The sequence below is a fragment of the Pinus tabuliformis genome, chromosome 9, assembly GCF_031772625.1.
Source record: "Pinus tabuliformis cultivar Carrire ecotype Pingquan chromosome 9, CPIR1, whole genome shotgun sequence".
In the NCBI taxonomy this organism is placed as follows: Eukaryota; Viridiplantae; Streptophyta; class Pinopsida; order Pinales; family Pinaceae; genus Pinus; species Pinus tabuliformis.
In genome coordinates this window covers 298,521,731-298,593,819 of record NC_142307.1, presented here as the reverse complement: position 1 = coordinate 298,593,819, position 72,089 = coordinate 298,521,731, and the positions used below count along the sequence as shown (strand labels likewise).

Here is a 72,089-nt window from a genome sequence, read left to right as displayed (position 1 = left end):
ATCAACTCGGAGCACCAGTTGAGGAATATTTTGAGAGAGGCTTGCTAAATAAAATATTACATAGAGTGGAGGCTTGCCTAAACACTGAAGAACCTACTATATTAAGAAGAATCACTCAGGTGCATGTGAGGCTGGTGAACCACCAAGAGTTTCCATGGGGGTTGAAGCTTTGGTGCTTGTCTCACTAATGAATCACCTAGACAGGTGATTTATTCCACTTATCAGTAGTTATCCATTGATGGAACTTCCTTATTGTGGACTCCCTTCTCCTGAAAATGAGTTGAACTCTCTATACTGTGATATACTGACATGGATGTTTATAATGTATGGAAAAGTCTAAGAGGATTAAGGGAGAGATTTATGTAGTTGGTGGGATAAGGCAGAGTGGACTTGATACATCATGTGTCAGTTGTTGTTTTGGTAGATTTATGTAGTCAATGGATGAAGGTAGAGTGGTCTTAAGACATCCTGTTTCAGCTCAAGTTTTGGAATCTGCCTCAGGGGTGACAACTACAAGTGATAGTGGTTGTAGCTTGTGTATGGTTGGGTGGAGAGTTGAAGTCCTCAATTGCATGTTTGTTTAGATGTATAAGATAAATATTTGCTCATACTCCTTATATTTTGATGTTTAATATACACATATTATCGTACTAACTCTTGTATTGTCAATAAGGAATGTGATTCTTGTATGTTCTCGCACATTAGCCTTCCTATATGAATGGTTAAGGAATAATTGAGTTATGTAAATGTTGCACAAGTAGGGGCTATTATGTTTTTTTTCATTAATTTGACAAGCATGAGCTATTGAATACTTGTTTTTTAATTTCTCTATGTAAGTAAGTTGATCTATTAAAATAACTGCACCCCTATTTTGTGGGTGGGAGTTTTTTAAGTGCCCTGTAAATTTTCCAATAAGGTACATTCATGAAGTGTAACTCCCTGTACCTGTTAAATTCCAAGTCTTGTCATCAAATCTCTTATACATCCTTCATTAAGCTTGGTTGTCTATCACAATGAAAACTTAATGCTTTTCATGGACTCAATGCACTATAAATGTGGTAAAATCATGAGGTTCATGTCTTCCCTCAAGCAGAAGAGGAAGAATGCTTCGAACTTGTGTAAGCTAAGAAAGAAATTCAGAAAAAATTATAAGGGAAATCTTGTAGAATATGCTTGAATTCACTATATGGGACTAGCCAAGTTGAGAGTTGGGATAGGTCAGGGGTCAGGTCAGTCAGTTGGTCGAGGGAAAGGTGAAGTGGTCCCGAATGGGGGTCTAATCGACCTCGAGGTCAGAGGTTGGGGGTCAGAGTCTGTCACTTAGTTCAGTATGTCATGATGTCGGATAGGTCAACCTTTGAATCCCTCAAAGTGTGTGCCTTTCCATTTGGGTTTGTCCATAGTAGCAGGCTAGGTGTTTCATGTGCCACGTGGGGCTCTTTACAACTACCACATGGGAGCTAGTGAGGAATTGAATGTCCTATTTATATTCATAGTATATTTTGATTCATAAGTCGGATTGAGGTGAAATTTATGTCATTGGAGAGGTCTTGACAAGACAAACACATTGATGTTATTTATTTTAAGTTTTGACGGAGTTGCAAAGGGTAAAAAATTTAGACACCATTTCCATAAATGTACCATGGATATTGGGTCAACATAGTGACCACCTCCTTCTAACATGTCTTGAGGGCTAGGATTTGGAGGGGGTGTGTTAAAGATTGCATGTTAATTCCAAAAACATAATATATTTAACTCTTGATAGGAGTACAAGTGTTGGAGGCATAGTTTCAATGTAATTAGTTGTAATTTGGTCAATCCATTGTGACAAACCACGTCAGTGTCGTGCTCCCATAGGACTCAATGAGCCTTAACTCGAGTGGGCACTCTGGGGGTGTGATAATTGGTATCAGAGAAAAATTTCACCATCTTCGGAGGAAGTTTGTATCAGAGAACAAGTTTGTGAAGATGGAAGTTTATCTCTTCACCAACCAAGAGTTGGTTTCAAAGTTATAATCATAAAGAGTTCATTTTGGTACTGACTAGAGCATAATACATGAAACAACAAGGTCATAAATTGGAAGCCTTAGAAGAGTGCATGGAGAAATTGAAGGATTCCATGAGAAGATACATGGAAAGGGAAAGTAAGACAAGGGAAGAAGTAAATTTCATGGGTGGAATGTTTCTTCAAGGTGTTGATGAGCTTGATAGTGTTGCTACCGATGTTTATTGAAGACACGATGTCGATGAAAGATTGGGTCGGTTGGAGGAGAAGGTTGGAGACCTTACTTCAGCTATGGAACTGTAGTCAGAGATGGTTACAGTTTTGAGGAAAGTAGTTGGGTAGGGTTCATCCAGTGCTTTAGTGGAGGTGAAGGTGAAAGAACCAGAATCGTATGATGGTACATGAAGTTCAAAGGTGTTTGGAAATTTATGTTGGGATGTGAAGCAATACTTGGATCAATTGGAAGAGTGCTCATATGAGGTCAAGGTAATGGTTTCTACCTCACTATTAATAGGGAATGTGAAATTTTGGTGAGAAGAAGGGAAGAGAAGGTTTCCACGGGTCAAAAGAAAGACGACCTCATCACATGGCCATAGTTGATGGAAGAATTGTACACTTAGTTTGGTACGTAAGATCATAATTAGGATGCAAGAAAAACGTTGAATTTTTGAGGCAGAAAAGTAGTGTACAATCTTAAATTTGAGAGTATTCGAGCCTTATGTTGGATCTATCATATATGATTTAGAAGTTTCACCCGAATATATGGATATATCATATATGATGTAGGATGTGGCTAGGGGATTGGGCTTGTATATTTGTTCCAGTCCGTGTGTCTTTCAAAGTATTGAATTTCAAGGGCATGAGAGTTCTTGGAATGGTTTATGACGTTCCAGTACATATTGGTAATTGGAAGGGGAAGATTGCCTTCACGATTATCACGATGGATGACTATGAGATTGTATTGGGTATAGAGTTCATGGTTGGATAGAATGTTGTGCCAATATCACATTTGGGTAGATTGTTCATTCCTTCAGGAGAAAAACTGGTGATTGTTTCCACTGTTGAGGCCATGGTATATGGATGTAGGATGACAATTATCCGTGTGGTGTTGAATTTCCACAAAAGAACTGCAACTTCTATGATAAACAATATGAAACTAATTTATTTCGACCAAGACACAAAATTTGTCAACAATAGATAAGAAGTGAAATAAAACACAAAGATAAAGAACACAATCACACAAAAGACACACAAATTTTCTTAGGAAAACCCACTTCTTTGTTATAGAATTTATTGATAGATTTAGAGAAATTAGATCTCTTACAGGACAATATATTTCACTTGGAAACTTGCTCATTCTCACCGCTAAAATAGCTAGAAACACCTTGAAAATCCTTGACCTCTTCTCCTGCTTCCTTATGTTCTTTCTGGCCCAATTTCACTTTGTTGATCTCTTCCTATTTCCTAGCGCAGTCTAGAACCTATTATTTAGGGCAGGCCTCCTAAATCTTAGCATATAAATTCCCTATTTCTTAACACTAATATCCATAAGAAATTCACTCTATTCAATGTTGTGTATAGGCTCCTCATCGATACGCTCTAATGCACAACCTCGTGCATACAAGAATGAATAAATTTGTGCCTTTGTTCTTCCTTTATAAGCTCGATCCATGTTAAAATTGGCAGGTCACAAATTTAGAATTTGAGTGGTTGATGAAAAGTTAATTGAAAGTAAACTCATATTTTCCTTAATCAAATACTAAAGCTCCAATTCATTTTGTCTAAATTTAAAACAACCACATATTCCTATAGTCAAACTAAAGAAGGTCCACGTAACTAGTCCTCCAACACTACACATAAATTTGTGATCTTAATCCTGGAAACTAGAAGCTAAGCTCACCATCTCCATGATTCGCTCTATGGTCAAAGGAAAGACAAACTCGGTATTTCTGGCTAAGACACGAGCCAAAGAAGACCTTCTCTCGCTACACGTTTCAATAGATGTAGGAAAATCAGAAGATGAGATTTATGAGAGATTGGATTGTATGGAATCCATACTCATGCAACATTCAAGGATGATGGTTGACTTGGTAGATAGGATCCTAAGGATGTCAAGAAGACCTCATATGGTTGGTATCAAGACTCGACAATTGAGTGCGAGAAGATTGAAGTTAAGACTTCTACATTTGATGATTGTAGACGAAATTTTGAGTATTTTGATGATGTAGAGGATGTTGATTCTTGGATTTTGAGTTTGAGAGGAGACCTATACCAGGATGATGGAGATTGTAGGATTACATCTATAGTCTCCAAGTCTAGATGATCATTCCATTGATCATGCCATTGTCTTAAACAAAAAATTAATGTACCAAATTCTTTCTTAATGGCATGCACATTCCTTTATGTTTGAAAGATCCACTGTGAAAATTCATTGATTAGAATTACTAGATATTATTTGCCTAACTATTAGCAGTTTAATTGTTTATGTCAATTAACGAATAATTCACAATTGCAATCTTCACCATAAAATACACTACGAAAAATAAAATCATGAACTGAGAAATAGATCCACACACAATAAACAATCGACACATTAACTTTTGGACTAAAAAGTCAATGGAAAAACCTCAAATGGAAAATTGGTGCAACAAATGAGGGTTTATTATTATTATTGTACAACAAATCCTAGGAGTACAATAATCTAGATGCTAAATTGGCAATCCTCCAGTAAATACACTGGAAAAATATTTGGGAGATGTCTTCTCCCTCTGCTAATCAACTAGGCCTCCAACTAGCCTACTCGCACTCCTCACCATAAATGTGCACTACTGGCCTAGAACAATCCATATTGTCTACTAGCAGGCTCTAAATGAGTTGTCTTGCCTCCCTCTACCTCTGGAAAAATTTGCTCTGCCTCTCAAATGATCTTTCTAGTCTTCACAAACTTAAACATTAGAGAAATTTTTAGGTGTAAAAAGGACCTCCTAAAGAATATTATAAAATAATAGTGGCAATAGTAAAATAAGATTAGATTACATCATCAAATTTTAGAGGGAAAAAATAAAATATTACTTTTTCAACTCATATTTTCAACTTATCTCCCTACGGTTTTACTCAAATTTCAAGCAGGAGAACTCATTGGATGCATAATTTAATTCCTCATCAAAGGAGTACCCATGTTTCATACATTCGATGGCCCTTGCTACGCGAAAAAAGAGAAATACATGAAAAAATGTGATTGCAATCACGTTTTTTCATGTATGTCTCATTTTTCGTATAGGAGGGTCCATCAAAAGTATTCAACATGGGTATTTGTTGGATGAAGAATTAAATTCCACATCCAATGAGTGCTCTTGCTCAAAATTTGAGTAAAATCGTAGGGAGATAAGTTGAAAATATGAGTTAAAAAATAGTTTTATTTTTTTATATTTTTATATTTTTACTAAAAAAATGGTGAATCATCCTCCATGGTTGACATCGTCATGTTGAATATTATTGGTTCTTATAAATTTGATTTTGGTTGTCCATTTTTGTTTTGAGGTCCATTTTTTACCTCAAAGTTTCTCTAATCTGACCTCCCTCCCAACACTCACACTTGGGTTTTTGGTTGCTCGCACTAGCTGCACGACCTCTCCGCAGAATAATTTTGGCCTCCCTTTTCATGCCTCTCCGACACTAGAAAACTGTTGGGAAACTCTCTAGAATCCTCCTCTTGAATTATTTGTTGTTCCATCTCTCCGATTCTCTTTCTCTGGCTCAAAATTTCTCCCTTGTTGAATCATTGCAATTGCTTAGCTTGATCATCCAAGGTAACTCGCTCTCCCTCTTGTGTCTGTCTCCATCCCATTGAATTTCTCTGTTAATCTCTCGTTGGAGCTTCAACAACCATGATTAGATCATTATCAATGGATAAGATCATCTTAGGCTTGATCCAAGAAATTTTACGGAAGTCTCTATAGAATAAGTCGATCTCCTTAATTAATTCACTTTAATTAACCATTTTTCCTAAGTTAGACTTAGGAAATATTTAAATGATGACTGATTAACTTAATTAAAGCATTTGACAAGCTTATCTCGTGAAACCTTTTTTTGGTTTTGGAGATATCGTATTCCTTATCATCTTAGACACAAATCGAGACTATAACACTTGTTTGATGTTACCAAATCAATAGAAAACAAACAGTCTATCTTAGCAAGGAAGGTGTTTTCTCACCAACATCTCTCCTTTGTAGCCATACCACATTGTTGGTGTCTTACATCTGCAACATACTATCGCTAACCACCAAGATACTGCACATAATTTGATTCACCTACTAACCATGTAGTTGAACCACTCTGCATTTGCATGGCTGTCGGCACTACATTGTGTCTCCCAGCATTGTTGTCAACATTATATGTGTTGCATATAATCTCATGTTATTGTTGCTTCTACAACTACTGCAACTGAGAATTGAACCTTGCCTTGATCTCCCTCCGAAACAGAAATAGGAAATATGTATTGGATGGAAGCTCCCTTGAGGAGTCTCACTCTAGCTAGAACTACACATGCAACCTGCAACGCGACACTTTGCATTGCCTCCCGCATCATACAATTTTCATGCACCTACAATTGGAAACTCAATCTTGGAAGATATACTATGTCTTTACACTAGCTCTTAAATTTCCCCTTGAGTCACTGACTGCAACTAGTTTTTCTATGTCTACTGAGCATCTGACTGCACCCAATTGTCTCTACACTTCTCTAGTATCTGACTGCAACTAGCTTGTCACTATCCCTCAAGATCTTACTACGCCTGCTGAGACTGATCCTCCTGCTACTGAATATTGTGGGCCCTTGTAGCAAATATAATGATCCAAAGGAAACACCTATCTGATATTGTGTATCCTTGGTCCTTGCCTAATCCTACAACTCTAAATCATCACTCTTCTCCTCCATCTGGAGGTATAGTTGCTATCAATTCAAACGCCTCCAACTTGGAGGTCAACTCATCTATGTTTTTTGAAGTTGTTTTTGGCTCCCATCCTCTCTTTTCCTTCTTTCTCTTGGGACACTAGGTAACATAGTTACCAAACTCACCACATCTGAAGCATTTGACCTTCGACAAGTCCTTTTTCTTCTTCTCGCCTCCCTTTCAGTTTTGTCCCTAGTTGGGACCTTTTGTCGACTTTCCCTTACTGGTAAGGGATAAATTCTCCTCTTCCCTCTCAACCTTCAGTCCCTTGCTACTATTGTTGGCAGAACCCTCAAAAATACTGAGCCTTAGCTCCTCCTAAGTGAAGTCACTCCATAGGTATTCTTAATTTGGAAATTTATCTTGTTCAGTAATCCCCTGAACGAAAGTTTCCCACTCGTTGGTAAACACATTTTTAACAACACACACAATTTTCTTTTCATCGGGCTTCTCTCCTATAGTTGTTAACTCATCATGGACATTCCGAAGTTTGGTGAGATAGGAATTAATGCCTTCACCCTTCTACATATTCGTGGTCCTCAGCTTCTCCTTGAGAATAATTTTACGATTCTCTGATGGATCTTGGTAAAACTTCACAATGGCCCCCCACATTTGATGTATTCTTCTCTACAATATGTGGGACGATATAATCCCAAACACCATCTAGGACCATCCTCTTTTCTTTGGCCATATCCTTCTTGTAGTCAAGATACTTGATAGGATCTGTTGGTCCAACTACAATTTCTGCCTCAAACTCCTTGAGAGCATGCTCCTCCAATAGTAATAGCATTCTAGCCTTCCAAATGCCACAATTGGAAGCTTTTTCAAGTCTATCCTAAACTCTGAGACCTATTGTAGCCATCTCAATGAAACTCAAATAAATTGGAGACTGGATCTAGAAATATCCTTCTCCTTCCTGCTTGGCCTTCCTTCTACTACTCTTACTCCTTAAGGAATGAAAATATCTTCCTCCAGCTGTTCTCTGACTGATATACTGCCGTTATTTGGTCACTTAGAATACTCGATCTACCTTCCATATGTCCTCTAGAAACTAGCACACGAACTATAACCTATGCAACTCAAAGTGGTTGGTCTTGCAAACTTGCATGGCTTGCTGCAACTGGAAATCTCATATCTCCTCCTAAAAAATGGCACTATAAATCCTCAAAGAAATTATGGAAATCCCCTTAGTGTGATTTTCTCTTCCCTTCCCTTTGTACATCTGCATCTAAAACCCTTGCTGCAAAACTTTTTCACCCAAATATTCTCAACGAATCAACTAAACTACTCACTAGAACCCTCTATCTGGAAAATCCATTTCCTATTGGAATTTTGTTTTGGGCTAATCAAAATTTTCCTGCACTTTGTTTCTAGAAATCAATTTTCCTACCTAAAAATTCGTATTTCCTAGTTGGCCTATGCAGATCTGAATTTTGTGCTTCAGATCTCCCTCTGAAACAACACAATCTCCTACTTTTCACCTCTGAGCCTGTAATTTGATCTTCAACACTTTGAGACCATGTGAAAATTCCATGTTTGCAATTACTTGATATTATTCTCCTAACTGTGATAAATTTAATTGTTTACAACAATTAATAAATAATTCACAATTTCAATCTTCACCATAAAATACATTACGAAAAATAAAATCAGCAACTAAGAAATAGATGCACACAAAATAAATAATCTACACTATTTTTTGGAAGTCACTCGAAAAACCCTAAAGGGAAAATTGGTGCAGCAAATGAGTGTTTATTTTTATTATTATGCAGCAAATACTGGGAGTACAAAATCTGGATGCCAAACTGGAAATCCTCTAGTAAATACACTGGTAAAATATCTAGGAGATATTCTCTCTATGCAAATCAATTGGGCCTCCCATTGGCCTACCCGCACTCTTCACCAGAGATGCACATTGTTGGCCTAGAACATTTCACACTCCCTGCTAGCTAGCTCAAGATGAGTCGTCCAACTTCCCTTTGCCTCTGGAAAATTTTTCTCTATCTCCCAAATAATATTTCTAACCTCTGGAAATTGAAATGACCTCTCTCTCGGCACTTGCACTAGGGTTTCTATCTCCTCACACCGGCTACACAACCTCTCTATAGAATAATTTCGGCGTCCATTTTCTTGCCTCTCCCACACTAGAAATTTGTTGGGAAACTCTCTAGAATCCTCTTGAATTATCTACTACTCCCTCTCTCTAATGCTATCTCTTTGTCTTAAATTTTTTCCCTTACTGAATCACTGTAGCTAGGTAGCTCCATCTGCCAAGGTAACTCGCTCTCCCCCTTGTGTCTATCTCCATCCCATCAACTTACTCTTATAATCTCTCGTTGGAGCTTCAATGATCAGGTGCTCAGTATTTAGCTCAAAAATAAAAGTTCTCGGAATCACTCGAAATCTAAACGACCGCATCTATATCGACGATACGATCCCAATACAACTCGTTTCACTAAAACCAAGTTCGTATGAGGAAAATATCGTGTTCTGTCCACTTTGCCAAACAGTGGAAAATTTGAAAAAAAATGTACAGTCACTGCATAGTCAACAGTTCGTACTGTTGACGTGGCAGGTGACTGGGTAGGGTCAAAGGTTGGTCAATATCCAATAAAATTATGCCAAGTGTCAGGTTTTGGTTGGTCCATAGGTGTGGTGACGTGGCATGATTTTATTGGTTCATGAGTGGACGAATGAGCACGGGACAAGTGGCAAGCCCGGAGGCTGCCACATGTCCCTCCCAAAAGGACCACATATATCGGCGCGTAGTAAAATTTTATGGCAGGCAGGGGAATCGAACCCTGGACCTGCACCAAACAAACTAAATGACATACCCTTCTACCACCGTGTTGTGAATTAACAGTCATAGGTCACATATTATATTTAAAGTTTAATAGTGGCGGAGTTGGCGTAAGTCATTGGCATTAACTACCAACCTAAACCACAACATGTGACCAGTACTAAACGATCCAGCGACCAGCGCAAGTTATGACTATTAGTATTAACCACATCAGTTAAGTCTGCATGTGACAGCCTCCATGGAAACCGCTAGCCAAAAATTAGCATAATCAATGGTCAACTAAACCATAACCGTTAACGGTTATTGTGGCATGTGACCATTACAACGTTAAATGCTAACGTTTTTCCATTAAACACGTGGTATTAGCGATAACCCCTAGTTTATTTCTAATTAAACTCCACTTAACATTTAATTAATCCGCAGTTAATTTGGCAGAGTTTTTGGCATTCCCTCCAATTTCGGAGATTCCTCCAATTTTAGAAGGACATATTGGAGTTCCTCCAGTTTTAGAGGAGGTTTACCAAGGGAAATTGTTTTGACCATAACTTTGGAAAAATTCGACCAAATGGAGATTAGAAAAAGGTGTTACTAGCTAATTTGGTTGTTTTGAGCACACTGAAGCAGGGTTCAGGAGCAGTAGAGCATTGTAAATAGCACTTTTTCCATTTTTAAGCTAATACAGAGGCCTGTTATAGACATTTTTGGGCACTACAACCCCAAGCATGAAATGTCCATAAACCAAGGGCTCCTAAGTCCCTAAAAGTGTTGTTCTAACTCCTAAAGGAACAAGGTCAACTGATTACAGCTTCTCCCAAAAGTTCTCCATGAAAAACTACTCAGAACTGGTCAAAACTGGATCATTTCACTTGCTCCATGGCCAGGGTGCGATGCATCACACCTTGTACATATGGGAAGTGCATTGCATTTCAAAAAGCCCTTCTATGGGGTGCGATGGATGGGAAAAGACAAGTGGCGGAGACAGGTTTCGAGGTGGATGATCATGGAATCTTCTGGAAACTTCTCCTGGGACACTTGCCTCTCAGAATCGCCCAAGGATGAGTAAGAGATCAATGAGATCTCCAAGTGGCATCAAGAACTATCAGAGAGAAGACACTAATCAAAAACCCAGAGCTGACTCACACCTCTGCAAATATCTATATATAGATCTCTCATCCCAGAGATCCGGAGGTGGGAGGCTGGAATTTTGCATATTGTAAGGAATTGTTGTTGGTTTCTTGAGACAACATCAGATTGTTGGGTGATCTAAGCTTTGTATGAGGTGAGAGGCTGAAATTTTGCATATTGTAAGGAATTGCTGTTGGTTTCTTGAGACAACATCATATTGTTGGGTGATCTAAGCTTTGTATGAGGTGAAGATGGGCTTCCTTGCTGAGAGGATGATGCTGGGTCAGAGCAACTGGTTGTAACTCCCCTTGGCTCTTTCTTGTTTATCAATAAAAGCTATTCAAGTTTTCCTCCATACTTTTGTGTCATTCATGTTTGCTACATATGTATGGTCAATTTACATCTGATCCTAGATTGTTTATGATTATAGATCCATGTTCTTGTATAGTGCTATGCTACTATGATCTTACAGGTACTTTGTGAAGTTGGGCATGCAATGGAACAAGTAGCGAAAGACTATCAAGAGAGAGAGGAATCGAACTAGGAGATTAGCGCAAGACAGAGGTTGGTCTTCTTTGTTCTTCTCTCATCTATACTTCATAAAGGAAAAATGAAAGTAGCTTTACTTTGTTTGTTTCTAAGGTAGCTATCACACCTTAGTGGGATAAGCAGTTTTGTGTAGACACTTTTCCCTGTAACAAAATGGCGACTCCACTGGGGACGAATTAGTTTGTTTGTTTATCTTCCTTGTTATCTATTTTATAAACTTACAGACGGAGCCTGAAGTCGAGCCAGGTAGCTTTCGAACTGCATTTGCTATGCAAATGCAAAGTAGATAAATGCCGCTTCATTCAATCTCCGGGATTTGTTTATAAATTAAACAACTGATTTACAAACTCTCTGATTGCCCTTTGTGATAGCTCTTAGATCCTCCTTAGATCTACCCCTGATTGTTTCATTACTGATTACCATTTGCTCGGCCAAAACCCATGAACTGAACTACAAACTGTGACCCGGAACCCAAGCAAAGTCTCGTCTCTAGCCCAGCGCAGGTACTGTTCTATGAATCTGAAATTCAGCGCACTTCCCGAGTGCAGTAGGTGCGCTACATTTCAAATTCCCTGTGTTATAGTTGCACTGATCAGATTAGGCATTGTTCAGTTTTGGTTGCTGTGATTCATTCTTTCCAGTTCTATTTATGAATTTTGCTGCCTGTGATCAGTATATCTCTGTTTGAAACCCCTTTTCCTTGCTGTTATTCCGCCTCCTTTGTACAAAAGAACTGTAAATGTTTTTGTGTGTTTGTTGGGTCATTTTCAGTTCTCCTTTGCAAAAGTAACGTAATTGTACTGTCGTCCTTTGATTTGAAAGTGTCGCAAGTGTTTGGTCTAAATTTGTAATTTTTCTAGTGTTGAAAACAAGTATTCATTTCAAAATCGTAACGTGTTGTGATTGCCTCCATTTTTTATTTCGAAAAGAAACTTGTTGATAACTATCGCTTGAAAAGTAATTCAGATTTGTGCATCAACTTTCTTTTTACCATTTACATACTAAGAAAGTCGAAAACAAATACATGCATGTGCATTTGCATTTAGACTGTTTGATTGGTTTGATTTGGGAAAGTGCATTTAGAGTGTGCTCTTTGCTCTTTGTGAAAGAATATTGTCTCTCTTTCCTTAGTAGCTAGGATTTTCATTGCACAAAGAAGATAAAAGACTGTTTATCATCTTAGATTGCATTTTAGGAATTACACATCTACATCTCGCCGTGAACCTAAAAGGTAAACTTCATAAACAAGATCAACTATAAAATAAATTCAATGAATCTAACAACGCTTTGGAACCTAACGCACAACATTTAGAAGTCTAGGCTAGAGACGTATTCCGGTGTCGTAAAGCCTGGTAACTGTTGTTCTCACTGATGGTTGGATGATTCCTCCACTTTGAGACGATAAGTGCCAGTACGAACTTGTGCTCCCACGTACCATCGAGTATATTTTTGGATACCACAATAGGCTTAATCCTTTATCCATAGGAAGCCGTGTCTGCCGCCCTATCGATCGTAATGCACTAAACACAGCATTCAGGATGATTGACTGTCGTACCGTAAAAAGTATTCTGCAGTTTTGTGATTGGTTTGGTAATCCCTCTACGTAGATTTCCAAAGCAGTCCCTTTCATTCCTTTTCAGACTCCTTAATGGAAAAGGTCCATCTGAGCACTTGTCACTTCAGGCTCATTAAAAATCGAAGGCGACTAGAGTCATCTTTTGTTTTTTCTCGACTCTTAAAAATTGAAAAAACAAGTTGTGTCAAAGCGTCTAAAATTCATCTAATTCGGAAACATACTTCCCCTTTATTTTTAGTTTATCGAGTAATCCGCAATCGTGGAAGAAAGTCAATTGAAACCCCATCGTTCGTGGAGGCTTACGATTCAATCGTCTTTGTCTCCGGAATCGAAGCTAGTACGGACAAAGTGAACTCATTTAACCGGTTCCAAATCTCTCGTTAAAGTTAGAACAAGTGTTCCAACAACATCAGAGACTCTGGTTACTCCAAACATTTTTGGTATCCCTGCCTTTACAGAAGAAGTTCAGCAGCCACAGAAGGACAGTGGTATTGATCCTAGTCTGAGGGTAAACACTTGTGTCACTGAACCAATTCCATCTACAACCGGTTTGTAGAGTGTTGCTCCTCAAACATTCGTCGCTGTCGAGTCCATACCTTCTTCGGCACCAAAAATATTCTACGGACCTGACGGTCTACCCCTTCCACCTGGTCTGATTGCTATAGAAGAGATTGTGGAAGATCCTCCATCTAATACTCCATCGCAATTTGGAGTCGGGATCACTCTGTATCCTTCTTCATCAGAAGTTAGTCTACCGCTAGCGGAAGCTCCTGTAGAATCGCTAGGTAATCTTTTGGATAGACTAGAAATGTCTGAACAACCGTCAACATCTAGGACTGTGTCGTCTGACACAGCGACGACAGAACTCCCTGCTATCACTCCAACAATGTTTGCCGGTATACCATCTGTCCCAACTAGCTCTCAATCGCTAGAAGGAGCCCACTCAGGGGCCATTTCGACAGTATGGTCTGTTCCTGTTTGTTCATCCGGAATAATATCCAGAAACTCTTATGTTGAGTCTCAAAAAATTGATCCATTTGGAGGTCAATTTGGGCAGTCTGGCCCTCAAGGGCAAACCATTCCCTTAAGTACTGGATTACCACCGTAATGGGGACAGTATGCCCTTTCATTATCCCCTCCGGGAGGACAGCCATACGGGAGTTCACAACAAAATTCGGGTTATGATGGAATTACTTCAAGCGGTTGGGTACCGATACTACCTCAACAACCAAGAGTTGTATATTCGATGCAACAATGCTTACCTATGTCAAGTATACCAACTACGCCAGCTATTGTGACGGTGTCACAAGTTCAAGCGCCGCCTTTTGTATGCCAACCTCAGGTTTCTCAGGTTGTAATGCAACAGCCCCTTGACCCTGCAACTCAACCACAATCACCGACTGGTGGAATGACACAGGTTCAAACGGGTACAATTACCCCTCATCTTGGTCAAACAGTTAGTATCGGGCAACAACACATGGCTTCACAACCATGGCTAGTACAATACCAACAACCACAGTTCCAACAAGTATACCAAGGTTCTGAGCAACAAATCTTTGCAAATAGTGGGCAGCCGTATATTCAAAACGGTCAAAATCAACCATTTTAAAATGGTCATGCCCACCAACCTTACCAAAGTTACCAGCATCAAATGCATTATGCTGGTATGCAAATACCAACTGCTCAGGCAATCCCATCTTATCCTGGGTATGCTTCACCTAACCTGAATCAACAGTTACCCTTCATGGCAACTTTAGAGTTACCGGATTTAAATTGGTTAACAAACGATCCAATCGCTTACGCCCCTTGGTGGCCAGTGATCCCACATAAACTTCCATCAGATATTCCTAAATTTAATGGAAATCCGGGTGAAGATCCATCGAATCATGTGATGACCTTTCATCTGTGGTGTTCATCAAACACCCTAAACGATGATTCAATTAGGCTTCGCCTTTTTCAGAGGACGTTAATTTGTCCGGCAGCAAAATGGTATATCGAATTGCCTAGAGCTTCATTCGACAACTTCAGTACCCTAGCCATAACCTTTTTAACCCATTTTCAATTAACGGTAAGGTACGAAACTGGAACGGAACTTCTTACCAACTTCAAACAAACGACGGCCACACAGATATCTGATCATATACATGAGTGGCGACGTCGTCGTAGAATGGTGAAAACGTACGTTCCCGATTAGCTCTCAGCTGAATGGTTTATCAAGTCATTACTGCCTTCCATCACGGAAGATGTGGCAAAAGGGGGGATCGTCACCGAAGAGCAGGTTATCGCTTGTGCGCAATATTTGGACTTGATTTACACTCAGTCTGGCACGCTCTACGATAAAATACCTGACGCTCCTAGACTGGAATTATCAGTTCCTCCTCCTCCTAAATCAAACAATGACTCTCATGCCGGCGATGGCATGATTGGCGCAACAGACACGAAATCGACAAAGGCTACATCTAAAAAGGCCCGTAAGATTTCCAGTCAAAATGCAAATGAGGAACTTCTTGCCTCGGAAGTAAATGTCGTATCGACAAATAAAGGCAAAGAAACCAAGCAACCAGGGGGCAAGAAGAAAGGCAAAGGGAAGAAGAAGAAACAGGGAGAATCGTCACCTGAAAAATCTTCTGCAAACCCTCCTGGAAATAGGAAACCAAAAAATCCATGCTTTATATGCGATGAGGATCATTGGACCGCAGATTGTCCACACAGAGCTGAGCTTAAAAAATTCTTCAAGAATTCAAAAACCTCGGCAGTATTAACTGATCCGTTTCCAAATCTAGGGACAAATCTGGTTGACAGTGGAAATGCTTCCCCGTCTCAAGTGCTAATGTTGTCGGTTTCCAAACAGCAAAATGATGCTTTGATATCGACAAGAAACAAAGATTATGGGAATCCATAGCTGTCAAAAAACAAGGATAAAGATCAACCTAGTAGTTCGACAACAACTTCGACAGAAGTTGCACCACCCATCATTCCTGAGTTGACAATAAAACTGCCAAAGGGAGTAGTACACAAGTCGAAGTTTAATCCTCGTGCTAGAGCGGCACAGCATTATAACATAGTGGAAGATTTGGCCCAATCACCATCCGCTATGTCGACTCTTGAGGCACTACAAAATTTCCCATCCCAAAAGCAGGCTTTATTATCAGCCATTGGTGGGATAGACCCAAAGGATTCCAATCTTGTATCCTTCGATCATAAAGGATGCGATCCTCAGTTACCAGCTCAACTAGCTTTCCTCATTCAAGTGAAAGCCCTCAACAAAACTGTTCATCGAACAATTATTGATGAGGGGGAATCTACATGTATTATGTCGATGAGTTGCTGGAAAACTTTAGGATCTCCAACCTTGTTGCGATCTTCGACGACATTAAAAGCATTTGACGGACAAACATATACCCCATATGGTATTTTAAGTAACTTGCAAGTTGAACTAGGGGGAAAAACAGTAGAAATAGATGTTGAAGTAATCGACGGAAACCTCGATTACAACATCCTACTGGGAAGGCCCTGGATATATGCCATGGCCACAGTTGTGTCGACTTACTTCAGGAAGATTGCATTTCCCTTCCAAGGAGGAATTACAATCGTCGACCAACAAACATTTCTCCCCAATAGTTCACAAGTTACGGGAAGCATTCCAATGATCCATGGAAGCAATCATTCGCTTCAAAATATTGGAGTAGGCCTCCTAAAAGACCCTACCTTAATGGGTACTTTTTCCCTACCGCCTCCGAGTAATTTGGCGGAAGTGGCCACAGTGGAAACCTGCAATATGAAATCTTCTATATCTAATGGATTTGGAAGATTCCTAAACATTTTGTCAGCATGGATCATCGCCATTTTAGAAATATTGTAGCAATCAATTTTCTTGGCCTGGGGGGCAACCCCAAATCAACGCTCATCGAGTGTTTGGATAGATAGGTCTAAGGAATATGGCACCTCTTCAGATCCTTGGTCGCATGTACATTCTACAGACGAAGGAATCATTCAATCAATGATGATAGGAGAGGCACCATGGGAAGATTACCACCATCGCTCCCATCTTCCGAATTGTAAGGAAGATAGTTCCAGTGACCTTAATCATCCTTTAGTTTTTTATTTTCTATCAAATACTGTAAATACAATGGATTTCGAGGATGGTTCTTATCTCGTGTCGACCTCGTTAAAAAATGAAACAAGGAGTCATGAGGATAGTTCTTTTACTGTGTCAACCTCATTAAAAAATGAAATGACTCCCTTTCCAAATCGAGTCTTTGATTACGATCTCGTAAAATCAAAGTCGAGTCTTTCGAAGATCTCGAAGGTAAACCTTCATTCCAACCACCGAGTTGAATGCAATGAAGCTTGGGGGGAATGCACCTCGATTTACGTTATTATGCTGGGGGCATGCAAACTTACCACAAGCAGTGTTACTGCAGGGTTCAAGCTCGTTAAAAAATAAACCCGCCATGAGCAGTGTTACCGCAGGGTTCAAGCTTGTTAAAAAATAAACCCGCATCGAGCAGTTTTAGCACATAGTTCAAGCTCATTAAAAAGTAAACATAAGTCATGAGCAAATGTTTCTCCCCGCGTTTAAGCTAATTAAAAAATGAACTATTTCCCGGTAAATAACCATCGTGAATGTAGTACTTCAGCCTTTAAATCCTTGGTCGTGTTCTCATCATCACCTCCACTCTGTATTGGCCGATCATTCACCTCCATTTGATTGTTTACCCCTTTTGAGGAACAGCTGTGAAGAGTGATCTCACTAGCCATCCTTGTACCACTGTCGTGATTGGAACATTCCAAACCTTACCTGGAATCAGCTGCTACCCAATTTTATCACTCGTTCCCCAAAAGACGAGTCTCCTTTAAGCTCTTTTCAACTGACTCGTAAAATATGAAAAGATTGCCGAGCCATTGGCCTCTCCATCTTGTTAAAGGGACCGGAAGTGCTATCCCTCCTCTAAATTTTAATCTTTTTGGACCTGAGGGATTATTACACAAAAAGATCGAGCGCTTGTTTTGTTCGGCTCGTTGAAAGTATCGAAAATTCATCCCTTTTGTATTGTTTTATACTTTTTCGGACTTAAGGGATTAGATGACGAAAAAGGAATTTTGGAGTTTCCTTTACGTTCCTTTTCAGACTCTCTAAAATTGAAAAGGACCGAGTTATCTTTGTCGTTAAACTCGTTAAAACTTAATAGCGACAAACTTGTCCATAGCAGACAAGAACGAGTTTCACTATCGCTAGGCTCGTTAAAACATAGCGATGGGTTTGCCCGAAGGGCAAATTATAGAAAAAGCATATGTTATCCTCCTCAAGCTTGACAAAAATAAAGAGGTAGTGGTCAGCAATGACTGGGGAAAATTTGGAAGAAAACTTGAAGAAACTTTGTTGGTAGCAAGTCGCTCTTGAACATGACACTTTCACTCCACATCCAAGTCGGGTTGGGTTGTTTCATTCACCGATCACATCGCCATGGTCCCATCACACCATCCACATTTGGGGTAATGCTACCAATCCATCATGTCAATGTCGCCAATATGTTCAAGAGAAGTCATTCAGAGAATTCACCTGTGTCTCACCCGCTACAATACATTCATACTCCATTCTTTCATGACCGCCACCCTGAACCGTATGTCATCAGATCGTTTTCACCTCCATTAAAATCATTTGCTCCATTCCATGTCATTGATGTGGGATTCATTAAGGCCCTCCTGTGACGGATCACTTCTTGTCGACATCAGCTCATTATCCAAGAAGTCGATCTAGGAACACCTCGTTCAGTACTTTGAAGCTTGCATGCCTCAATGGCAAGTTTCTCACTTCCGGCGACAGGTTTACATCAATGGCCTTCAACCGAAAGATTTTGCGTGGTGTTCGACGCCAAGTCCTTTGTTCACACCACGTGAATTGTACTGCAGTACCTTGAGGGTCATTATCATTATCGGTGATTCCTCTCACACCTGTTAACAGCTTACATCATTGGCTGGTAATCAGGCGATGTCTTTCCATGTTCGACTCCAAAACATCTCTCACATGGATAGACTTGCACTTCGAGTGAAGATCGGACGAGATTGAAGACCCCAGATCTAGTTTCATCCATCCGGGCTGCGATATATATTCAGGGAAATAAAGACATCAAATGTACACAGATAATCATCCAATCAAAGGGATGATGGCTCTACCAGAACCATCAGTCTACACTCAAACGATTGTTTGTCCTATGTACATGAAAATGAATTTATAAAGTTGAGCATGGGAATGCCCGCCTCAGCTAGATCATGAAAATATTATGAAGATAATGTATTGTATTGTATCTTATTACAGGTCTCCTCCCAGCTTGAAAGAACTTCGGATCCTCATAATAAAGCATTTCACCTGACATCAAAAGATTAACGACCTCATGCTTTAGAGGGCAACTGTTATAGACATTTTTGGGCACTACAACCCCAAGCATGAAATGTCCATAAACCAAGGGCTCCTAAGTCCCTAAAAGTGTTGTTCTAACTCCTAAAGGAACAAGGTCAACTGATTACATCTTCTCCCAAAAGTTCTCCATGAAAAACTACTCAGAACTGGTCAAAACTGGATCATTTCACTTGCTCCATGGCCAGGGTGCGATGCATCGCACCTTGTACACACGGGAAGTGCATTGCATTTCAAAAATCCCTTCTATGGGGTGCGATGGATGGGAAAAGACAAGTGGCAGAGACAGTTTGCAAGGTGGATGATCATGGAATCTTCCAGAAACTTCTCCTGGGACACTTGCCTCTCAGAATCGCCCAAGGATGAGTAAGAGATCAATGAGATCTCCAAGTGGCATCAAGAACTATCAGAGAGAAGACACTAATCAAAAACCCAGAGCTGACTCACACCTCTGCAAATATCTATATATAGATCTCTCATCCCAGAGATCCGGAGGTGGGAGGCTGGAATTTTGCATATTGTAAGGAATTGTTGTTGGTTTCTTGAGACAACATCAGATTGTTGGGTGATCTAAGCTTTGTATGAGGTGAGAGGCTGGAATTTTGCATATTATAAGGAATTGTTGTTGGTTTCTTGAGACAACATCAGATTGTTGGGTGATCTAAGCTTTGTATGAGGTGAAGATGGGCTTCCTTGCTGAGAGGATGATGTTGGATCAGAACAACTGGTTGTAACTCCCCTTGGCTCTTTCTTGTTTATCAATAAAAGCTATTCAAGTTTTCCTCCATAATTTTGTGTCATTCATGTTTGTTGCATTTGTATGGTCAATTTACATCTGATCCTAGATTGTTTATGATTATAGATCCATGTTCTTGTATAGTGCTATGATACTGTGATCTTACAGGTACTTTGTGAAGCTGGGCGTGCAAGGGAACAAGTAGCGAAAGACTATCAAGAGAGAGAGGAATCGAACTAGGAGATTAGCGCAAGACAGAGGTTGGTCTTCTTTGTTCTTCTCTCATCTATACTTCATAAAGGAAAAACAAAAGTAGCTTTACTTTTTTTGTTTCTAAGGTAGCTATCACACCTTAGTGGGATAAGCAGCTCTGTGTAGACACTTTTCCCTGTAATAAGGCCCAAGCCATGGAAGTTGAGCCAAGGAGATGTAGCCCAGGAGGGGTGAACTCCTTCATCAAAACACTACGTTAAGTGTTCATTTTGATTTTTTGCTATACATTTGATTGTTGTTGTTCAGTGCTTTACTTTTATGTTATTTTTCTCATGAACTTCACATAAAATTTTCTAAAATTTCCCTATTTGCATTCACAAACACAATAACGAAACCTATGAACATGAAGAAATTGACAAGAATTTGTTTATAAATCTGAAGTTGGAATTAGCACAGCAAAATTGACATTCAACAACATATCAAGTTGGTATCAGAGGAAAGGTTATTTTCTTGATTGATTGAGTTTTGTGCAAGTAGGATTTTAATGGTTGCAAATTTGTGATGCTTACAAGGTTGAAGTTGCAGAGAGGAGAAGGGAAACTATTGGTAGAAACTCCTGAGGTAATTCCCAGAAGAAGGAGAGCCACAAGGCCACAATCTCCATCCAAAGTTCCAATTCCATTTGCACTTGAAGCACCTCAAGTTTTACCTTCAATTGAGATTGAGGAGGTACAAGAAGTACCAGAAGCTGAGCTTGAATCCAAAGCCATCATGTCTGGAGAAAGAGAGACTGAAGGTCTTTCAGAAGAGGGAGCATTCAAGAAAGCTTTCTATGACTTAACTGACATGATTAGAGTCCTCTATGAAGAGAGGAATACTAGAATGGTTGGAGAGAGTTCTAAGCCTCCACATGGAGAGGGAAGCTCAGGAGATAAAAAAAAATATGAAAAGAAGGATTCAAAGGGTAATGGAGGAAAGCCTCCTCCATCTTCCTCATCATCTGTATCATATTCCTTACCATCTTCATCATCTCAAACAGCATCATCTTCCACTTCCACCTCAAAAACTGGTCATACTCATTCAAAAACCCCAAAGGAAAAAACTCCCTTACTCAAATTGGACATTAATTTTGAACTTCCCATGTACAATGGTGAGGTGAATGCAGAATAGTTAGAAAATTGGATACGACAATTGGAGGTTTATTGTAGAATTCATAACCTTTAAGAAGATGATATATATATCCAATGGGCTTCACTGAGGCTAGAAGGAGCAGCATTAGTTTGGTGGGAAGAAAAGACTCAAGAGGAAATGCAAATTCGTGGTAAGATATACATTTCTTTGGTTGAATTTGTTTCTACAATTAAAAGACAGTTTTATCCTTTAGCCTATATGCAAAAATCCATTATGAGTTGGCAAAATTTTAGGCAACTCAAGGCCCAAACAGTTCATGACTATACCCAGGAGTTTAGGAAGAGGGCTTTTTTGTTAGGAGTAAACTTATATTCCTAAGATACATTGTTGAAATGTATTGGGGGTTTACATTCTTATTTAAAACATACTATCCTTATGTTCAATACAAGCAATTTGGATGAGGTATGTGTGCAAGCCACGCACTTTGAAGCAAGAGGAAAGAACTTTCAGGAAGAGGGTAGTAAGAAGAAGCCATTCAAGGGTAAGGAGAAAGAGAAGGGAGGAAAATGGAAGGGAAAGAAGAATGAAAGTGTGAAGAAAGAAGGGGAGAAAACTATATGCCAACATTTTTCCAAAGTTGGGCATGATGAAACCCATTGTTGGAAATTACATCCCGAACTAAGGCCTAAGAAACCAAACAATAAGGGAAAACAAAAGACGACCGCTACCACACAACATGACCTTGGATCATATTATGGTGATGAGACCAATATTTCAGCCATGGTCACAAAAGGAAAAGAAGTTTTTGCAAGCACTAGTTCCTCAAATAGTCACAACAACACTCCAAATGAAGAATCAAGAATAGAATTGTTCCATGTAAGGGTAATTTCAAATCATACAAAGATTGATGCATTATTTGATAATGGGTCACAATCAAACTTAATTTTAGAAGACTTGGTAAAAAATCTTAACCTTGAAACTGTACCTCATCATAAGCCATATCCATTGGTTTGGATAGTCAATAATGCAAATTTACAGGTTACAAGGAAATGCTTATTCAAGTTTTCCATTACTGAAAAATTCATTGATGAAGTTGAGTTAGATGTAGTTCCACTTGAAATATCAGGAATCATTTTGGGAAGTCCTTATTTGTATGATAGGAAAGAATTATTTTATCTCCATGAGAAAAAATACCTATTTCTCAAGGATGGGGTGGAGTACATTGTGAGAGCCCATCGCAGAAAGTTAAACATTTCTTTGGCTAATGCAGGGCAGATTAAGAGACTAGTAAATGAAAGTAAAAATTTTGTGCTTCTCATGATCAAGAAAAAGAATGATATTGACTATGAATCTTTTGAAGGTTGTGATGACAAATTAAAATCTGATTTGTTTGATGTGGTAAGAAATAATTGCGATATGTTTCAGGAACCAAAGGGGTTACCTCCTAGGAGGGGAATTCAACATGAGATACAGCTGTAGTAGGATGTTCCACTTCCAAACATTGGTAGGTATCGCATGTCGATTATGGAGAGCATGGAAATCAAGAATCAAATTCAAGAATTGCTGAACAAAGGTATCATACGCCCATCTACTTCGCCATGTGGTTCACCCATTGTCTTGGTGCCAAAGAAGGACATGACTTGGCGCATGTGTGTGGATTTTCGTGCACTGAACAAAATAACGGTAAAGAATTGTTATCCACTCCCAAGAATTCTTGATTTTCTTGATCAATTGAGGTATGCAAAGTATTTCACTAAGTTATACTTACGAAGTGGTTATCATCAAATTAGAATAGCTGAAGAGGACATTTGGAAAACTGCATTTAAAACTAAACAAGGATTGTTTGAGTGGCTTGTTATGCCTTTCGATCTTACAAATGCTCCAACTACTTTCATGTGAGTTATGAATGATGTATAGAGACCATTTCTAGATGACTTTGTCATTGTTTACTTAGATGATATTCTCATATTCAGCAAATCCAAAGATGAACATGTCATACATGTGAAGAAAGTACTTGATGTCTTGAGAAAAGAACAGTTGTTTTTAAAGATGTCAAAGTGTGAGTTTGGCAAGAATTCTTTAGTGTATTTGGGACATATTGTTGGAGGCGATGAGTTGAAGATAGACCTCTATAAGGTTGAGGTCATTCTGAATTGGCCCAAGCCTAATACAGTTATAGAGGTAAGAAGCTTTCTAGGGGAAACACAATATTGGAGGAAATTTATTGCTAATTTTTTCTTCCATTGAAACACCATTACATGCATTGACTAGTGTCAAGAAAGTCTTCCACTGGGGAGATGTACAACAGAACGAATTTGATGCTTTAAATAAAAATATTAGTTCAGCACCAGTATTGGCTCTTCCGGATCTTAGACAGCCATTTGAGATTCAAACAGATGCTAGTGATTACGCCATGGGAGAAGTTCTTATGCATCACGGTAATCCCATTTCATTTCATTCTGAAATTTTTAATGGAGGTGACTAACTATTCCACTTATGACAAAGAACTTTATGCATTGGTACAAAGTGTCAAAAAATGGAAACACTACTTGATGGGGAAGGAGGCCATTATCCATATCGACCATCAACCATTGCAATACATACAATGATAGTTAAAGTTGCAGCAGTCACGACACTTCAGATGGATGGGTTTTCTACAACAGTTTCATTTGGTTATCAAGTACAAAAAAGGAATCTACAATAAGGTAGTTGATATGCTTTCTAGGCCTATTATAAATTCATCTATTATACTCAAGCATAATTATGTTTTACATGAAAGTTACATTGAGCAATATGCATATGATAATGAATTTCAAGATGTGTATGCAAGCTTGAGGCAAGGAAACCAAATTGAAGAGTTAGATTACCATGTACATAACAGTTTTTTGTATCACTTAGGAAAGTTATGTATTCCACAGGGAGAAAGAAACAGTATCATAAGGGAGGTGCACACTTCCTTGATTGTTGGACACTTTGGTGTAGGAAAGACAGTAGTGAATCTCCAAAGGTATTGTTATTGGCCACACATGTTTGATAATGTATCTCGTTTCATTAGAGGACGTTCTTTGTGTGCAACTAGTAAGCCTAGCAATAGGAAACTAGGATTGTACACTCCACTTTTGGTACCTTCACATCCATGGGAGAGTATCTCAATGGATTTTGTAAGAGGTCTTCCATTATCAAGGAAAGGTCATGATTACTTGTATGTAGTTGTAGACAGGTTCAACAAGATGTGTATTCTAATGCCATGTAAAAATAAAATTACAACTAAACAAACAGCTCATCTTTTCTTTCAAAATATTTGGGTTCATTTTGGTCTTCCTACTTCCATTGTAAGTGATCGATATTCTCCATTTGTTGGGAATTTTTGGTCAAATTTGTCAAACATGATGGACACTAAGTTGAAGAAGAGTACATCCTTTCATCCGCAAACAGATGGATAAACCGAGGTGGTCAACATGACATTCATTCATCTTCTTAGAGCATATTGCAGCAAACATCCCAAGTTGTGGGATGAACAATTGCATTACATACAACATGCATACAACAGGGCAAAGCATTATTCCACAAACACATCGTCATTTGAGGCATGTTTTGGGTACTTGCCAAGATCGCCATTGGACTTAATCTTTGAGAAATGTGTCTCCATCGATGTTCATAGCGATATCAATACGACAAGGAAGTTCATAGAGAAAATTCAATTGATACATCACACAGTGGAAGAACAACTTAAGAAAAGTCAAAGCAGCTACAAGACAAGGCATGACAAACACCGTGTCTATCACAAATTTAAAGTTGGAGATGAAGTTTGGTTATATATTAGCAAAGAGAGACTTCAAGGGGAAGGTAAAAATCTTAAGCCAATCCGTTATAGTCCTTTTAAAATTCTAGAAAAGATTGGTAACAATGCACTTAAGCTAGATTTACCTCCTTATATGCAAATATACTTTGTTGTTAATGTTGAGAATTTGAGATTGTTTGAGCCTCCTTTGATTGATGATCAAGGAGAGAATGTTCAGCTGCCATCAATAGATGATTTCTCACGAGAATATCTTGATGAGCTACAAAAAGATCTCATACTTGACAGAAGAACCAAAACTTCGAAGAGAGGCAATGTCGAATACCTTAGAGTGGGACTCAAGGGACAAGAGCCTTATAAGGCCAAATGGTTGCAGATTGAGAAGTTAAGGGAGTTGTACCCTCACCTGCTGAACAATTGATAGTATCTTTTGGGGTCCAAAAGGCTTCCAGTGGGGAGGAATGATCAGGTGCTCAATATTTAGCTCAAAAATCAAAGTTCTCGGAATCGCTCAAAACCTGAACCACTGCGCCTGTCTTGGTGATGCGATCCCAACGCAACTCATTTAACTCAAAACCAAGTTCGTATGAGGAAGATATTGCGTTTTGTCTGATTTGCCAAATAGTGGAATTTTTTATAAAAAATGTACAGTCATTGCACAGTTAGCAGCTTATACTGCTGACATGGCAGGTGACTGGACAGGGTCAAAGTTCAGTCAATATCCAATCAGATTACACCAAGTGTTAAGTTTTGGTTGGTCAGCAGGTGTGGTGACGTGGCATGATTTTATTGGTTTAGGAATGGACCAATGAGGAGGGGACAAGTGGCAAGCCTGGAGGCTGCCACATGTCCCTCTCCAAAGGACCACATATATTGGCACGCGGTAAAATTTTATGGCAAGCCGAGGGGTCGAACCCAGGACCTGCACCGAGCAAACCAAATGACATATCATTCTACCACCGCATTGTGACTTAACAGTCATAGGTCACTTATTATATTTAAAGTTTAGTAGTGGTGGAGTTGGGGTAAGCCATTGGCATTAACCGCCAACCTAAACCACAATATGTGACCAGTACTAAACGATCTAGCAGCTAGCAAAAGTTATGATTGTTAGTATTAACCGCGTCAGTTAACTCTGCATGTGACCGCCTCCGTGGAAACTGCCAGCCATCAGTTAGTATAATTGGCGGTCAACTAAACCATAATCGTTAATGGTTATTGTGGCATGTGACCATTACAACGTTAAATTCTAACGGTTTGCCATTAAACGCGCGGTATTAACTCTAACCCGGGTTTATTACTAATTAAAATCCACTTGGCAGATTTTTTGGCGGTCCCTCCAATTTTGGATATTCCTCCAGTTTTAGCAGGACTAACTGGAGTTCCTCCAGTTTTAGAGGAGGTTTACTAGGGAAAACTGTTTTGACAATAACTTGGGCAAAATTCGACCAAATGGAGATCAGAAAAAGATGTTCCTAGCTGATTTGGTTGTTTTGGAGTAGTAGAGCATTGTAAATAACACTTTTTCCATTATTGATCTAATACAGAGGCCCAAGTCATGGAAGATGGACCAAGGAGATGTAGCCCAGGAGGGCTGAAATCCTTCATCAAAACACTTTGTTAAGTGTTCATTTTGATGGTTTGCTGTAAATTTGATTGTTTTTGTTCACTACTTTACTTTTATGTTATTTTTCTCATGAACTTCAGATAAAATTTTCTAAAATTTACCTGTTTACATTCACAAACACCATAAGGAAACCTATGCACATGAAGCAATTGACAAGCATTTGTTTATAAATCTGAAGTTGAAATTAGCACAACAAAACTAACATTCAACAACAAATCATTCAACGACCACGATCATATCCTTATGGATAGTTAAGATCATCTTAGGCTTGATCCAAGTCATTTTTTGAAAGTCTCTAGACCATAAGTCAATCTCCTTAATTCATTCACTTTAATTAACCACTTTTCCCAAGTTGGGAAATATTTAAATGGTGGCTAATTGTTGGGAACGAGATCCCCCAAGGACATTTTTGGGGCTAAAAGCGCATTTTTTGGGTCGAATTTTGTAATAAACTTGTAAAGTCTCTGCATTTTGTGGTTGCGGAGCACGAAGATGTCATGAGTCATAAAGGGTTGTCCACCCTTATTTTTGTAAAGTAAAGTTGGCTATAAAATATCTACCCATGGTCTGTGGACCATGGGATTGTATAAAAAGAGCTAAGTAAGTAAGCTCTAAGTAGTTTTAGAGTCATGAGTTGGAATCAGATAGTTATAGCTCTGAAGTAAGAAGTCTAAGTTTCGGGTCGTAGCATAGGTAGAGGCTCTACAGCTGAGTGCGTAGAGGCCTAGGGTGGAAGTCTACAGCTGAGTACGTGGAACCCTGCAACTGTGTGCGTAGGGTGGATAGAGTCTATAATCATCTGAAGATATCAATAAAGAGAAGCTTTCTACTAATTTGTGTCTTTGTTCTTGTAATGCATCTTGACATGTTATGTATGAATTTCATTTATAATGCTTATATGATGCGTGAATGTATGTAATTACATTGGTTAAGTGAACGCAAGTGAGAACATCTGTTTACGCGGTGCTAACTATGATTGTTTAATAAGATAAGTAAGACACTTAGACTAGTTTGGGAATATGTACGGTACGCTGCTCTAGTGGCGCGAAAGTACCTAAGCCGCAGGTTAGGGCTGCGCGAAGGTCAATCATACCTTTTCACAAAGGTACTGAAGGACGAAATAAAGGGCTAGTCTAGCAAGCCCTAGAACTAAGTGACCTACGTGAAAGTAGGAATAGAAGGAATAAATTGATATCACGACCATCTCAAGGTGCAGAAACTTGGTTCTAGCATCCCCCATACTGCTTCGGGTGAGACTTCGGTCCGCGCTCTGCGGGCTGATGCCGAAAGGGCCAGTAGTGTAGGGATTTGTTTGGATAACTAACGCTGAACCTAGGTCAGGCCCCAACAAGACAACAACTGGTTCTGTTGCCGGCACCGGAATTTGTATAAGAGATGTGTGATGTCGTATCACTGGAATCCAACTAAGAAAGAGATCAGAGACAAGTTGGATAGGAAGATCCACGAATTCGCGGCACTGGAGAACAGAAACTCGTGACTGACAAAGGAACAGTGGCTGGACAGGTACCTATATACAGAGATCCACGAGATATTTTTCTGCTCCTTTCCGATTGAGCTATACGAGTGGATCGCAAAGCTAGCAGATAGCCAAGGAAGGTGGAGACTTGACAGTCCTATTGTTTGGACCCCGAAGCTAGTACAAAGATTGGAAGCATCTGAGGATAAGATCGTCCGCGTTGTCGATCATTGGATTGATCGCGCCATAGGAGGATTTGTAACTGAATTCATAGTTGACACCTCAGTCAGCTACAGCGAGGCAGAGTGACGCTTTTTCAAAGGACCACGAGGTAAGTACTTGAAATCTTTGAATACCTGGATTGAAATGTTATTGTGTGAAAAGTGGGTTATGCAACTACCTTGATGTTTGGAACTACACGAAGAGGAAAAACTTACAAGAATGAAGGAAGAAAGGGTCTTGAATATAGTCCATTGATTTCACCTATGCGAGGTGACGAAGAGGGAATAATGCAGGCTTCCCGCGACTGCCACCTCCATCCACACCACCTCCAACTTCACCACCATCACATGTGACTTCACCCGTACCACCTCCACCTCCACCGTAGTTCAGTATGGAAAATTCATTGAAGCTACCTTTATTCAAAGGCTTGGGAAATGAGGACCCGGACCAGTTCTGGTTCGTCGTGAAAGCCGTATGGGAAGCTCAGGGTGTTACAAATGATCACATGAAGAAGGCAACACTGGTTAGTGCTCTGCAGGATCGCGCGGTAACCTGGTACATCAAGTACTCTAATGATAACCCGAATGCTGGAGTGGCAGACATCCAGACTGCATTGAATAAAGAATTCAGTAGGCCTAAATCTGAAGCACAGTCGCTTGTGGGGTTCAAAGAAATTGCAATGCAACCAGGCGAGACCCCTTGGGAACTCGATCAGAGGTTGGAGTGTAAAATCTGCAAAGCTAACATGAACTTAACAGACGGATAGCATCATGAGTGGTTTGTGGCTTCGCTCCTGCCACACCTAAGGGTTGTGCTGTCACAATAGAAGATAACGACTTAGGGAGAGGCCTTGGAGATTGCAATGAGACTGCATGAAACATTGATGCAAGATCCAAATTTGGGGGTTCAGCAGATCCATGCACAGTTGAAAAATCTTTTCCTCGAGATGCAAAGTTTGAAGTAGGAAAGAACAGTTCGACCAGAGGTGCGCAAAGAGGTATGCCTAAAATGCAAGGGTCAGGGGCATGACAAAGACCATTTCCCGGTGTTTGCGAATTATATTGTTGGAGGAGGATCGATGCCTTTGAGGCCGGAAGCTCAAGCAGGACCGAGCGCGGGGCCTGCATTGTGGTGCGCTATATGCCAAGTAGCAGGAAAGCATGCCACGGATAACTGTCATTTGCTACAAGTTTGTACAGACACCGCAACAACTATTTTGCAACTTCTGTAGGTCGATAGGACATGATGAGCGCAACTGCAGAAGCTATGAATTGATGATGGATAGAACACCCACCTATAGGGTTCAGGAAGAAACGCGACCCCCTGACCAGAACGTGGGGATGGCGCAAATAGGCTTTCAGGGGCGCAGACGAGGCCGAGGCGGAGGAGGACCTGGCAGAGGTCAGGGACAGCTCATCTGTTACAATTGCGGAGGACCAAGACACTATGCCCACGATTGCACTAACCCAACACATCCTTCATGCTAATATTGCACTCTGTTTGATCATGAAACGGAAGATTGTCCTACGCTGATAGCAAGGATACATGACAAAGGGCGCTACCACCTCATCTGACTTAGAACCTACAGATGATGAGGTATGAGCCACGTGAAGAGGATCCAAACGTGAATATAGTGCTCCAAAGTGGAATCACAATTGGAGATGACAAGGGGAAATAGCCCGAAGATAGTACATGGGTTCGCAAAGCTCCGGTGAAAGAGGCTGAATTCAATTTGGAGCGCGCACGTGAGACATTCATGGAACCGAAGAAGAGCTTCGCTGAGGCCTCCACCTCAGGGAGAAAGGATAAGCTTGATCGGGAGATGGACCCTTCTATGCTTACAACCTTCCTAGAGACCTGCATGAAGTTACTGCGTGATAGCAAGGCTGTGAAGGGGTTACAGGAGCTTATAAACGGATGCGCCGGAAACGCTTCGGGTGATCCGCACTTGGTACGAAATATTGGTAAGCATAAAACAAGGATAGGATGAGAGATGAGACTGACCGCGCAGATAGGAGAGTATGAAATGGATCAGGTTATTTTGGACCTGGGGTTAGATGTGAATGTCCTACCGAAGCAGACTTTGGAACGGATGGGGAGAACCATGCTGCAGTGGTCTCTGATTTAGCTAAGGATGGCGAATCAACAGAAGATCATCCCCATGGGGCGGCTGCAAGTGGTGACTGTAGATATTGAAGGTGCGAGCGTGCTGGTTGACTTTGAAGTAATAGAAATTGTGGATGATAGAAACCCATATCCTGCGGTCCTTGGAATTGATTGGGCTACTGATATGAACGGGGTAATCAACCTAAAGAAGCGAAAGATGATATTTGAGAAGAAATCGCCTTGCGTAATAGTGCCCCTAGATCCTACTGAAGGATCGCGCTATACTGAACCAATCCGCGATTATGAGAGCGATGACGATCTGCACTGTATCTATAAGATAACAGCATGAAACCAAGATTGGGTGAATCCAACAATGGATGGACGAATTACATGGGATCGCGAGAGTTCCTGCACCTCGGTCTCTGATGAAGAATTAGAGTGCTGGCAGAATCAGTTATATGAAGTAACTACACTGAGTTGTAACATGATGACCCGGTCGTTGCGTTGTGTGTCGTTAGAGGTAAGAAATCTGCCCACTTATGATGGCCTAAATGATATAGATATCTTTTTGGATGAATTTGAGAGGGAGGTACCAAAAAAGAAGCGCTTCCAGGCATTGGACTAGGCACTGCGCACTACGCCCACAAGATGGTGGGATACGCACAAGGGAATCTTTGATGATTGGCACGAATATAGGAGGATGATGAGAACATGCTTTGGGAAGCCAAAGGTACAAAATACAGACAAGTATGATGGGCAGGATGATCCACGTGCACACCTGGCCAAATGGGCTCAGGCTTATGGAGATAAGCCCCAACCTAAATGGGTGCACTTGTTCTATCACACCATGGACGTCGTCCCGATGAACTGGTACGTAGAAACAGAGCTTTGCCATGGTATAGGTGAATGGGATATTTTGCGCGAGGGATTCATAATGACATTTAGCTTTGAAGACGGGTTGACTGTATTAATGAGGCACTACAAGAGGTGAAAGCAGCAATCTTTAGGATACCGCAAGATCCTTTGGACCTGATTCAGCCTGATTGGGCTACTCAGCTGAGTCACGCGCTGGAATGCTATAATGTAACTGCTGAAGAAGAGGATGAGGATCGGTGAAAGATTAACATCCCTGAAACAGAAGGTCACCGCGAGGTTGAAGGACCACAGATTGAGAATCCTTATATAACCACGCTGCTGAAAACAAAATAGGAAACATTGGTATGGAGGTAGAGCCCAAATTCATGAAGATTGGAGATTACTGGGATGATGTGACAGTGGATAAGGTAGTTGAATTGCTCCGCGAATACCAGGATTTATTCCCTACCAAGTTTACGGATCTAAAAGGGATAATCGAGGACCTAGGTGTTATGAAGATTACGTTGAAGCCCGACGTGAAGCTAGTTAAGAAAAGACCTTACTGTCTTAATCCGAAGTATAAGGAGAAGGTCCACTTAGAGCTAAACAAGATGCTCGCGGCAGGCATCATTGAGCCTGTGGAAGAATTTGACTTGGTAAGCCCAATGGTGGTACAGGAGAAGAAGCAGAAAGATGAAATAAGGATATGTGTGGATCTCAGAAAGTTGAATGACGCTTGCGTACATGATCCTTTCCCAACTCCATTCACAGATGAAGTGTTGGATAATGTAGGTGGCCAAGAAGCATATTCCTTCACTGATGGGTTCTCCGGGTACCATCAGATCAAAATCATGCTAGAGGATAGGATCAAGATGACCTTCGCGACTAAGTGGGGGTGTTTTCAGTACACTGTAATGCCGTTTGGATTGAAGAAAGCACCTGTGATTTTCTCGCACGTAGTCATTGCTGCGTTCAAGGAATTTATTCATAAGTTCTTGGAAGTATACTTTGATGATTGGACTGTGTTTGGGCTAGTGAAATGCCATGTCACCAGTTTACGCCTGATGCTAGATACTTGTCAAAGATACTAGATCGCGCTCAATCTGAAGAAGTGCATGTTTTGTGTTCCTTTTGGGACCCTGCTGGGTCATGTGGTTTGTAGACAGGGACTGATGGTAGATCCCTCAAAGATCGTGGTGATACTGAACTTGGAAGTGCTGAGGAGTGTGAAACAGCTACGTGCTACCCTAGGACATACATGATATTACAGAAAGTTTATCAAAGGCTATGCCCAGATCATCGCGCCTATGGAAAAGTTATTGAAGAAGGATGTCACGTTCTGCTGGAACGAGGACTATAAGAGAAGCTTGGATGTATTGAAAGAAAAGATGGTCACCGCGCTGATTTTAGTCTTCCCAGATTGGAAGAAGGAATTTCATGTACATGTAGACGCGTCATGTATAGCACTAGGAGCAGTACTGAAACAGGCTGGCAGAGGAGACTTGGACCATCCTATTGCATTTGCAAGCAGAAGGTTATCCATGGTGGAGAAGAACTATACCACCACCGAGCGCGAAGGGTTAGCTATGGTATACACACTCCAAAAGTTTAGACACTACTTGCTGGGAGGCCATTTTAAGATGTATACAGACCACTCCACGCTGAAGTACTTGGTCAATAAGCTCGTGTTAGGGGGGAGAATCTGCAGGTGGCTTTTATTGTTCCAGGAAGATGATTTTGAAGTTATTGTGAAGCCTGGACGACTAAACGCGAGACCAGACCATCTATCACGCATCGAAACAAGGGCAGAGCCCACTAATTTGGAAGGATTGCCTGACGCGCAACTATTTGCAGTACGCGTCACAGATGGTCATTTTGAGGATATAATACACTTCCTGACGATAGAAACTGCCCCGGAGGGATACACCGTCCAGCAGAAGAAGGAGTTAGTGGTGCGCCTGGCAGATTTTTTTGTCATTGCTAGGCATCTGTACAAAATGGGGTCTGATGAGATATTGCGATGATATGTATCGGAGTTTGAAAGGAGTAGCATCCTCGCGGATGCTCATGGGGGTGCTGCAGGAGGAAATTATGCAGGGAGAGCGATCGTGAGAAGATTCTATGTGCAGGGTTGTGGTAGCCAACCCTCCATCAGGATTCAAAAGCTTACTGCAAAGCGTGTGATGTGTGTCAAAGGACTAGCAGGCCATCGTGGAGGGATGAGGTGCCTCTGAATCCACAGATGACATTACAACCCTTTGAGAAATGGGCGACAGATTTTGTGGGACCCATCCAGCCCCAAGGAAAGACGGGAGCGAGGTACATTATCACCATGACGGAGTATTTGACTCATTGGGTGGAGGCACAACCTGTGAAGGATTGCACAAGCACGACTGCTGCAAAGTTCCTCTTTGAGTATGTACTGATGCGATTTGGCTGTCCAAATATTTCGATGAGTGATCGCGGTACGCACTTTCTGAATGAGATGATCAGCGCGCTGACAGAGGAATTTCAGGTATATCACCAAAAGAGCACGCCTAATTACCCGCAGGTTAACGGGATAGTGGAAGCATTCAATAAAGTGCTAGAGAATGCGATGACCAAGGTTTGCAATGCTCAGCGAAGTGATTGGGACCTACGCATACCCGCAGTAATATGGGACTATCAGACGATATGCAAGAAGTTGACTGGACAAATACCCTTTCGGCTTGTCTATGGTGTTGAAGCAGTAATGCCCATGGAATATATCGTGCCTAGTCTGTGCATAGCGGCACTCACGAGTATGACAGATTGTGGAGCCCTAGAAGAAAGGCTCGCATAGCTAGCTGAACTTGAGGAAGAGAGATGTCTAGCTCGATTTCACCAACAGGTCCAAAAGCAACGCGAAAAATCATGGCATGATCGACACATTAAGTTGCGCACCTTTAAGGTAAATGACCTGGTTTTGTTATATGATAGCAAGTTTGATAAATTTCCAGGGAAATTCAGAATGCACTGGTTAGGGCCCTATGTCATTAAGGAGATTACCGATGGAGGAGCGGTTCAGTTGGTCAAATTGAATGGAGAACCCTTCCTAGGAAAGGTGAATGGCAGTCGGTTGAAGCCATACACCGGTGGTCCAACCATGTGACTAGATGAAGGTAGCACAGTCTTAGTGCTCCAGGCAGCTGAAAGGAGGTGCGGGACTATAAAATACACTGCCCGGGTTGAGGAACTGTGTGATTGGTGGATTGTACGAAGCAAGGAAGAGTCACAGGGTCCATGGCAGCGCGAAGGGAGTTGCGCTACCCAGGGAAAAATCACGCAGGTCGGTCGGAAAGTGACCATTAAAGTCATTGTTCATGATTTGACGGGAGAAATGCGGCCAAATGGAGTGGGCGGCTGACATTTAAGACGAAATTTATGGGTCAGATCCTTGAATATCTTCCGCCAATCCTGCATTAATCAACCGAATTTGGGGGGAACGGTCGTATTTGAATTCAAAATGCCCTATAAATTACAAGTGGCTGCCCAGTGAAAAACACTTAGCATTTTGAGAATTGAGTTGTTGAGCTCTCAGACGCACATGAATCGCGAGCACTACAAACTTCTGATAGCCAATAAAGTATTTGAGACATTGTCGAAGGAGACACAAGAGTTCTTGCAGAACATTATGTCGACACCTGCCACAACTATAGATACCAAAGCAGAAGAGTCGGTGCCAGAAATGGAGATAGAGGCAGAAGTAGCTTCTCCAGAGGTTGCTGAGGTATTAGCCGAAGTCCCTAAATCGCCAAGAATTCTGAGACCAAAGCCCACCCCAACCAAGGAAACTGTGAAGGATAAAAAGGGCAAGCAACTTGCAATACTGGTGTGTGCATCGCCACGAAGAAACCCATCGAAGCCCATCGCACAGGAGAAGGGCAAAGCCATAAATTTGGAGCTGGAGGAAGAAATTGAAGACATCCCGATGGATGAGGAGGATGTGGGAGTTGAAGTGGAGGAGGTTGAAGCCCAGCGTGTTGACCCTATTACTTGGTTGCCTGAGTATGTCCCTCCGCGCAAGGGCAAGACCAAGGTGTTGAAAGACATCGATGAGAGCAAGACACCCCTACAAACCCCCTGCTGTCAGATGAGACTGTTTTCGAAGGACCGCACTTGGGGCGAGTTCCTCTCTTGAAACTTGAGGACTGGGACTTGGCTGATCACGAGAAGTTCCCACACATGGCGACCGAGCAGATGGTCGAAGACGCGCAGCATGTGGCAGCTCAGTGCACTGCCGAGGTTGCGGTCATACGGATCGAGCTAGAAGGTCTTCGCGCAAAGATCTTCGCGTCTGCCAAGTGACTCGAGGGCGAGTCACGATGTTTGTGTTGGGGGCCTATTGGGAATGGGATCCCACAAGGACAGTTTTGGGGCTAAAAGCCCATGTTTTGGGTCAAATTTTGTAATAAACTTGTAAAGTCTCCGCATTTTGTGGTCGCCGAGCGTGAAGGTGTCATGAGTCCTAAAGGTTTGTCTACCCTTATTTTTGTAAAGTAAAGTCAGTTGTAAAAGATCTACCCATGGTCCTCATACCATGAGATTGTATAAAAAGAGCTAAGTAAGTAAGCTCTAAGTAGTTTTAGAGTCATGAGTTGGAATTAGATAGTCATAGCTCTGAAGTAAGAAGTCTAAGTTTCGAGTTGTAGCATAGGTAGAGGCTCTGCAGCTGAGTGCACAGAGGCCTAGGGTGGAAGTCTGCATCTGAGTACACGGACCCTTGCAGCTGTGTGCGCAGGGCGGATAGAGTCTGTAATCATCTAAAGGTATCAATAAAGAGAAGAGAAGCTTTCTACTAATTCTGTGTCTTTGTTCCTGTAATGCATCTTGACATGTTATGTATGAATTTCATTTATAATGCTTATATGATGCGCGAATGTATGTAATTACGTTGTTTAAGTGAATGCAAGTGAGAACATCTGTTTACGCAGTGCTAACTATGATTGTTTAATAAGATAAGTAAGATACTTAGACTAGTTTGGGAATCTGTACGGTACGCTGCCCTAGCAGTGCGAAAGTACCTAAGCCGCAGGTTAGGGATGAAAAAAGGTCAATTGTACCTTTTCACGAAGGTACTAAAGGATGGAATAAAGGACTAGTCTGAAAAGCCCTAGAACTAAGTGACCTGCGCGAAAGTAGGAATAGAAGGAATAAACCGACATCATGACCATCTCAGGCTGCGGAAACTTGGTTCCAGCATCCCCCCATACTGCTTCAGGTGAGACTTTGGTCCACGCTCCACGGGTTGATGCCGAAAGGGCCAGTAGTGTAGGGATTTGTTTGGCTAACTAACGTTGAACCTGGGTCAGGCCCCAACAAGCCAACACTAATTAATTTAATTAAAGTGTTTCACAAGTTTATCTCCTGAAACTTTTTCTGGGTTTTGGAGATCTCTTGTTCCTTAGCCTATTAGATACAAATCGATACTAGAAATCCTATCTGATGTTACAAAATCTATTAAAAACTAAAATACACTTTTTCATGGAATCCAACACTTGATCCAAGGGTTTACTACGTTCTTGAATTTTACTCAATGTGGCCAAATATCTCTTTCGTATCACATAGCAACTTTTTTTCTTCCCGTACAAGCATACTCTCGTGCTCAATTCCATTTTATAATTGATATATCTTCTCATCAACTTTCTTTAACTTTTGTCTCTATTCAACATTATTCACAAGGTAGGAAACCGAGCTCTCCCTTGCTAAACAATTAACCATATTAATGAGACCTTCCCTGAGAGAAGGGTGGGGTTTCCATTTGATGGTAAGCCTCAGTGTATCCGATTCTAGCTTGGGTTGGCCTTTTAATCACTCTGACCTTCGTCACTCAAGAGAAAGATTGCCTCTCCCAAGCCTTCAATCAAAGCTCTGCTCCTTATCCGCTAACACGTCACCCCCATCTTCGCCATCTTCATAACCACTTGAATAAATGGCACTAATTTTTATAATCTCATTCCACTGATTTTTTTTAGTAGTGATAAAATCAATATCATCCTATCTCAAGCCTTGTAAACCAAATATGCAAAGTTTGATTTGGAAATAAGAATGATCATCCACATGACCACCTAGGATTGAACCTATCAATATTCTACCTCGGGTCATCCATTGTCCTTTATCCATCATTATGGTTCCTGCCTCTAAGTTAGAATGTCTTTCTTTCACAATTCTAATAGTAGTGGCTTCTATTTGGGGCTCTCTCTTCACCTCAAACATATTGTATCTTTTCAAAAGAGTGTTTTCAGTCTTTAGATCACAATGAATAAGACCAAGATTATGTAAGAACTACAATGCTTCCAAACACTAAACAACAATTGAATGTTACTATTCTTGGAATTGTAAAATAAACCTCCCTTCCAAACTCTCTATTGAACTTATTGGACTCATACAAGCTTTCTTTCAAATGTTCACTAACAATAAACAAGTGTCCATGATAGTAGAAGTAGTTGCAGTACAAATGTAATATGCAGTACTTACTAAGCATGGTCATGCCTGTTTATGCATCTAAGAAGTTTTATTTCATCAAGACTTTGACAAAAAATCTCCTTAATATTTTGTATGATTTTCAAACAAGCATTCATGCTCATGTGTAAATTGTGATCTTATACAACATCACTAAAGGCCACAGAGCCTAGTTTCTCAATTACATGGTAGTGTTCTGCAATCATTCAGTTGAAAGGCTACATGATAGTTTTTATCTTCCTAAAACCCAATTTAGTTTCTTTTGTGCACAATCTGTAGATCAAATGTTCCAAAATTCATTTTCATGTGCTTTGATTTGTTGAACCTATTCCTACAAATTTGTGGCTTCTTCATCCTCTATCACTCCTACATCTCCATCATCAATATCATTGAAAATATCCCACTTATTTGTTATTCTCTGTGTGCTCTCTTGTGTGGATGTGGTCAAGTGTATAGTACGTGCCATGTTAAATAGGTCTCCATCTTTTTGGCTAGAAATGGGATCTGAACATCATGACCAATCATGGCATGTCGATAATCATTTGCACCCTCAAAAACTATTGAACTCGTGTTAGTTGACCAAGGGGATTTCTCGTGTTCTATCTTGAATTCCTCCACATCACTTTTCCCAAATTGGCACTGATAAACAGTCGTATGATCTATCAAAGAATCATAGTCATATCTAACCATTTTGTCATTTTTGGGCTCCTGCCTTTCCTAAACTTCTTTAGCTCTATCCAGACTGCTTTGAGAACTACTACTCTTGTCATATTTATCATGTTTAAATCTATGAATACCAACTTCACTACCCCACATAACAAAACTTCCCTTCAAATAAATACCCGCATCTTCTATATCACAGTTCTCAATATAGGTAGATCTCACAAATTATCCTTGGGTTGTTAATCATTTCTTGGGATTTCTTCATTGGACAACCTTTCGACTCCATTTCTCTGCAGAGAAAAACCTTGCCATTAATTACTTCTGGCATTAAGCTTTTTTCCTCATCCTCAATTGTCTGCCCATCATGATACAACTTTTGGCTCGATATCATTTGATTGCCCTCCTAGGAAGTACATGTTTTTAACAAAGGATTGGTCACCATGTTCATATCTCCTTTGAACATTATTGTTGAGATAATCTATCTCATGAGCCAAGGTACAAGCCTCATCTTCTACAGACTTCTGGATATAGCCAATATCATCCTCATTTTCATATTCATCAAAATCCCATTATTCTATAAGACAGTCAACAAGTCTCCTTAAACCACCAGCAAAAACAAGTGCTTAAGCATTACCATTAGTGGTCTGACTTGGAGATACTTGATGGCTTCCTATAGGAAGCTCCTTTTTTAGCCCCGGTTTCATCCTCCTCTGGCTCACCCTATGTTCTTGATTTTCCCTCATTATTTTCATTTCCAGATGAGTCATTGCCTCCACTTTTCTCAGATTAGCTATTGTTTCCGGCCCCTTTCTTCTCCTCTATTGAGATACCCTAAGATGCAAACTCATGGTTCTCATCAACTAAACACAAAAATGTAGCATTACTATTTGATAAGTATTTCTTAGACTTCTCATCATTCCCAAACGTAATTTGAGTCTCGTCGTTATTGTAAGGTGAAGATTTTGAGTTGCCCATACCACCAGATACAAGAGATTGATCTCTTTTTTTCTTTTTAGGAGGTACAACCATGACCAATCATTTGGGTGTCCCTTCATCCATGCTTCAATCCATTATCCCCTTTCTATATTATCCTTGACACAATCTTTGATTTTTTGCAGAAAAACGACATTCACCTTCCCCAAGGGGGGAATTAATGCTTGTTGCCACATTTTCTCATAACCCTCCAGGCTAGCAAGAGAGTTGGCTCTAATACCACTTTAAAATCCCTAGGGATTTTTTTCCCTTAGCGTTGTAAAATTTCAAAAGAGAAACACTAACAATTCTCATAGTATTCTTCAACTTATAGCAGAGATAACATAGGGTACACAATGTTGCAGATAAGAATAAATCTTTACAATATAACAATATATCAATCTGCCACTAGAGCTACTATACCAATGGTTTTGTTTGTCTAATAATGGTTGTCTATAAAATATAAATTATCCACAATAGTAATCAACAGTGATGATTTCACAACTACTAAGTTAACTTACAAACTAGTATGTTCTACTACTTAGCTTGATCTCAGTCTACAGAAGATCATGCTTCCTAATGATGCCTGAACTGAACTTTCATCTTCCTTTTAAGCTTGTTTAGGAAATTTCCATCCAAAAATATATGGGGTAGTGTGGATTGTAGCTTCCCCAGCCCCCTTCGCAATATGATCTGTCACAGGAATTGTTCCACACAAACTCATTATCACAAGGTAAACTTTGAATTGCCTTGTCACCCTTAAATAGTCACAAAAAAGGGCATTGATATGTCACAGCCTCAGAAGGGAAGGCCACATATAGTTTATGTCATAAGTGTCTCAGGATGGACCCTAAAACCTCCAACGATTCTCCTGTTCAGATGAGTAAGGCCTCGTTGTCGCTTGCTCAGCTCTAGTACCTCAAAGAGGATCCCTTGCAGCCTAGCTTGGATGCACTGTAGAGAAATCCTAGTGAAGAAGTTTCGTTGTCCTATAAAATGTATGCTGGCCAGGCCTGCCACAGAAGTACCTTCGCTGCTCTTGAACAAGACTTGATCGAACAAGTAATATCCATAGAAAATTGTTTTCTTGCTAGCCAGAACATAGGCAAGTTGCTCCATAAACCAACCTAGATCCATCTTAACTTTGGATCTATTAAGCACAGAGAGGGAATGAATCTCTCGTGGTGCAAACCATTTTTTTGAGTGCAAAACTCAAGGAAATGTTTGCACCTCAAGACTGTAAAACCTAATAAGCTCTATGGTTAGACTGTAAAACCTAATAAGCTCCTTTAATATACCATAAACATTAATAAGAATATATACCTTTGTCTTTGCAGGAGTCGAGACTATTAACTCTCCTTCATTTTATTTTATTTTTGATGCTATCATTCTATCTCCTAAATTAAACTCAATAACAATTGTATCCAAACTAAGTTGTTATGAATATCTGAGAACCATATTCCAGTGAATTTCCGTGGGAAGGTTATAACTAATGGTTGACACAATTTAAACTGAGCAACTCCAATAAATTTTAATGCAGACAAAAAAATATAAGCAAAATGTAGGACTACATGTAGCATATTTTGTTTTTTTCGTGCTTGCTTTTCTCTTCACACTCAAGAGTAAAATTTCAAACATATAAAATAAAATGAATAACATGCAGAATAACCTCGAAAAATCTAATCTTTGAAGGCTATGTAACAAAGTGAAAAAGGTTGTTTTTTCCAAGTTTTACCTAGAAAACATGCATCCACAAAGCTATAAATTCTTCCTTTAGTGTGTCTTTATTAAGTCATTTTCTTTGTCAAATTGGATATGAAAATTACTCAGGGTTATGATATTTGTTGTGAAAATTAAAATTTATTTTGATCTAGCTAAAAGCTTTTATTGCAATGAATGTCTCACATTAACACCTTTAAATTGGCTACATTAGAGAAGAATGACATGAGAAAAACCATAGGTTGATAAAACCTAGAGCCCAAAAACCTCCATCCATAAATTTACTATTTTATCTATAACCTTCATCCACAAATTTACTATTTTATATCAATTTTATTAAAATTATTAATTATTTATTTTATTTAAAAATATATTTATCTCAATTTTATTAAAATTATTAATTATTTATTTTATTTAAAAATATATTTTTTGTATTTTATTTATATTTTACTATAATTTTACCATTAGAGAAGAATACCATGGGTTGCAAAAACCTAAAGCCCAAAAACCTCTAGTGAATTTACTATTTTATCTCACTTTTATTTTCATATTAATTATTAATTTTATTTAAAAAATTATATGTAATTTGACAAAGTAAAAATGTTACATAACATAAATATAGTTATGAGCCCCCACATTTAAAAAATATTCACATATTTAACTCCTACACATTTCACAATTTTATCTCACTTTTATTTTCATATTAATTATTAATTTTATTTATTTATTTAAAAAATAAAATTATATGTAATTTGACGAAGTAAAAATGTTACATAACATAAATATACTTATGAGCCCCCACATTTAAAAAATATTCACATATTTAACTCCTAGACATTTCACATCTAACGTCTACACATCTAACATTTAACATCTAACGCCTATACATCTACCTCTCGACACAATTATGTTGTAACAGAATAAAGGAGACTAGCTAGGGTGGGATCAACTCCACCGAAACTAATCAAGAGAAAAAGGGGTCTTAAAACCCTCAAAGCTGCAGCTGAAAAGAAACAAAGATATTCTAATCCAAATCAATGATGAGAAAATGATTTCATGTCTCTTTTATTTCTAAATTCTTCATGGGGTTCTCTCTCCCTTAATCTAATGTGAGTTGCAAGTGTAGCCCCCAATTTGGCCTTTTTGCCCCAACTAACCAAAATTTAGCCAATGTTACCTCAAAACATTAGATAATGGGTTTCCCCTTTATTAAAGACTATGGCCTACGGAGTTAGATAGACGATTTCGTCTCCATCGAGGAAATTAATTAGAAAGAGATATCACTACCGTAATGGTTTGGTAAAAGTTCTAAAACTTATATGTTCAATTGAGTTGACATAAGTTAAGGTTGAAATTTTTTAGGGATTTAACATTTACATTGAAAATAAGACATATTTACTGCTATAAATATGGCTTCATTGCAATGATTTCAGACTCTGTTTGCACATGATAATATTGCCCTCAAGGACTGAATTTGTTGGCATATATTTAGCAAGTTCTCTCTTCGATTTCCTAGCGTATTGGAGTTGATGTGAAGTGTAGTGTCTATTATTTGCTGCCATAATTCCCAGGATTAGATTTGTGTTACCTCTAATAAGGCAAATATCTTGAATTTGCAAAAGAAACCTCAATTGATGAAATTTCTACATAAATGACTCTAACCTTAATAGTGCATTGGCAGGTGTATTGTACTTCGGAATATCTATCCCCTTGCTCAATTACATTGCGAGCAATTTATAATGTAAGTAGTGGCCTTAAAGCTTAGCATGGAAACATTTCAGTGTTCAACATAAACCCTAAAATCTCTCAACTGATTCTCTGTTCAAATGAAAGCAAAGATATCAGCCACTCCAATTTGGTCATTGGAGGACTACTGATAGCGAACTCAATGCAATATGCCATATATAGTAGAACATGGATACCTCTGCATTGACAACAACACACCACGGAGTCTGTGACATGTTGGAGAATGTGGATCCTCCTGCATCAAATACCCCTCATCTCCCTAATCAAGTTATAGATTACGGCTACCATCCTCTGCAACAAAATACCCCTGATTTTCTTAATCAAGTTATAGTTAAGGCTGCCACCATTTGCAAGACAAAATTAAATCTCGACTACAAATAAAATTATGGATGTGGAAACACAGTGAAAACATATAGAGATCAAAAACCAAGAAAGTAAAGTTGTTTTTGAGTATGCAAAATATCTTGGAACCAAAAAAGGCCATGCTTCATAGTTCCTCTTCCTCTTATTAATTGTATGCTTGCTAAAGTAGGGTTTAGGGATGCACTAATTTCTTGTTGCTCTTTGATAAATAAATTGTTTCTCACGTTGCTTGCCCTTTTTCATTAATAGTTCCTCTTGCTCGTATGCTTGTTAGAATAAGGATCTTGGAAATATTTCAAATATTTTTCACATCTGCTTTATCAAATTCACGTATACTATCTACGGAAAAAAGCAATGAATTCAGGTCTATTCCTTCTTAAAGGTAAGTAGCTTGGCTGCTCAAGGAAAGGAATAATAATTTATCAAGGTTAAGTTAATATTTTCTTTCGCCCCAAGTTGGTGAATGGATGAGTTGCTTTTTGTATTTGATTTTGACCATTGTTAACTTCAAATTAGTTTCAAATGAAAATTTTTGCTTTAAAATAAAATTTATTAAATATACCCTTAAGATATTTTTAGTTTTTAATAGGCAAAAATTAACAGTACCGTTATATCCTTAATGCCAACCCATGCTTTTAGGATCCAAGCTCTCCTCAATGGGGGAGGTGTTAATGGTAGGTATATGGTAAGGTTAATAGCAGGTATACAGTCGATGATGGCAAGTAGTGTAAAAGTTGATGGCAGGTATAGGCTTGAGGATGACAATTGGTGTACATACCACTGATCTAAAATAATCTAGAGCAACCCATACACTGTTATTCCACATGAAATCCTGACTTTTTTCCGAGTAATCCATCACGTGTGAGTTCTGTTATTATACTACATGGTGATCAGAGTGTAATGCCATCTCCTATCATCCATAGTACAGATGAGCTGCTAGTCTTTTTACATGTAAGACCAAGCTGACAACCTTGACATGATCTTTGTCCTCGACCTGTTTTTAGCAGGCCCTGCTCCTCTCCCTGACCCTGACAGTTTATGCGAAGGCCAGAAAAAAAGAAAATCTGTTGAGAAACAAAATTTTGCCAACCACTCTTAACAAAACTGAAACCAATAAGTCCATGACTCCATAATTCATCAGAATACAAAGAGCTGATGAATAATCAGCAGAGAGACACACCAGGATCCATTTACATTTACATTTGCAGCAGCCATGATTCTTTCATTCGTTTTTTTGCTAGTGATGATGATGATGGCCGCTCTGCAAATTCATGTTCATACCGAACCCAAAAGGAAACAATGGATCGTAATCCCTATCACCCACATTCATAGGCAGCTGATCCACGCGTTTAAACCACGTTCTGGGCAGTTGGCCTTGAAAATCATAATCTCCGAATATAACATCCGTAACGCCCTGCCCTTCACTTCCAGGCAACCACGCAGCTACGAGCGCGTCCATTCTGTTCAAGTAGGGTTCCACCACCAACGGCCTCCCCGATATCAAAATAACCAGGCACGGAAAACCGTCGTTACATACATTGTTTATCACGTCGATTCCCCCCAGAGGGATGGTCAGGTTGGTGTTATCTCCCCCTGTTTCCACATACGAAGGTTCCCCGATTGCTGCAATGGCGTAAGAGAATCCCTTCCCTTTAGTGAAATTTGCATCTGGGTTCTGCTCGTATACTATTTCGGTTGACGGACTGACGGCTTGTTTTATGGCATCCAGAATGGTGGTTCCTGTTGAGCGCAGAAGAAAACAATGGAGATTTCAGATTTCAAGCAATTAGGAATGCAGGTAACAAATTCTAGAGCAGATTACATAGAATTTGTGAATTCAAATTATCTTTTATTGAGAAAAAAATTAGAAAAAAAAATAGTTGCAGGGAGAGCAGAAGCAAGTTACATTCTACAATCAAGGGGCTCGGGTGCTCCGTGCACTCTAAGTGTAAATATATATGAAGTATAGACGATGTATTGGGTGCATTGGATATTGATCTCATGTGACCCATGTAAGACCAGTGGGTAGGATGGGGTGATCCATGGACGGTCTTATCTAAATGATTTATTGGGTTCATTAAATATAGGTACAAGCGAAAACCCAGAAGTCCTTGCGAGCGTAGGTGTGATCCTTCAACATGTGATCCATTGTAAAGATATATTTTACCTAAATGATACATTGAGTGCGTTAGCTATTGATCTCATGCACAGATCCAGGTAATTCCAGTGGGTGGCTGTCATCCAGCAAACATATGTATCCGGAGAATATATTGGGTGCACAAACTCATCGAGCCCTAGTTGGGGTGGAGTTGATCCTTCGGCACATATATTTACATAACATATTGAACATAGATCTAACAGAAACCGATCTAGTTCAGTGTGTATATATATTGGCTGTAATGTATATCCAACAGAGACCCATTTAGTCCTGTTGTGTGGGATTGATCCTATTATAAACAATGTATTGGGTATATTGAATATGAAATTAGCAAAGAACTATCAAGTCTTTTGTGGTAACTAGGCCGAGCCAGGATTGTGCAAGGATGTAGATCCAACAGAGACCCATCTAGTCCTGTTGTGTGGGATTGATCCTATTATAAACAATGCATTGGGTATATTGAATATCAAATTAGCAAAGAGCTATCAAGTCTTTTGTGGTAGCAATGCCGAGCCCGGATTGTGCAAGGCTCGGTCGAACCTAGACAGCTATTGGGATAATTTAATTCCTCCAAAGATGGGTTCCATCCTCAGCCCCTCCCCATGAGGGTTGAACTTGAGACCTGGTGGGAACTAAACCCCGCACAAACCAACTGGTCTACAGCTCATGGGTATCCAACAACATTCATTAGAAGGAGAATATTTCTTATTAATGTAGAACAAAATTCCAACATAGGAGAGTATTTATTATTAATGTACAACAAAATGATAAATCCCAACATAAGCTATGCCACTGTGGTCAGATCATATTGGGTGCACTGAATATAAATCACAACACAAACCTTTTTACACACATTGGAAAGAGAAGCAACAGGAGACTATTAATGTGAAACAAAATTCCAGCATGGAGATATGCCACTGCAATAAGATAGTATCAGATACATTCAATCTAGATTACAACACAGATCTATTTATTCATTCCCTGTGAGAGTTGGTGTGACACATTGGATGTATTGACAGATCCTATCCCAATACATATCCCATCTGATGTGTACCTAAAGTTGTGAAGCTCCAGGGTACATATCCCAGGTTCCAAGTTCACGCAAATGGCTAGTTGAGGCCTGATAGGTCCAACATTGGTGCTCAAACCAACCTCGACATGGGATATACCACCGCAGTAAGTATTGGGTGCGTTGAATTTATAGATAACAGGACAGACACATCTATCTAGTCCCTATGGGGGTGGAGGCAATCTATCAACATATATATATCTGATCGACACATTAGGTGCATTGAGTATAAGTTCCATCCCAACACGGACCCGTCTAGATGGACATCTGATGTGCACCTGAAATTGTGAGGTTCCAGGATACATATCTCAACTTCACAATGTCACATGTTGGTGCAAAATTGCAAATAGCTAGCTAATAACCAAAACATTGGAGCTCACAAGAGATGCACACCATTCCTTGGTTTAGATAGGTTTGTGCGAGCAAATACCTATTAGTGAAAACTAGCCCTTTTAAATTTGTTGTGTTTACCTACAGTTGTTGCACCACTGTTGCCTCTCCGGTGTTGGATATTTTTCAGTGGGGAAAATACCAAAAACCAAATATTCAAACACACAGAGGGAATGCTCTGTTTCTTTCGCTCCAGGATCTTTTGTGCACACAGAAGACTTAAAAAAAATTCACTGTTGAACAGAGGATTTCACCATAAAATGTTTCTATTCATTAAAACAAAAAAAACATTCACTGTGTCTCCATATGAGAATTTACACTGCTGGAAAAATTCCCATTAACATTTACTGCTGTAAAACAATTTTACATACTGCTGTAAAAGCAGAACTTACACAAACTTACAATTACTTCGTGCAAGACCACACATGGTTTTCGCTACTTAAAAAAAAACTTCACAAAACATTACTGAATGTATTCATGCACTGCTGTGCATACATCCTCTGGTTCTTCTTCTTCTTTTACCGCACCATCAACGTTTTTCACTGCTGTGAATACACACATTCATTTTTCTTCCCGTGTGCAATACATAACATTTTTAAAAGTCAATAAAAAAACATTAAACTTATTACATACGATTTCCTATTTAATACATGCCGTATATAAATATATATAAAAACATATATTATAACATGCCCATGCTCATATTAAAAGAGCCTCACCAAAATCTTGTACCAATCATTAAATTCTTTTACCTACGGCGGTCAACCATAAACCTTTTACTCCACGCAAAACATTGAATTGATGTGGGTTCGTATGCAGCTCCAGGTGATCAACGGCGGAGAACACGGGAGCAAATCCAACGGTGGAGAACAATATCGGAAGACCAACAAGTGCTGAAAGTTAACCTCCGAGATTCTTACGTTGCGTTACGTCAGGGGTCAACCACGCGTCAGCTCCATATTTTCTCGGAGCTCCTTCACGGATTATTCCTTCGTCGGCAAATAGCTCCGAGAAAATCCGGTGAACGGTTTCTGGCTTGGTTCACGGTTTTTCTTGGTCTGCGTTGAAATTAGATTTCAACACTCCCCTTTAATTTCAACAGCTGGGCATTCAGTCATACCGAGACACTTTCTCAAAAATTCAAAGCTCTTCTGATCAAGTGGCTTTGTCAAGATGTCTGCTACCTGTTCTTGAGTCCTGCAATGTTCTAGGACAATTTCTCCATTGTTCACCAATTCTCTGATGTAGTGAAACCTTGTATCAATGTGTTTCGTTCTCTTATGAAACACTGAATTCTTTGACAATGCAATAGCTGAGCTATTGTCACAAAAAATCACTGTCGCTTTTGCCTGTTCTTGGCCTAAGCTTCTCAACATTCTTCTCATCCACACTGCCTGACAAGCTGCTGCTGTCGCTGCCACATATTCAGCCTCTGCTGTAGACAATGCTACAATGGACTGCTTCTTAGAAGCCCATGAAATGGCTCCTGAACCCATATTAAAAACATAACCGGAAGTGCTCTTCCGATCATCTACACTTCCAGCCCAATCACTGTCAGTGTATCCAACCAAATCTGAATGTTCTGAGGCATGATATAGAATTCCAAACATTTTGGTACCTTTGACATACCTCAAAATTCTCTTTGTTGCCTGCCAATGTGCCTCCTTTGGCCTCTCCATGAACCTGGAAATTAAACTAACAGCATACATTAAATCAGGCCTAGTAGCTGTTAAGTACATGAGGCTGCCTACAATACTTTTATACAAGCTAGGATCAAAATCCTTGCTGCTGTCCTCTCTGCTGAGTTTTAATCCCATTACTGTGGGAGTGATGGCTGCCTTGCATTCTTGCATGTTAAATCTGTCCAAAACTTGATTTACATATCTTGCTTGAGATATAAAAATTCCTTTTTCATTTTGATCTACTTCTATGCCTAAGAAGTATCTCAAGAAACCCATGTCAGTCATTTCAAATTCATCCTTCATGACTGATTTAAAATTTTTAATGAGCTGATCATCATTACCTGTGAAAATCACATCATCAACATACAAAACAACAATTAAAATCTTACCATCCTTTTCCTTGATGTAGACTGTGGGTTCTCCTTCACACTTGTCAAATTCATTATCCAATAGATATGAATCTATCCTGCTGTATCATGCTCTTGGCGCTTGCTTCAGCCCATAAAGAGCTTTCTTCAATTTGCACACTTTGTGCTCTTCACCTTTCTTCTCATATCCAAGAGGCTGTTCCACATAGACCTCTTCCATTAACACTCCATTTAGGAATGCTGACTTCACGTCCATTTGGTAGACTTTCCATTTGTTTTGAGCTGCTATGGACAGCACTGCTCTCACGGTTTCCATTCTTGCAACCGGGGCGAAAGTCTCCTCATAATCTCTCCCATACTGCTGCTTGTAGCCTTTGACAACCAGCCTTGCCTTGTGCCTTTCAATCTTGCCTTCAGCATTGCTCTTGGTCTTGTAGACCCATTTCACACCAATGACTTCTTTGCCTTTTGGTAACTCAACCAAATCCCATGTTTTGTTTCTCTCTATGGCATTCATCTCCTCATCCATAGCTTCTATCCATTTCTTATCTTTAATAGCTTCTTCAAAATGAATAGGATCATCAACATGACAATACAAGGCAAATAAGGAATTCATTCCTTCTTCATAAATTTCACTTAGATTTCTAAACTTCTTACCTCGTTCACTTGGTGTGCAAGTGCTTGAAGATGCACTTGAATTTCCTCCTTGTGGTGTGCTTGGAGAAGCACTCTCATTGATCCTCAATGGTGTACCTTGCTGTCCTTGTGTTGTCCTCAATGGTGTCCCTTGCTGTCCTTGTGTTGGCGCTGCTGTTTGGGGATTCATTTCAGCCACTTCTTCTTCATCTTCATCATGAGACAAACAGCTCTTGACATTCACTGTTTTCTCTATGCTTCCATCCCAAGCTTCTTCTTCAATGAATTGAACATCCCTGCTTACAAAAAATTTCTTGGTAGATGGGATATACAACCTGTATGCCTTGGATTCCTCACTGTATCCAATGAAGAGACATTTCTCCCCTTTGTTGTCCAACTTCCTCCTTAGCTTATCTGGAATGTGTGCATAGGCCACACACCCAAAAACTCTCAAGTGGGTGACACCTTGCTTTCTCCCACTCCATGCTTCTTCTGGCACCTTGTTCATCACTGCTTTTGTAGGACACCTGTTCAATATATAAACTGCACAATTTACAGCTTCAGCCCAATACTCATTTGGCAAATGCTTTGCCTTTAACATGCTCCTTGCCATATCCATGATGGTCCTGTTCTTCCTTTCAGCAACTCCATTTTGCTGCGGAGTGTACCTTGCTGTAAACTGTTTATGAATTCCATTTTCTCTACAAAATCTTAGGAATTCCTTGGAGATATACTCACCTCCTCTATCAGTTCTCAAAACTTTAATGTGCAGCCCGCTTTGGTTTTCCACAAATGCCTTAAAGTTTTGGAATTTCTCAAACACTTCACTTTTGTTTTTAAGAAAGTATATCCAAGTCTTTCTTGTACAGTCATCAATGAATGTTAGGAAATATTGGCTGCCTGATAATGATGGAGCTTGCATCGGTCCACATAAATCTGAGTGGATGATTTCTAAGGGTGCCTTTGCCCTTATGCTTTTCCCTGATGGAAAACTTTCTCTATGTTGTTTTCCCAAAATGCAGCCTTCACATAGGCTGTCCGGTTTCTCTATCAATGGTAATCCCTTTACCATTCCTTTCCTACTCAACAAATTTAGACCTCCAAAATTGAGATGCCCAAATCTCAAGTGCCACAACCAATTTTCATCCTTTGGCACGCTTTGGAAGGCCTCTTGGGTAACTGCTGCAATTTCATTTTTGTTTTTCAAATCTGCCCTGATCCTCAAAGGGAACATCCTGTTCCTTGTCATCTTCACTTCAGCAATGCATCTTTTGCTGGGTGGTATATCCATGATGGTGCACACATCATTTACAAAGTAAACATTGTAACCCTTTTGGATAAGCTGTCCAACACTCAATAGGTTACATCTCATTCCGGGGACATAGTAGACATCTGCTATGGTTTTCCTTTCTCCTTGTTTTGAAAGTATTTTTACCTCCCCTTTTCCCATAACAGAGACTTTGCTATCAGTTCCTAGTGTGACCTCTGATTTCAAATTCTGATTTAAGGCTGAAAAGAGGGCTATATTCCCTGTCATATGGTTGCTGCAACCTGAGTCTAAAAACCATATGTCTTCACTATGTGTTTCAGCCATGTTACAAGCTAACAGGACATTATTTTGACTGCTGTTTTCTCTTGTAACATTTGCATTTTGTCTACTACTCATATCATGTTGTTTCTTTCTACAATCACTTGCATAATGTCCATACTTTTTGCAATAATAGCATTGAACATTAGATTTATCATACCTTTGTCCTTGAGCTTGATGTTGTCCTCCTTGTTGGCTGCTGCCTTGACCTTGGTTCTGATTTGGATTGCTGCCTCTTCCTTGTGCATTTGATGGGCTGTTCCTTCCACCTCTGTTCTGGCTTCTGCCTCTTCCTCTCTTGTTTCCTCTGCCTTGACCTCTTCCTCTTCCAAAGGACATCTGGGTCTTGAAGGCTTGCTCAAGAGATGAGTTTTCATTCCTACTCAACCTCTGCTCATGTGTTATCAGTGATGCATGTAGCTCATCAACTGAATAACTTGAGAGATCCTTTGTCTCTTCGATGGTGGTGACTATGGCATCAAACCTTGAGGGTAAGACCCTCAATATTTTCTCCACAATTCTTCTGTCTTCAATGGTTTCTCCATGAGTTCTCATTTGTGTGATTACACCAATCACATGAGTGAAGAATGAGTCAATGTTATCTGACTCCTTCATGTTCAAGTTCTCAAAATCCTTTCTCAGCAATTGTAGCTTTGCTGTCTTCACTCTCTCCATGCCTTGATAGGCTGTCTTGAGGGTTTGCCATGCTTCATTGGCTGTCTTAGCTGCTGCTAACCTTGGAAACATACTCTGGTCTACTGCTAGATACAACAACACACGGGCTTTTGAATCTTTCTTCCTATTGTTCTTCAGCAGATCCTTCTCTCCTTGAGTTAATGCATTGAACTCAGTTTCATCTGCTGGTTCTTCAAAGCCTTCTTCAACTATTTCCCATAAATCTTGGGAAGCAAGCAGAGCTGTCATAGTTATTGACCAGTAGTCATAGTTCTTCCCATTAAACTGTGGGAGCTGGGTGTTAAACAAACCCATACCAGTGCTTGTGCTAGCCATTCCTTGTATTCTGATCTATGTCTCTAAATCCTTGACTGTGTGTTTAAAACAGCTGACTGTTTCTTCAGCAACACAAAAAAAACTTTTGAAATACCTGAATCCTTTCATGTCTGAGTCTTCTGTCTGCCTGAGAAGTTTTGCTGCAGCTACAAACCTTCTCCCTTCAGCTTCTCTAACTTCTTTAAAGAGCCTAAGCCTGCTCTGATACCACTGTTGGGTATTTTTCAGTGGGGAAAATACCAAAAACCAAATATTCAAACACACAGAGGGAATGCTCTGTTTCTTTCGCTCCAGGATCTTTTGTGCACACAGAAGACTTAAAAAAAATTCACTGTTGAACAGAGGATTTCACCATAAAATGTTTCTATTCATTAAAACAAAAAAAACATTCACTGTGTCTCCATATGAGAATTTACACTGCTGGAAAAATTCCCATTAACATTTACTGCTGTAAAACAATTTTACATACTGCTGTAAAAGCAGAACTTACACAAACTTACAATTACTTCGTGCAAGACCACACATGGTTTTCGCTACTTAAAAAAAAACTTCACAAAACATTACTGAATGTATTCATGCACTGCTGTGCATACATCCTCTGGTTCTTCTTCTTCTTTTACCGCACCATCAACGTTTTTCACTGCTGTGAATACACACATTCATTTTTCTTCCCGTGTGCAATACATAACATTTTTAAAAGTCAATAAAAAAACATTAAACTTGTTACATACGATTTCCTATTTAATACATGCCGTATATAAATATATATAAAAACATATATTATAACATGCCCATGCTCATATTAAAAGAGCCTCACCAAAATCTTGTACCAATCATTAAATTCTTTTACCTACGGCGGTCAACCATAAACCTTTTACTCCACGCAAAACATTGAATTGATGTGGGTTCGTATGCAGCTCCAGGTGATCAACGGCGGAGAACACGGGAGCAAATCCAACGGTGGAGAACAATATCGGAAGACCAACAAGTGCTGAAAGTTAACCTCCGAGATTCTTACGTTGCGTTACGTCAGGGGTCAACCACGCGTCAGCTCCATATTTTCTCGGAGCTCCTTCACGGATTATTCCTTCGTCGGCAAATAGCTCCGAGAAAATCCGGTGAACGGTTTCTGGCTTGGTTCACGGTTTTTCTTGGTCTGCGTTGAAATTAGATTTCAACATCCGGCTTATAGTCCATCCTCCACACTGGTACCCCAGATTGTCCGCATGACTGCCTACTACAAGTATCTTCGGAGCATTCTTGTCAAGAGGCAATACTGGCTTTTCAGGCATTTTCCCATTCTTCAAGAGAACGAGAGACTTGCGTACAGCTTCTCTGGCTAGCTCTCTATGTGCCTGAATCGTAAAGAAGAACAATGGAATTCACGAATCGCGTGGATGATAAGAGAATCAAAACTTCCGAGACCTTTTACAGGAAGAAAGTGATGCGATTATAACGTTGGAGAGTGGAAGAATACAGAAGATGGAAGGGAGAAAAATGTTATGCTTACAAGATTGCCAACCATGCCCAATAAGGAGCGGTCTGTCATGGGCTGCTCAAACAAAACAGTGACAAATTTTACTCTTAGAATTCTCCTAACTACATCGTCTATTCTGCTCATGGAGCTCATCAATGTATGTTTGGAAGTTGAAAGGGACCATCACCTGCAATGTTTAAAGCAATATATTTCATTAGCAATACTAAATAGGATAAACCAGCATAACCTAATGAGTTGAAACAAAATAAATTTTCCAAAACATAGTACAAAGGGGAAAAAATCAAGACCTATTAAAGAAGAGAATATAAAACAGAATTATGTACCATGTCAATGCCTGCATTGATTGAAGCAGAAATACTGTAGCTGTAGTTTGCCCCTGGTGGTGAGGTAATACTGTCTATTCCTTCCCAATCTGAAATGATGAATCCCTGTACGAAATAATCAAGAGAATGGTGAAATATGAGGAAGAATCCATCCAAATGGCATAAAAATACAATCTTGTATATGCCCAATTTAGGTATTTGTGTACCATCCTTACCAAGACCCCTCACTCTCACTCAAGTGACTTGTCAACACTAGAAGCATCCCATGGGCTGATGGCATTATAATATCTATGTATTACAATTATCCACATCCTCATCCCCCTAAAACTAGTGGATACAAAAAACCCTACGGTAGTGTGAGTACCACTTACTCTCATCCACCTTAATATCCATCTTTCCCTTCTCCCTAATTAGGCACTAGAATGTCCTATACCACACCCAGTGCACATCACCATGTGCAAGAACAATGCCAATAGATGCTCCACAGCTTGCTTAAGTGTAGCCTGACATGGCACACTCAGAGTGATTGTCATGTCTTATTCAGAAATAATAAATTTCCACCTATAATTGAGGATCATGTTTGGCCTCAGCAGAGACAACAGGCAAAAGGCGAGGTCCTTTTGTTCACATTTGTGCAATCCCTTAATAATAGTCAGATACATGACTTAACTTGAGTAAGTTAATGTTGTAATAAAAAACTCTCTTTCTACCCACGAATCTGACAAGTGTTTTTATGCGTTTAATGACAATTGAACGTATTGGCTAGGGCCTAGGCTATAAAGATTGTCTAGCAATTTTGTACTGACATTACGCAATTTTCATTTCTGAGTCCTGATGCTTGCATTCTATCGGCTGTATTATTGGTTTGTTTTCCTTTATGAAATGCCCATATTATTTCATTTCACTGGCCTCTGCCGTTAGATTCACTCTGAGCCAGATTTTTTGAGAAACAGCATCTTCATAGTTTAGTTCTACATTTTGAAATTTGAATCATACTAATGTGGTCCATCTTCAAGAAACAAAACGTATCAACCTAAACTATGAGCATCCGGGTTATGCAGAAAATCTTGCTCAGAATGCCAACCTCGTCCCAACAAAAGAGAAAAAGTATTTGTTCCTAAAAAATATTTAGGAATACATCTGAAACCACAGTAAGAATTTCAAAGCAATAAAGTTCTGACAAACATTAAAACAAAAATTGTGATCCAAAAAGCAATTGGGAAATATGTTAAAACGCATTTCAAGAACAAGGTTAATCACATTTTTATCGGAGAAACGTGATTTCCAACAAGGACCAAACAAAGCAAAACCTTACGAGAGTTTTTGAAGTGAAAATAGCACAGGAGTTTTCCAAGTGTTTATGTGGGTGACAATTGTCCAGAGCATGGAACAAAATCATCATGAGAGAAAACAACCTTTACATGTAATTTCTTGCAACAACCAGCTGCAACCTGCAGTACTCTAAGCCTCTAATATCATTTTTCTCACATAAAACAATCAGAAGCAGAAAAAACGTAAAAATAGCATTTCCCATAAGTTTCTGCATTTACCTTGAATCCCATTGTGTTTTTCAAGATGTGAGTTAGAAGGTAATGGCATGCATGCATTTTCGCTCCGTTCCAGCTCGAGTAAGATGCCATGATAATCGATACTCCCTTTGCCAAGGCATCCACATATGGGCGCATGTGAACATGATAGAGTTCTCTGTAGCTTGCAACTGTATTGTCCTCGTTGATCCCTCTTGTGGTTCCACCATCTCCAACAAAATGCTTTGCACAGGCCACAACAGTCGTTCTGCAATCAAAATATAAATTAAGAACACATTTAAAGGTCTAAGCATTGAATACTATGAAAAAGACATGACAAATCACAAGATAAAGATATTGCCTCACACCCTCCAGCGACATATGGATACCCATTAGGATGTCCCTCAGGAGGAGAGCCCTGCAGACCCAAGATAATACCTGTCATCCTTAGGACCACTTCTGTGTCTTCACTGTAACTCTCATAGCACCTTCCCCATCTTGGGTCACGGCATACCTGAAAATTTAGAATATTTAAATTTACTTTTTGGGGAGATCCTTAACCGCCATTTCTCACTGTGCTATTTCTACCTGCTTTATGTAATACTCTCTAGTTTAAATAATGGTGTTTTAAAGTTCTAAAACATTCTTAACATTACAACGTATGGTATCATAGAATCATGAATTATAGCAAGCAACAAGGACATCTAGGAAACCTAAATAGATTAGTAAAGGAAAATATTGAAAATTTTCAATCTAGCATATTGAACATTTGTACAAATATCCTCAGGTATCTCTGATAATGGAACGAGTCCTAAAACAACCAAAAACAGATACATGTATCAAGGTCCTCAGGCCTAATAAGCAGCCTTAAATGACACGTCGCTTACAATTTATACAAAAAACCAATGCCCACACCAGCTATTTGGCATTATTCAGACCAAGTGGAACATTCAAGTTCCAGATCGAGTGCTTACTGCTAAACAAGGAGAAAACGCATATGGTATACCAGTAGCCCTGACCTCAAGAGCAGTCGCAGCTCCTATTCTCTTAACCAAATCAGGATCTCTGCTTATAGAAATCAAGAAAAAGTCTGTGAATTAGTCTACAAAGATCGTGATATTTATTCTGTATTAAAGCATAAAATGCCTGCAGACACTAGAACCTGTGTAACCACTGAGACCTATAATACTTGCCTGGTTGCCCCAAGGCCTATATTGTGCGGGAAAATCGTTGCACCGTAAACATTGTTGTGACCGTGAACAACATCTGTTCCAAAAATCATAGGAATGCTGAGGCGAGTGCTCATAGCTGCATCCTGGAAGCTATCAACCATATCAGCCCACACACTAGCAGATGCCTGTGGTGCAGGTGCACTCCCTCCACCATTCAAAATGCTTCCTGCATTAATTAGCGAATAAACTCAAACCCCACAGAATTAAATCCCCCGACCAATGTATAAATATTAATCCCATATGAAAATCTACTGTCTCCTATCTTTGTCTACAGTTTCTATACAGCCCATTGAACATTAGCAATACTTCCATGAAAGCCAACCTGAAAGAAGTTGCTCATAGATTCCTGCAAAATGTAAAGCACATTCAAACAAATAGGGATCCATGGCTGTACCTATTCCAAACTTCTCAATTACTTCAGGTCTGGCCACAGCACGCTCAATCTGAGTCATCTGCCCAATTTTCTCAGCCACAGTCATCCGAGAAAGCAAATCCTCAACTCTCGCTTCAACGGGTTGGCCAGGATCCTTGTAAATAATTTTAGAATTCCTTTCCTCCTCGTCATCTCTTTTGCAGGATTTTGCCTGTGCACGGATTGCAGCCATGAGCACCAACAAAGCAAAGCAATGAGAAGCCGAATACATCCATGCTTATCCATACCCACTTGTAAGCCAAAAAGTGCTTTAACTGTAGATCCCTTTGCTTCCAAAAAGCTTACATTCAACGCTTGGAATCAAATAATAAATCATTTAAAGTCTGGTATTAAAATGGAGAAAAAATCATGTCAGGATAATACTCCTGAATATATTTATAGTTAGTGGGTCTTCTTGGATTTGCAAATGGTCAAATTCCTTTCAAACAGATTTTTGAAATGTAAGCTTGAAGTTGATATCACTTTGAGCAGGCTAGATTAGGTAGCTTAATAGTATATTTGTGTGGGGTGTACCAGGATGAACCTTCACCCCTTTAGAGCGTAGGTGATGGGAAAACGAGAATGAGAATGTTTAATATATGACTTTGTTTTCAACAAGGATAAGTATTTATATTCAAAAATCGTTGTCTCTTCTATATATGGTTGTTTACATCTTCGGAAGTCTTGCTTTTAATTATCAAGGAGGGCGTAGGTCCCCCACCACCTCTCTCGATCTCCGCTCAAGCCCTGACAATACAAGAAGAGGTGCGGGTTCCACTCACTGCTAGTTGCTCCTCCTCGAAATTTGTACCCCTGCAAATAAGACTCCACTGAAACATAAAATAAATAATAATGTCGACTTAACCACCCGAGTAGCTGCATGTACAAGTTAGCTTAACCACCCTAAAATTGTTCATCTCTTCCTTTAGATTTTAAACCTGCAAAGTTTATCACAATGCATATAAACACTCATGATTATACAAGGAAAATAATAGCTTTTATTGCTAGATCGAAAGATATAAAATGACGAGCACCTTCCAGTGATCGAATTTGTTATAAAAGATATAAAGAAACGAGCACCTTCCAGTACTCGAATTCGTTATAAAACAAATTGCATGTCCTTGATACGAATTCCTTACTAAACCCATGAAACAACCCATACAAGCCACCCATCAAGTAGAAATCATGTTCATACACAAGTTTATGAATGAATGGATCATCGAATAAAATTAAATGATTTTACCTGCAAACACCACCGTTGGCAGAAAATATCAATACATACAATGAACTCTCCTGAGTAGAGTACCATCCTGAATACAATGGACCTGCATCTTCAACGCCACAAGGTAACAGGAATATAGTAGTATGAATAGGTAACAGGTAGCTATTCTGCAAAGATGTATTCACAGAGAATAAACTTTTGCTTGCAAATCTGACATGTGGAGAGTGTATCTGACACCTCATCAGACAGGAAAAATTGCCTGGCATATTTCTGTCTGCTGAGGTATCCGATACACTATTCACATTTCATTTGTGCCTCGTAGCATTCATATACCTCAGAAACTTTTGCTTGCAAATCTGATACCTCAGTAGACATAAACATGCCAGACTCAGCAGACAGGAAAAATTGCCTGGCATATTTCTGTCTGCTGAGGTATCAGATACACTATTCACATTTCATTTGTGCCTCATAGCATTCATATGGTGCCTATTTCACTTGAGCCTCAGAATGTTTATATAGCGTTCAATAATATTTAATAATTATTTAATTGAAAATTTAACTGAATTTTTTTTTACGTGAATCCCTTTTAAAGGGATTCACAGTTTTGATTCGCTCCCCTTTGAACATTTAATTCCCATAACAGTTGCTAACCCTTCACCAGAAATGGGAAGCATACAGAGGCGAGTTTCACAGCGCGCAAGGGAATCTGTTTCAGTTGAGAACGTCGATATATAACAAAATCTAAATTAAATATAATCATAATAATAAATATTAAAAAAATCGATACCTATAAACCTCTATTGAAATAAGTTATTTAATTTACCATACCTATAGAAACCTCTACATAAATGGCTTCGCATGCAATCACTCACACAATGTGTTAATAACCGTATAACTTGTCAATGGATTTTCTACAATAAACTAAATGATCAATTTTACATGTAACAATGATAATGTTGGAGAGTTGGAGTTAGCGACATCCATCCTGACTTTCCCTCCACGCTGCTTGCTTAAACACCGCATAAACAACTAACTAATTATTACAGATCTTTTTGGCGGGGTTGAATGATGTAAGTTACCACTAGGAGGTGATCGCTAAATTTGTAGCCAAGGATTTTTTATTTTTTATTTTGTATTTTGTATTATGGTGCTATAATATATCTTGAGTAGATTAGATTATAAAAAGTGGAGTTTAAAGGTTTGATTATTTTTCCATTTTCAATATTTTTGGTGAGAGAGTAATTATATATATATTTGAGTTTTTTTGGGGAGTTTTAGTTAGCCATAATTGGAGCTTGCACAACCTAGTAATCGAGCGAGTGAGTAGGCATTGAATTTTCAAAGGCTTGGGTGGCATAAACATGTAATACGACCTACCAAGGCATCTAACCCATGTAACAATTACTCTAATATTTGACATTTCTTAGAAATATATAGCTACAATCCATCCCTACACAATTTTATTTTGAAATCATCCTCCCTTTTAGTCGAGACTCTAAATGAATTGGAAAATGTTTATATCCATATTGTTTTTTCTTTGTGATTAAACTAGGTGCAAAGAAGCATGTGGAAGCTAAAAGGAAATTGGGTCAATACTTACCTAGGGAAGACACGAGTTGTTGGGATTTGGTTGGTGGAGGGGGCCCTATAGGTTATAGGGCTAATGCTAGCCTAAGGTGCTAGAAAGGGTTGTTTGAGGTGTTTAATTTCATATATCTTTGGTGGAACTCGTTCAAGATTGGGGGTGTTTCAGATGAAATCAATTTAGTGCAATTGCAAGCTTACTTTGTGTTGATGTGGCTCTTTATTTTCTATATTGGAGTTTGGGTTGAGTAATAAAGTATTCCTTATTTACTTTCATCGAAGTGGGAAGGAAGGTGGAGTTTTGTTCTTGCTTTAGGTTAGGGTTTTTTCTCAAGAAGGGGGAACAAGTGGGTAAATTTTCTTGTATCTCAGCATGGTTGGGAAGCTAGTAATTTGTGCTATAGGCCAATAGTTTCTTTGGGTGCAGACTACCTCATTTAGATTTCCCGTTGGTCATCGCAACTTGGTTTTCGCAAAATACTCATATTTTTTGGCCCTGGTCATTGAGGGAAATTTCACTATGCCAAAGGAGAGGGGCCTAGTGAGGATAGGAGCTACATATCATGAAGAACAAGCATGTAAATGGAATTCTCACCTACATAACAAGGTTGCAATATTTGCAGCAAGGTATTTGAAGTAATAGAATTCACTTTACACTAAAATAAAATAATAATATCGTAGCTATATAAATTAAATGGACGATAATAAAGATAAACATCAATTTATAATAACCATCACACAATTACCTCATGATACATCCAACATTACAACAAAAAAAATCATAAAAACTGACTAAACAGTAATTTTATTTTAAATTATTATTGATTATTTTGATGTTCAAAATTAGGGTCACTCCAGCATCAACACCGTGAACTTGCTATTGGTTAGCAAGAAGTGATGGGAGCACATGCCCGGGGTTTAGAACCACATGATTAGGGTTAAATCCATGCCAAGACTGGTACAACTCAACCCTGTCGTCTATGTCCAAGAAATCATAGCCCACAAGGGACAATCCTAGAGCATGCAATTTCGAAAGAGAATGGTAAGACAAGAAAATAACTAACAACCAAATTTTGACACTAGAAAACCAAATAATCCCCTTTTTAATCATGTGAAATGTATAATTATTTAAGGGCCTCAAGCTTTCAAATTCAATACATTGCTTCCTCATATAATGATACCAAAACAACAACAATACAAGCCTAGAAACCACTCTAACCAATACATCATAGGCATCATACTCTCATATATATTCAGATGTATAATGAATAATAATAGAGGTTTTTCCGCATCCAAACCCTAGATGTTCCAACTCTAATGCATCATCATCGCTCATTTCTCCATGACAGTAATGGTGTTGGGTTACTAAATTGTTCTAAAATAATGATCAAGTATCAACATTAATCATCAACATGAGGATTTGTCTTCTTATCTCAAGGTAATCTGCAAAATGTATGCAAGAGATTGTTATGATTTAGTACTAGTCTTAAAATTCTTCTTTCACTAATCTAATGATAAAAATCAACACTTAAATTAAAGAATATGATCAATCAAATCAATTCTGCACTTACAAGGACTATAATCAAAACATATAGAAAGATAGGATCAAACTTGAAAATAACTTGTAGTAATTCAATCTGAAGGTAAAACTACTCTAATATTTCAAGAAATAACCCTGTGCATATCAAAACTAGTTATATTCATGGAAATAACAATTAGAAATAACAATCGTAACTAAAGAAACAATAAGCAGTAACTAAGTAAAAAACTTAAAAAAATATCCTTCTCACAGGAAATATCATGCTTAATCAAACTCTGTTCTAATAAAATCAGTACTTAAAGAACAATACCACTTAAATTACTTAAGAACAAATAGTAAACAAATTTAATAAACTAATAATACAAAGAATACAGTACCTTGTCCAGGAAGTAGGCCTGAAACCCTAGGAACCACACTATCTAAGAAAAATTCACATCAACAAAGAAAGCAATAAACCGAAACAAACATAAAAGAGAGTCTTCACATTAAATTATTTAAGTGATTATAACTCAAGCTCAATCGTTGTTCTGTGCTAAAATACATTACTTCTCTTTCTTCGTTTCTTCTTAGCCATGGAGGGCCGACTTCTCTCATTTTTATAATACAAAACAAATTAATTACAACATAAAATATTTAGTATAAGGATCGATCTGAGAATCAAATATTTTCATATCGATCTTTCTAATTAAAATCAATACAATATATTTTGGTGAAGAAGTCGATAATGTTTCCTTCAACTGACTTCATAATTTAAAATCACGCTTGCTTTATTATGCCACCTATTCTTCTTCGAACACCATCAACCTTCATTACACTTTGATATGCTTCTAGAATCCCTTTTTATAATAAATCCTCCAACAATCACATTAACAATGCTTCTTATAGATAAAATGACTTTATTTAAAAAGAGATTATGAAAATAGTCTTAACCCATTAAATATTGAGCTTTATTAAGTGATAAAGCATAGTATAAAGAAAATGACGGGAAATTTACATCAAAACTTAAGATTCTAATGAAAATACATGACAATTACAAGGACCAACATTTCCCCCTTATTAACCTATTGCATGTACTCATGCAAAAAATATTATGTCAAGCAAATTAGTAATTAATGTGAAACACACTTAGAGAGTAGGCTTCATATGTCTCCTCTCCCCTATATTGAAATCCATACATGTCTTTGATTTCTCATAAGGCTTCTTGCAGACCATTTCAGACAATTCATAGTAAGGCTGATAATAGGATTGTGGACACTAGATCATGGGGCACCGATACCTGCATCCCATCTAATGGATTCATGTTTCTATCATAATTTTGACGTAGGTCCAAACCCTATAAAGGGCTTGCTGGAAATTGTGGAGCCCAAATAGTTCTCTATTCTTGGCCCATTTTAACTTGGCCCCACTTACTGCCTCTCTTTGTATATCTTATAAATACTCAAGCCCTGCAATCAACACCCCTACATGAATGCTCCTATGTTTGTCAATAACATTGTCCCTCTTCGTAAATCTATTATTCCTAAGGAATGTCACAAAGGAATTTTCTAGTTCTCCTCTTATCCAAAGATCACAATTTCTTTCATTTTGTTCATAAGAATTACAAGTTTTTTTCCATTTTATTTGGTTTAAGGAAAATAATATAAATTCTTGAAACTACACATTCCTAACAAAAGGGACAATATTTTCATTCCTCTCTTCTGAGAGAAGAAAAGTATGCATGTAAAGTTCACATAAAAAAAATTGTGTAGGCTTATTCTATTTGTGAAAAGTATTTAGAAAATCCACAATACGAGTGAACTCATAAGAATTACCATGGTATATAGCCTTAGCTTTAAGCATCAAGTACTGCTCTGTTAAGAACAAGGCATAGAAACAAGATGGGGTTTTGCAGGGCATGATGTCTGGGATCATTACATAAATTTGATCCTTCTCCTTCATTAACTTGTGAATTTTTTCCTTTAAGATTTGAACTTCCATTCTAGCATCATCGAGATCTTTTGTTGTTTCTATCTCTATATGTGTTAATGCCAAAAATCATTTGAGAAGCTTCTAATGTTCCTCTATAGAGGGTCACAACATCTGTTTGTACCGTTGTTTCCACTAAAACTATTTTTTTAGTCCGAGTGTCAACCGTTTGAAATTTAGAGACCTTCATTTTCTTATAAGCCTAGAATATCTTGTCTATCTTCTCCTGATATTTTTTACCTATTACCAGTTAATTTTGCAATTATGCACATTCCATTTCAACACAATATTTTCCTTTCTTGGAGAAATAGTTCTTGCAATATTTAACAAAATTATGCACTATTCCAAACCTCAAGGTCCATTCATGGCTGCACCAGTTAAAGTAACGTGGGAAGTGATATCGACTTAAACTTTGGAATATCCAAGGAGACGAGAAACTCGAACTCTCATAATGTAAGTAGAATTTGCTTTTGAATATTTATCTAATCTTCAAATAAAATGACCTAAAAAAGACTTTTGTAAATAAATTCTCTGTTTTTAGTGACCTAGAAAACGAAATGAAGGTTGTCTAATAATCCAATCTTCTTGTTTACTATTTTCTTGCAGATATGATGACTTGCAGCTTACCACAGAAGATGAGGTCACCGTGAATTACAGATATATAGATTATTGAGACATATGTTGCAGATTATACTATGTTGCTCTTTGCTGGCTGCACAATGAATATTATTTTAATTTTCACAACGTTCAAGTTTTTAAAATGATTATAAATTAGTTTGATAAAATGAAAATGACTCTTCAATCTAAATCAAAATAGAGGATTTCTGAATCTTACTAACATAGATATAAATAAAGTAACATCAAGATTTGATTATTCATAGATATTTCATTAAATTATAGAATCATGGATAGAAATTTAAGTGTGAGAACTTATATCTAATGTTGTATGAAAATTTTGGAATTTTTATTTAGAATAAATTTTTTATTATGAGAAAATGAGTAATGTAGTTTTTATTTTATTTTATTTGTTGTTTAAATGGAAGCAGATTAATAAATAAAATATAGTAAATATAAATATTACTATATAGTAAATAGTAAATATTATTATATAATATAAAATATTTATAGAAATTTTAAATATAAAATTATAATGTTTTTATTAAATAATATATAAAATATTTTTAAATTAAAAAAAAAAAAAAAAAAAAAAAAAAAAAAAAAAAAACAAAACAAAAAAAAAAACAAAACAAAAAAAAAAAAAAATTAATTCTTACAAATTTAAGAAGGAAGTAATATGATTAATATTTGAGTTTTTGAATAATTTGATTGTTTAATTATAAGATGACAACTTTTCCACGGAGAGATTATAATGTGACTAGTTCATAAATACATTTTTTTTAAATGAAGAGTTTTTATTTTTTTTTAGAATTGTTGTTTAATGTAACCTAAATTATTAGATACTTGATGGAAATAGAAAAATCTTTGATCATTTAAAGAATGTATGAGATGACTAGGAAGGATGTGAGTGTCCCCGCTCCTAATCCATGGATGTCTTCTAATGAGAATATTTGTGTGATCTCCAATTTCCATCTTAGACAACATGTAAGAGTTTTTAAGCCCCATCCTCCCAAGGCTTTTTGGATTGTAATGGAGGACTAGGCATTCAAAGCAAATGATCTTTGGTCCTATCTACAAGCTTAGAGATATATTAAAGAATTTGCTTTATCTTGTTTAGGATGCCCTTTGGCATCCAAGCTAATGAGACCTAATACTAGAATTAAATCCATCGTAGCGTTACATAAAATAAGCTCTCCCTCTTTGGAAAGCCTTCCATTGCACCAACTTCTTAATATGAGTTCCACTTTTGCGATAAGTTAAGCCCAATCTTCTTTATTGTAGTTGTTGGGTTCTAAAAAGAAACCCAAATATTTCAAAGGATATTCTAGGGGCATTGAAACTTTTAATATTACCCTCTATACAAGATTAGATTCAACTTGTTCAAGGGTGTTCCCATGTAGATTGTTTTTTTGTGATTTATCACCATGCTTGTGGCTAAGGAGAAAATGTCCCAAATGTGATATATAGCTTGAAGGCTTCCATAATCAAATGCTAAGAAAATGACGATATCATCCAAAAAAAGTAGATGAGTGAGGGAAAAATTATTAGAAATTTCAATTCCTTTAATAACATGTATTATTTTAGCATCAAGAATGGCTCTGTTGAGAGTTTCGATGATGAGGAGGAAGAGGGACATTGGACATCTTAGTGAATTCCTCTTTGAGGATTGAAGAAGGGAAGTTAAATATACATTCCATAAAAGGAGGATTGAAACCTATATTTAGAAGGATTAGCTTGATAAAGGGTACTATTAAAACCGAAGATGGTAAAGCTCAACCCTTCTCTTGGATCCACCTTGTCAAAAGCCATAGAGAGAACCACTTTATAAACAATGGCCTTTTGTTTTTTAATATGGAGAGATTGAAGTCCTTCTTTGGTTGATCCAATAGGCTTGTGAATCTCTTGAAAATCCAAATATTTGAAGGGATATAGTCTCCAAAATAATGGGCTTCAATTGAAGATCAACGATTTTAAAGATAATTTTGTATATAGAGTTGTATAAGGATATAGGAAGAACTAGTCAAAAATTTCAAGTTTGTCAGTTCTTGGAATGAGAGCCAAGAAGGATCCAAGGGAAGGGTTGAGTTTTACCATCTTCAGTTTAATTTGAAAGCACCCATGGGCTTAACAAGCCCGGAATCCATGTCCAGTTTAATACACTTATGATCGGACTCACCTCTCGATGCTACCCATTAACTAATTTGTAGATTATAATCCAATAATATTTTAGAGATGAGAAAACGGTCCAACTTTTTGGATATATATGCATTTTTGGTTCAATTACATGACTAGGTGGAAAGGACATTTTCAAGGAGAAAGTGAAAAACAAGTTCCGATTGTCCATGAATTTGAATGCAATAATTGATTGCCTTCAATAATTTATGCCCCAATGAGAACCATCCAAATAAATGATAAACCCAGGATCCAAGAAATTGATTATATCTCTAATAGTGTGGCATACATATTTCATAAAAACTTCTTGAAGGATTTACACCAATGATCCCAAACTCTTGTTGTCTTCCACATGACCAAAACTAATTTCAGAGCTTCATCTCAAGAATGATCGTATGCCAAAGGTGTAATCTATATGCCTTTACATAATTTTCATGAATAACTAGAAAGGGCCAGCTGACATGAATTCAATTTTTAAATTCAATTTATTGGAGCCAAAATGCTCCCTCCAAAATTTGAATTTTAAATAAAAACCCTTAGTTGCATTATTATTATGTTTGTCCACAATAATAAATGCCACATCATCAATTTGCTAGGACAGTAAATTATTCAATGCCACGTTATCCTTCTAATCATGCCAATAAGATTGCGACATCAACACTTGATCCCACGTCATTGCACTTGTTGCAACATTGTCAACCCTTGGGATTTTAGACCTTAAATTGGGGCTTTGACTTTGACCGAGCATATTTCACAAACCGTAAGGGCCCATGAAATGCTACACATACCACTGGAATCAACAAGATGAGGAAAATCCATCTGCAAAGGGCTCCAAGCTAAATTCCATGATATGCTACCTAAAAATTTTCAATAACTGTGGGGTATCCTTATTGTCCATGGAACCTAAAACCTAGGGCTAGGGTTTCAATAAATAGATAGGGTTTCATGGTTAATATGCACCATCCTGTGAACCCATGGCCTCCAAACCCTCACATCAATATGTAAAATTAACTATAGGAATCTTAGAATGCATTCCCTTGAAAATGGAATGCTAATATCTCTATAATTATGAATGCACATTTGTAGTTCTCTGTAAATGAAATGAACCAAAGAAAATGGATCATGCTACTTGTGGTAGTTTAAGAACTTGTATTATGAAGGAAATGATAGAGAGTATTTTCTGTCTTCTTTCAGTTTAAATGGCTAAATTTTTTGTAGTGCATATCCTTATCTGCAATTCATGGAAACTTGTCTTTAGTTGCATTTTCTAAATTGCAAGATAATTATTTTCCCTTGAAGATAATTTTGGTGACTTAGTCAAGTGCCTCTGAAGAAATATTACTTCTATGATTCTATCTAGTCAATCATTCCGCATTTTTATGTTTCTTTTCACCTTTAACAAGGTTTAAGGGGAAAGCAAAATCTGAAAATCTTTGTAGGTAAGAGAGACATATATATTTTGTATATATTTTTCTTGTTTTGATGATTTGATATGTAAGTTGTTTTTGCTGTAGATTATGTTATCTATAGCCTGAAGAGTACTTAGGTTAACTGAGAGGTAGCATCACATGATTTTGAGGGGTTAAATGTCTTAACACATTTCATAGATTTGTCAAAGTGGACATGCCATAGTGGTAATAGTTGCAATTATCCTAGACATCACAAAGATGACAACTGTGAACCAAAGAGGGACACAAGGTATGGCACGGAATCCGCTAATGATGTTAATTCCAGACTGAGGAAAGATACAATCACATCCACCTAGGGTTATGCACCCTGAAGCCAACTTCTAAATTGGCAAGGCTCTAGCAAAAGACATTCATTTCTAGTTGTAATACCCCCTTACTGATATCTAAGTATCTCAGAACCTATTGCTTGCAATGCTCGAACCTCAAACACATAAAATATTCATGAGTACTGTGTGAGTTAGACAATGAGGATAAACGAATGACTTTTGCAATCATGTAAGGCATATGTCATAAAATGTTTCTAACAAGCAATTGTTGATAAGCATCCACAACCCAGTACATCTAAACTAAGTTTTTGCTTGAAACTAGGATAATTGCACAAAATCCTCACCCATCTGTCAATATCTAATAAAAAAGTAATAATAGATTTTATGCCAACAGTTCCCAATAATGAGTTGCATGCCACACTATTCGACTCGGGTGGGATAGTTCAGTTTGGACCAGTTGATTAAAATAATTAATTCGCGCAAATTCAAGAATTCATTTTGGTAATAGTTCAAAAGTGAGTTTACCTAGAATCAGTAGATTCTATAGCAGCTTAAACAGTAGGTCCAGTTCCAGGTGCAATTGATCCAGAGCCAGTGAATGATCCAACAGCTTACTCAAGAACAAAGGTAGCAAATCCAAATCCAAGCAGCCCTGAGAAATATATAAGTGAAATGATTGAGTTTGGGATTTGTAGAGATCATATAGTCCCCTAGTCCCCTGGAAGTGGAGATCTCGCCAACTATGACCGGGTTGTAATTCCAATTTGATAGACATAGAAAGGATTTTTAGTTGACCGAGTGAAAACAAGGGCACCACCACCCATAACACCTGATAACACATGCCAATATTATAAGCACTGTCAGTTTGAGCTTCCATTTAGCTAGCTATAGCCTCCTACCCTATCCCATGCCCAAAAATTTGAGCCTAAGGAAATTTCTTGAAGGCATGAAATTTGAGGATGTTTTCTTCCTTCCTGAAAGCCAAACGAGAATGTCGGGTTTAAGAAAGTGTCAAACAATGGGCTAAGCCAAATGTGCTTAACCAGATAACACTGAAATGAAATAAAAAGATGGAGACCCCATAATTCAATGCAAGATAACAAACCACTAAAACAAAAAGAAATATATGGAAATGAAAGAAGGGACCACAGGAGGGAAAAATATGTGACCGTGGAGACTGTGAAGGGGAATTAAATTCCATTAAATAAAATGTTGAGTCTTTTCTTTTGTTTAATGGGAGGTATTTCTGATTATAAATAATTGTTAATTATATGAAAATTGTTAGGTCTTTGTGTCACCAAATATTATTTGAGGGGATTTTAGTGGATTTATCAAAAGTGAATTATGGTGATATCAAAACAAGTTTTGTGTGGTTAAAAAGTGCATAAAAGTAGTAATGTTATGGTAATGATCAATCATTATTTCCAATCAATTGTTTGGTTTAATAAGGATAACTAATTTATGGAGATTTTTTATGATGTTCAATAGAGGGAGTCAACATGAGAAAGGTAATACTTTGGCTCTCGCATGTTTTAGAAAATTGATATCTCTTTGTCCATAAACATTAGGGGTGGAAAAATAACATAGGTTCTAGAGCTAAGTTTGTTCCAACTTAGTTATATCTTGAACCACAAATTGGTGTTGACCTCATGGATATGATAGAAATTTGGTGGCTTGTAGGGTAGTCTTGTCATGAAATAAGAAGGGTAGACATCAAAATAAGCTTTGTGGTCAAAAAGTATAGTGAAGTAGTAATGTCATAGGATTAATGATTGTTTCCAATGAAATGTTTGTTTTAGTAAGGATAAATAATCCATGGATATTTTCCATGATGCTCAATAGAGGGAATCAACATGGGAAAGGTGATAGTTTGGCTCCCACATGCTTTAGAAATTGATCTCTTTGTCCATAAACATTAGATGTGGAAAAAAATCCTAGGCTCTAGAGCTAAGTTTGCTCCAAATTATCTATATCTTGAACCACAAATTGTTGTTGACCTCATGGATATGATAGAAATTTGGTGGCTTGTAGGATAGTCTTGTCATGAAATAATTTTGTCAGTTATTATCTAGTCATATTTTTTAATCCTAGACTAAATTAGCCATTTAAGTTAGTCACTTGTTATCTAGTCATATATTTTATCCCTAGACTAAATTAGTCATTTAAGCTAGTCATTTTTAGTTTGGTCACTTAAAATTGCTCAAATTTAGTAGTAATTCACTTGAAGTAATTGCAGTGACTAACATTTTTAGTCACCTAGTCATTAATTTCATCATTTTCTACTAGTGTCCCATCACCGTGGCCTTATATATATTTTTACATGGAATTTTCACCAGGGCTGTCACTGAACCCTCCCGCTTGGGGAACACCGTCGTCAGTGTTCAGTGACACCTATAACCAATAAGACTGCTGAAAAAAAAAAACATAGTGCCCATGGAGATTTATAACACAGCTCATTGCAGTATTTACAATGACCACTACTAAAACATGACAATCATACCGTTTACAGGAGCTTTATAACATAGCTCATTACAACATTTACAATAACCACATATACACATACACATTTTCTCAACCAACAAATAAAAGGATACGATGCCTGCATCCACAACAAGGGAATCCAGAGGCTCACACCTTCACCCTCAAAGTAATACCAGGATTCAACTCAATCCCAGGAATTCCAGAATCCACTGCAAATTCAAATCTGCATCCAACGTCCAGTGCTACAATCCAGCACCACTTGTCCTCTAAGTGAACAATTATCGGTTCATTTTTCCAAGGCGCACTCTCAATATGCGTCTGATTCCATATGGAAATGCTAATGACCAAAACAAATCCATTCACTGACCTTCCCTTCTCTGCTACACAGTTCCTTGGGCAATCTAGTCACCCCTTCCGCGTAGTCACTCATCTTCCAAGTTCTGTTGGCACCCCCATCTTAGGCTGTCCATCCCTTGGCAAGGATTCCTCACATCAGAAGATACAAAATCCATGGAATATACTTGCCTCCAAACCATCATACCAATCATAGCATGCTCATGGAAATCAATGGATACTATTGGGTACCAGTGTCCCATAATGGCCCTACTCCTGAAGTTCTCTACCAACATACTACTGCATGTTCCAATTTCTTTCATTGTTGCTGCTAATTCTTGCAGTCGATTTTGGCCACTCAACCGGGAATGTTCATGAATTCTTGTTCCAAGCACATAATTTCCATTAGATTCAAAATAACATGAAATAACTTCAAATCATACCTCATTGGTAGCTCGTCAATAATGTACACTTGCAATCCTATTTACTTCCTATCACAACAAGTCAAACTAGCATATTTTATCAAATCATCATGTATAAACATATCACATCAAGTTAGCTCGAAACAAAACCATCATAGATCAAAATCATAAATCACATGTAACCATCATAAACCATAATCATAAATCACATGTAATCATCATAGATCAAAATCATAAATCACATGCATAGTAAAACTGAATAACATAATGATACTTATCCTTTAATCAATCCTTGGCTTCCACCTTTGTCTTGATTCCGTACGCACTTTGGATCGATTTCCACACCCAACAAACACCGAGTGCCTTCTCCTCAACCATGTGCACATACACATAGTGTGCATCACACCCATACCATTGTACACGACATATAACACCATGCAATACATGCATCTACACTCAGTGTACAACACAACACAATACATACTCCTATGTCTCGTGTGTGACACAACATAACACATATACATACATAATGTACATCATAAAACATACATATGCACACAACATACAACACCTCAAAATGCATACACATA

General features: G+C 38.5%; 1 pseudogene across 1 annotated transcript; it reads right to left on the bottom strand.

Moving 5' to 3' along the window:
* Nucleotides 1–44,362: 44,362 nt before the first annotated feature.
* On the bottom strand, nucleotides 44,363–57,673 carry LOC149148390 (uncharacterized; annotated as a pseudogene). The gene is made up of 10 exons (XR_016263293.1): nucleotides 57,410–57,673; nucleotides 56,977–57,181; nucleotides 56,758–56,848; nucleotides 56,152–56,297; nucleotides 55,808–56,051; nucleotides 54,258–54,362; nucleotides 53,947–54,100; nucleotides 53,616–53,791; nucleotides 47,233–47,258; nucleotides 44,363–45,274 (listed from the first exon to the last, which is right to left on the bottom strand). The product of XR_016263293.1 is annotated as an uncharacterized LOC149148390 (transcript).
* Nucleotides 57,674–72,089: the final 14,416 nt, after the last annotated feature.